At 35.3% G+C, this 67,997-nt stretch overlaps 4 protein-coding genes across 10 annotated transcripts; 2 read left to right on the top strand and 2 right to left on the bottom strand.

Moving 5' to 3' along the window:
* Positions 1-6,030: 6,030 nt before the first annotated feature.
* Positions 6,031-10,319, bottom strand: LOC133879690 (UDP-glycosyltransferase 73C3-like). Its single transcript, XM_062318386.1, has 2 exons — positions 9,508-10,319; positions 6,031-6,897 (listed from the first exon to the last, which is right to left on the bottom strand). Exons 1-2 carry the CDS (start codon positions 10,301-10,303, stop codon positions 6,203-6,205), a joined length of 1,491 nt encoding a protein of 496 aa, XP_062174370.1. The 5' UTR covers positions 10,304-10,319; the 3' UTR covers positions 6,031-6,202.
* Positions 10,320-16,347: 6,028 nt separating this feature from the next.
* Positions 16,348-31,280, bottom strand: LOC133879962 (ABSCISIC ACID-INSENSITIVE 5-like protein 2). Its single transcript, XM_062318794.1, has 4 exons — positions 31,062-31,280; positions 29,052-29,987; positions 28,865-28,936; positions 16,348-17,015 (listed from the first exon to the last, which is right to left on the bottom strand). Exons 2-4 carry the CDS (start codon positions 29,853-29,855, stop codon positions 16,935-16,937), a joined length of 957 nt encoding a protein of 318 aa, XP_062174778.1. The 5' UTR covers positions 29,856-29,987; positions 31,062-31,280; the 3' UTR covers positions 16,348-16,934.
* Positions 31,281-47,162: 15,882 nt separating this feature from the next.
* On the top strand, positions 47,163-54,734 carry LOC133880281 (SUN domain-containing protein 2-like). The gene is made up of 2 exons (XM_062319201.1): positions 47,163-48,413; positions 54,187-54,734. The coding sequence occupies exons 1-2, from the start codon at positions 47,322-47,324 to the stop codon at positions 54,490-54,492; spliced, it is 1,398 nt and encodes a 465-aa protein (XP_062175185.1). The 5' UTR covers positions 47,163-47,321; the 3' UTR covers positions 54,493-54,734.
* A 7,191-nt stretch (positions 54,735-61,925) lies between these two features.
* On the top strand, positions 61,926-67,275 carry LOC133878844 (type I inositol polyphosphate 5-phosphatase 10). 7 transcript variants are annotated; one of them, XR_009902003.1, is made up of 13 exons: positions 61,926-62,101; positions 62,520-62,592; positions 62,697-62,772; positions 63,438-63,525; positions 63,664-63,765; positions 64,237-64,768; positions 64,889-65,082; positions 65,206-65,314; positions 65,867-66,012; positions 66,087-66,279; positions 66,369-66,424; positions 66,761-66,864; positions 66,960-67,275. XR_009902003.1 is itself a non-coding variant. In XM_062317390.1 (12 exons), exons 2-11 carry the CDS (start codon positions 62,560-62,562, stop codon positions 66,405-66,407), a joined length of 1,512 nt encoding a protein of 503 aa, XP_062173374.1. In that variant the 5' UTR covers positions 61,926-62,101; positions 62,520-62,559; the 3' UTR covers positions 66,408-66,424; positions 66,761-67,275. The 7 variants fall into 7 exon arrangements, 5 of the variants coding, with proteins under 5 accessions (XP_062173374.1, XP_062173377.1, XP_062173376.1 ...); XM_062317390.1 differs by having other exon boundaries at positions 66,761-67,275; XR_009902004.1 differs by lacking the exon at positions 66,369-66,424 and having other exon boundaries at positions 61,927-62,101; positions 66,087-66,303.
* Positions 67,276-67,997: the final 722 nt, after the last annotated feature.

The raw sequence follows: 67,997 nt of genomic DNA, 5'->3' as shown, positions 1-67,997 counted from the left end.
TGCCTTTTCTTTTTGGGTGAATTTTATTTTATTTTATTTTATTTTTTATTTTATTTTTTTTTTCTCAAGGTGAATCAAAAATGTTTATGTATCAAGTATATATAACTCTTGCGGTAATAAGAATTTTCAAGAACTTTCTCTTATATGAATCGGTCAGGCTGCCGCATGGAGCAAGCAAAAGCTGAAGCTCGATCCATTTGAATCCTCCTCTGTTTCTGCAGGTTTTTGCTGCAATTGGCAGAACACAGAGATATGGCAAAAAATGAGAATGTGGTTATTGCGAAAAACGAGATATGGCAACAAACAAAGAGAAAAAGAAAAAAAGAAAAAAAAAAAAAAACCAGGTTTGGTTTGCGATAGAACGGTGTGAAGTGACGGAACGAGTAAAAACTTCATCTGGCCGTTTAAAACTTTCACTGCATCTGGATCGTTTAAAACATTCAAAGCATCTATGCGGTAGTTTTCACTACCGCATAGAAGCCGGATCCATATTTCGAAACAATGACCATAATGAGAGAGAGAATAGTCTTATAGCGTATTGACATATATGCCTTTGCTTAACAATCTATAAGAAGTTTTTGTCGAGGGCAAAAACGTCATCTTGCTTGTAGAAAGACAAACATAAAACGTTAAAACCGAGAGGATTAGGGCAGAGTAAAAGAGGGAAAGTTACGAGGATATTCGGGAATTGAACCATATAAATATAATATAAGAGCCTAAATCAATATATATATATATATATTAAAAAAAAAAATGTTAGAAGAAACTAAATTTTTTTTACAATTAATCAACTCTTGATTAATCAGTATCCTCACATTTCTCTTAATTAATTATTTTGATCATCTTCAATAATTAATAAACTTCTTGTCAATTTAGTATCCAAATCTTTGATAAAAGAAGTTTGATACCTAAAAGCTCATACGCAGGTACGCATTAAACCTCATGCATACATTAATCAATTCTAAAGGATAATGGCATGCTTGGGTAACATATTTTATTTTATTATTTTTTAAATACATGTTTGAGTTGTTTTGTTAAATTTGAATTCTACTCAAGTTTTATTAATTTTTTCCTATTTTATCTCAGGTTTTTTAAACTATCAAAATATAATTTCAAAAAATAAATTTTTTCATTATTCACAATTTTAAATATAATAAATAAATAAAAATTCATACACCCAAACGTACCCTAAAGGTCCACTTCAGTTTCTCCAGAAGACACTGCCCATTTTGGGCCTTCACTTTAATATCTTCCTTTGTGGATTCCATGTAGTTTTACAATGACAGACATTTTCTACAAACCAGTTTATTGTTAATTTTATACAACCCACATATAAGAGTAACATGTGTCTTTTAGACATGTAAGACGCACATATTTTTTTTATTAATGCTATTAAAAAAGCATGTGAGAAGCTCATGCTATTAAAACATCGAGTAATGATTCACCACTACCCAAAGATACCACCTTTTACCACGTTATCTATGTGGCAAGGTGGTTCCCCACTACCTTTTGAAGTTTTTATTTATTTTTAAGTGGGGGACCACTTTACCACATAGACAAGGTGGTGAAAAGTGATATCTTTGGGTAATGGAGAATCATTACTCTAAAACATCTTGTGATTCTCACATGCCAAATGACACATGTTAATCTTATATGTGAGTTGCATAAAATTCCTACAAACCGATTTGTAGAAAATTTCTGTCCGTTTTACAAGGGACCTTGTTGTTGGGACGCAATGTCGTTCTCTCCAACCGCTTTTAAAACTATAAGCCGCTTGAGCGCGATATGAAAGTCCATAAAAAATTCGAGTTTGTTTCCTTTAACAGCAATTGATTTTAGACGGAATGACAGTTCACAGTCCAATAAGTCATAAGTGATATTAGAGCCAAGAAGTCATATATATATATATATATATATATATATATATATATATATATATATATATATATATATATATATATATATATATATATATATGAGATCGAATCACAAGAGTGTCATTGTGAGGGAGGGATTGATATAGGACACAATGTTGCTCTCTTCGACCACTCTAAAAACATACATGTTAGACGACGCAATGTCAAGGTCTATAAAAGAGTTGAATCGTTTTATCTCAATTAACATTAATTGATTTTAGGTGAAATGAGAGTTCAAAGACTTCAAGCCCCCACAAACCCCATTGTTTGTAGTTAAATTATAAAGATCGAGGTAGCGTTTGGGCATATTATAATATTCTCTACTCTCGAAAGTACTCCAAGAGTACTCTATAATATCCAAACTTGTCTTTTGGTCAAATATCCTGCGATTCTAATTTCTTGGAGTCTTCATTATTGGGGCATAGATACCTTTGAAATAGACTCTTAAGCTGAAATTCCAGAGGATCTATTCTTCTTCTAAGATCACTCACATGGTCACGTCCTTATATGCTTAGTTTTATGTACAAATTAGTGATTGTATTATTACTAAAACTATTTTATAATGTTGATGTCTCGATATTAATAAATTATTAATTTTTTTAAATAACATTTTTAAAGAAAGAATTTTGTTCTAAGAAAAGAGAAATAAGACTACAGAGACTTGCATGTTACATATGCATCCTTGGCCACGTGAAAACCTGATCAGTTTGCGCTGGCTCACATGCCTTGGCATCCACATATATATATATATATATATATATATATATATATATATATAATTTACATTTTCTTGTATAATCATAAATATAATAGTAAAAGCTAATTAATTAAAAATTTCAGGTTTATTGCGCAATGGAGACTTCAAGCAGGGCCCAAAGCCATCACAATTACTGAACGGCACAGTAGTGATCAAGCAGCCACAACGCCATTCCCTTCTGGGAAATTTCAGGCTTCGTGGAGTACATAAAACCGGGGCAGAAACAAGGTGACATGTTGCTCGTAGTGCCGGAGGGTGCCCAAGCTGTGAGGGTCGGCAACGAGGCTTCGATTAAGCAGAAACTGAAGGTGGCCAAGGGCATGTTTCGCTCCATAAGATTCACCGCTGCTCGGACGTGTGCGCAAGATGAGCGCTTGAACTTGTCCGTGAATCCCAACGTAGAGAAAAATGATTGGGGGATATTGCCGATGCAAACTTTATATAGTAGCGATGGGTGGGATTCGTATGAATGAGGCTTCCAAGCCGACTATCCGGAAGTTGAATTTGACATTACCTCTGTCAGCCTTGTCCATGTCCTCCTGGCTGCACAGAGACACCGGGCCAAGGCACCACACCCTTTGCCCTCTTGCCTTCCGGTATTCCTCGACATACGCCAGTTCCAACTCCTCGTAACTGTTAACCAATACTCCATATGCTTCCGCTTCAGCTTCCCTCACCTTTTCACGAAAAACATTCATATCTTTCCCGTTTGGTCCTGGATTGAACGCTCCCGGCAGCTGAGCTTTTCTGAGTTCAATCCGATCCGGCGAACCGGGTACTACGAAAGTATCTGTGTCGGACAAAACATTCTCGTACACTTTGAAAACGTGTAAACTGTTAAAGCACAAGCGGCTGTAACAGTTTGTCCCGTCGAATGAAACTCTCGGAACGTGAAACTTGAGCGCCGTCTCAGCCGTCCACGCAAAATGTTTATCAGAAATTAAGCAGCTTGGCGATGGTTTCAGCTCTTCAAGCATCTGTTCTACCGGCTGCTGCAACAGGTTCATCGCCGGCCTTTACGAAATTCATGATCAAATCCGGCGAAGGAAGAGAATCTGTATTCTCGCATCCTTCCGGCATATAGAGAGAATTATAAACCATTCATAATTAATTAATAAAAGAAACTTTCTGTAGGGTGCGTTTGGAAGGACCCATGTATGTGGGTCCCATATATCTAGGTCTTATATACATGGTTCTACACTTGATGTATCTTGATGTAAAGTAATGTGATATAGGAATAACACATCCCGTTTAGAATTGGGATTTCGTATGCAAAAAGTATGATTTTAAACTAAATCACAGAAAATGAACTGTTCAATAATTGGGTTTTTTAAAAATTACGTTTTTAAAAAATTGTGATTTGAAAACTCAAAAAACTGCATTTTCAAATTGTAGACAATAGGGTGTTTTTTTGAAAACGTAGAATTTTAAAAGGCTAACCAACAATTTTAAAGGCCAAGCTGCGATTTTACCAAACGTTTAACTGCGTTTTTAAAAATCACTTTTTCAAATCGCATATTTTTAAATTGTTATTTTTAAATCGCACTTTTTGAAATCGAAAAACCCAAATAGAGCCTAACCTCTCAAATTGTTGCAGTTTTTTGTAATTATTCTCTTATGCTCCGTTTGTTTCGACGTAAATGTTTTTTTTTTCGTAAAATATTTTCAACAAAATTATTTTTCAGAAAAAATCAAATGATTTTCTTAAAAATATTTTTCGTCGTTTGGCTCGTACGAAAAAATCACCAACGACGCAAACTGTAATCCAGCGAACCAGATTCCGGCAAAAATTTCCCTTCAAAGGATTTTACTTGTGTCACCGTTGCATTATTAGGCATCTTGAATATCTAAATAAGACAAACTGCTCTGTGGATATCTTTGCTTCGGAACAAAACAATTTGAATTAGGCTCGCGGTCAACTGAAATGTGTATTATCTATATAGGGAAAGGGGATTGAACTCAAACTCCAGTGCCCAGTGGTAGCAGATTCCAACAAATGTGCGTACAATAATGAAGAATTTAAATCTATATTGTTTTTCAAAAATTAAAGAGATTTTTACGGTCAAACTGAAAATTATTTCCGTTAACCATTATTTTTGCCCTCACCAAACACCAAAAAATACTAAAAACATTTTACGCTGAAACAAACAGAGCATTAAACTTCAAAAACTCATTTAATGTATTCATCTTTTAATTTTTTCTTAATCCACTCATCCGTTAAGATTTTTTATCAAATCTTGTCAAAATTCTCAAAATACCAATGTTTTATTTTTTTATTTCTTTAAAAAAAAAAATTAAAGATTCTTCTTATATTATAATTTCTATATTGTATTTTTTAGTTAAAAAGCATTCTTCTTATATTTTAATTTTTAGATTTGTGTTTATGCGTGTGTGGAAGAGTCTAGAACTTCTATACGCACAGAAAATCAACAGCCATATAGAGAGAAGAGACGGTATTTCTGCGAGGGTGTGTATTTTTTTTTTTTTCTTCAAAAATGAAGTATACCATAATAGGGGCCTTAATTGTTCTTTATTTTTATTTTAATGGAATAAGTTTTAATCGTTTTCTCACAAATAGTCAATTTTTAGATGAAGGAAAAAAATCCACATACCCCCTCTCAAACTACCATTTAATTGACAGTATCCCGCAAACTTTTAATTGGAACAATGTCACTCCCAAACTACCAAAAAGTTGTCAATGTTCCTCCAAGGCTAATAAAAAGACAAAAACAACCTTACAATTTTTTTTAAATAAGACAAAAATACTCTTATAATTTCAAAAAGGTTTTTTTTTTAGTAAAAAAAAAAAAAAAATCGAAGATTATATAAAACGAAAATTTAAATTTTTTTTTTAAAATTTTTAATTTCTTTGAAAAAAGAAAACAAATATTTTAATATAGAAAAAAAAAACTAAAAACTTTTAAATGTTTAAATTTTTAAATTTGTCCACCCTTAGTTTTTATGTTTTTTTTTATTTTTTAATTTTAGTTTCTTTTTTAATTTTTAGTATTTAATTTGTTTCATTGGGGAAATATTAATGACAATTTTTAGTAGTTTGGGGGGTCATTGTCAATTGAGTGGTAATTGTAGGCGGGGATATGTGAACTCTATCCTTAGATTAACAATATAAATTTTTATCGATACAACTACTTTTTGGGAGCACCTTATTTCATTGTAAACCGCCTAAATTTTGGTTGCCACACACACACTACTTATTCGTTTTAATTACACGAAGGGAATCACATTTCATGTATCGTTTTAATTACATGAAGGCGCGTACGCACACGCACTTCTTATTTGTTTTAATTACATGAAAGGAATCACATTTCAGGTATAGTTTTATTTACATGAAGGGAATCACACAAACACATTTCATGTATCATTTTAATTACATGAAGGGAATCACATTTCATGTATTACTATTATTTGGGAGCCTTATTTTATTGTAGACCGCCTAAATTTTGGTTGCCCCACACACACTTCTTACTCGTTTTAATTACACGAGGGGAATCACATTTCATGTATTTGACTACTTATTTTTTTGCTTTTTTGCTTGCTGCTTGATATCTTGAAGTAGTAGTGTCATGTCGAGAAAAGAAGACCCTCCCTCTTCAATTGCCTTCTTTGCCATCTCTGCAAGCTTTCTTGCTCTTTCTCTTCTCTCTTCTCTCTCTTCTCCTTCACCCATTATCTTCTCCACAGCCTCCTCAACATTTTCCCTCTTCACAGCCACCCCAAACTTCTCTTCCTCCCCCCATGTCAGAGCCAACTCAACTCCCACCCTCACGCCAACCTCCAACACTTGCACGATCAACTTTTCATTGAAAAACTGTTCGGCAAACATTGGCCATGTCATCATTGGGACGCCGGCACAAATCCCTTCCAGGCTAGAATTCCAGCCACAGTGTGTTAAGAACCCACCAATCGCAGGATGCAACAGTATCAGAACCTGTGGTGCCCAACCATGGATTATCAAACCTCTTCCTTTTACTCTTTCCTCAAAGCCGTCTTCTAATAACAAATTTTCCATTTCTTTGCTTTTGTATGATCCTCGTAAGACCCAGATGAAAGGCTTGTTCGATGCTTCCAAGCCTAAACCAAGCTCCATCAGCTGTGGAGGTGTTAGGCGATTAAGGCTTCCTAGACATGCGTAGATTACAGAACTCGGTGGCCATGAATCGAGCCATTTCAAGCACTGGTTTTCATCCATGGCGGCCTTGTTACCTGTTACAATTATCGATTAAATGATTAAATTTTTACTCTTTAGCTGAAGTTTTTGAGATAAGTGGGATGATTTAATATGGTATCAAAGCAGAAGTTCTGAGCTCGAATTCTGTCTCCGTCATTTTTCTCTCATTTCAATTAAATATTTCTAATGTTGGACCTTGCCTATTAAATGAAAGTTTGAGTCTAAAGGGGAGTGTTCTAATTAATACGAACAATCTTTTGATTAAATAATTAAATTTATCAATCCTTATTGCCTTATTCTCTTAGGATAAGTGGTGAATTAATATGATATTACAGCAGAAATCCTGAGTTCGAATCTTGTCTTCATGATTCACCTCACTTTTCAATTAAATATTCCAAGTGTTTGGAATTGCGTTGAAAGATAGAGCTTTTTGTCTTTAGAAAAAACATCATTTTCAAACTTTTCCTAAAACACAATTTCCGGCTTTTTTTAGAACAAAAAATGTAAAAAAAGTGTTTTTTACATTTTTTACCGAACGTATCCTTTTTTGTTTGAGACAACTTTTTATATACTATATTAATCACTTTTTAAGCTTTTTAATACAATATCAAACAAGATCGTAGAATATTGGTTAAATTTATTCTTTTCTATAAACTTAAGCTTTTAGAATAATTGTACATTTAGCAATGTGATTTCGTAAACAAAAAATGTAATTTTAAATCAACTCCCAGAAAATTGATCATTTGAGATTGCGTTTTTTAAAATTTACGGTTATTTTTTGAAAACGCATAATTTTAAAGGTTAAATTGTGATTTTAAAGATTAAACTACGACTTTTATCAAACGCTTAACTTCATTTTTAAAATCACGTTTTCAAATAGCAATTTTTGAAATCGCTAACTCAAACGGCCCTAAGCAGTGATAAATATCTAGGGCTTGCCAACGATGATAGGGAGATCCAAGACTTGCACGTTCAAAAGTATTTGTAGTCGGGTGCAAAAGAAGCTAGATGGTTAGAAGGAGAAGTTCCTTTCCCAAGTCGGGAAAGAGATCTTGATTAAAGCAGTGGTCCAGGCGATACTCACCTACAGCATGAGTGTCTTCCTCTTGCCCAAAGCCCTATGTAAGTCTCTTAATACTCTGATGAATAGATTCTGGTGGGGTCACAAAGCTAACCACAACCGAATTTCTTGGATGAGTTGAGAGCGGTTGGGCTGTTCAAAAATTCAAGGTGGTATGGGTTTTCGGGACATAAATGTGTTTAATAAGGCTTTACTGACGAAGCAAAGTTGAAGGTTGTTGACGAATCCTAATTCTTTAATTAGTGGCACGCATCCTTAAAGAGAAGTATTTTCCTTCTAGGGCTTTTATGGAGGCAAATATAGGATGTTGTCCTTCTTGCGCTTGGAGGAGTATTTGCCAAACAATAGGCGTCCTAGAGTTGGGGTTAGGTTGGAGGGTGGGAAATGGTGCTAGAATCCGTATATGGGGTGATGCTTGGCTTCCTCCCCCTTACCCACGGTTGCTGTCACCTCCCAACCCTTCAATGAATCTGGATGATCGAGTTGCTGTCCTTCTGCATGATGATACGGGTTGGTGGAATTATGAGCTCCTTCATAGAATTTTTGATCTAGGTGAAGTGGCCCGGATATGTAGTGTGGTGGTGAGTCCTCTTGGGCAATCTGATCGATTGGTGTGGAGGGGATCCACTGACGGTTTATTTTCAGTTAAAAGTGCCTATCATATAAAGCCTCTAGGGTTGTAAGGAGGATTATCTCTTGGCATTGATTGCTTGTCTGTAGCGGAGGTTGGTATCCTCGAATCAGCCATTACTATTATCTCTTGAGCACTGATACACGGAGGACGGTTTATCGTCCCCCAGCCTCCCCTTTTAAATAAAAAAAAAAAATTGATTTTAATAAAAAAGTTGTCTCTAATGTGACGTCAGAGACAACTTTTTTTATTAAAATTAATTTTTTTAAGATAAAATGGGTGTTGGGGGACGGTTCACCCGTCCCACAAAAATCATTTTTCTTATCTCTTGTTCCTTCAACCACTATTAATGATATCACCTTATTCCATCATCTTTATTGATTTGTCAGACTCACCATTAAATTCACCAAAAAATCCTTAAAATATAATTGTCCTGCCCAGGGTTGGGATTGTCATAAGGGATGCAAAGGGGCAAGTATTAGCAGCAAAGGCAAAACTAGTTCCTAATATAGTTGACCCTACAGGGGCAAAGGCAACAGCTGCATGACACACCATTTGCTTTGGTAGAGAAGTGGGGGGTTCAACGGTTATCTTAGAGGGGGACTCTATGGTGGTGGCTTCGGCGTTGAAGAGGGGCGGCGTTAGCAACCATGCATACGGCCACCTTATTGAAGGTATCCGGACCATTTTCCATTCTTTTTTACCAATTGAAGTCTCTCATGTTAGGAGAGGAGTTAATAAGGCAGCCCATATTTTGGTTAGATGTGCTCTTTCTCAGCTTTTAGATAAGATTTGGATCACAGAATGTCCTTCCTTTATTTAAACTATTGTACTAGCGGAGCGAAATGATTTCTATTGAGTAATTCAATTCACTATTTCAAAAAAAAGAAAAAAAAAAAAAAAAAAAAAAAAAAGGTGATAATTTGACATTACCTCTCTCAGCCTTGTCAATGTCCGCCCGGTTGCACAGAGAGACAGGGCCAATGCACCACACTCTTTGTCCTGTTGCCTTCCGGTATTCCTCGACATACGCCGGTTCCAACTCCTCGTAACTGTTAACCAATACTCCATATGCTTCCGCTTCAGCTTCCCTTACCTTTTCACGAAAAACATTCAAATCTTTCCCGTTTGGTCCTGGATTGAACGCTCCCGGCAGCTGAGCTTTTCTGAGTTCAATCCGATCCGGCAACCCGGGTACTACGAAAGTATCTGTGTCGGACAAAACATTCTCGTACACTTTGGAAACGTACAAACTGTTAAAGCACAAGAGGCTGAAACAGTTTGTCCCGTCGAATGAAACTCTCGGAACGTGAAACTTGAGCGCCGTCTCAGCCGTCCACGCAAAATGTTTATCAGAAATTAAGCAGCTTGGCGATGGTTTCAGCTCTTCAAGCAGCTGTTCTACCGGCTGCTGCAACAGGTTCATCGCCGTGACGAAATTCATGATCAAATCCGGCGAAGGAATAGAATCTATATTCTCGCATCCTTCCGGCAAGCCGGCCTCGGCATATGGAAACTGAATCTGGAGAAGCCGGATGGGTAGCCCGGATTCGACGGCGCGATCGATGGTGGCATTGAATCGGGCGGCATTGAGCGGCGTGGTGATTATTGTGGCTACTGCGTTGCGCTGTGCCAATATTTTGGCTATGTCTATCATGGGTATGAGGTGGCCTTGGCTCATCAAGGGTATCAATACAAAGTGGAGCTGATCGGGAGATTCTGACGCCATTGTTGTCGGAGAGAGAGCTCTAGTTTGGTGTATATTTATGGTCTCAAGACTCTCAACTGCTTAATTTGTCGTCACTTTCGTCAGTGACGTAAGTGCATACATAGGCATATAGAGAGAATTATAAACTATTCATAATTAATTAATAAAAGAAACTTCCCTTGACCTCTCAAATTGTGGCAGTTTTTGTAATTATTTAGAAAAAAATGATTTTGCTTAAAATATTTTTTAGCGTTTGGTTCGTACGAAAAACTCACCAGTGGCATAAACTAGAATCCAACAACCATCGCTGGAATCTGGCGAACCAAATTCCAGCCAGTTTCCCCAGAATCTGGAGACGTCGCCGGATTTCGGCAAAAATTTCCCTTCAATTTTACTTGTGCTAACGTTGCATTATTATGGGCCTTGAATATCTGAATAGGACAAATTGCCCCGTGAATATCTTTGCTTAAGAACAAAACAATTAGAATTAAGCTCGCGGTCAACTGAAATCTGTATTATTTATATAGGGGAAGGGGATTGAACTCAAACTTCAATGCCCAGCCAATTGTGGAGCCAAGATTTTGGTAGATTTTGGTTCACAGTGGGCAAAATTAACAAATAAATTGAACCAAAATTAATTGAAAATATTAAACAATGTAATTGACGAAATAAATAAACAATTCAATAAAAATAATTTGACAATGTTGTTCTTTTTTGTAGATATACTCTTTGGATTTGGTCTCTATCATTAGGATGAGAGTGTACAACCAAGCATTTCTCTAATTTAAAATTTTTTTCTTAAGCAAGCATCTATTGGCATATTTGCTAAATCTACCTCGATACGGGCCGGGCTCATTTAGAGTTTGATTGAAGTTCAATAGAATCGTTGTTGCTATCTATAAGTTCAGATAACTTCAGTTCTCTATTTCGTACAATTAAAATGTTATTTTGTTGGCGGAGTTAAAACATAATATCAAGAATAATGTTATTTAGTATAATGTTATACGATTACTATATAACTGAGATGGCGTGGCTGCGAAAATCAGCCCTTAAATTTTTATTTATATTTTGCAAGTGTTGATCTAAACGCAAATTTTTTACTATCATCAATTTGTAAAACAACCATATAACAATTTATTAAATATCATCCTCTAATAAATCACAACTTTTCACTCAAAAATCGCAAGTTTTCACTTAAAAATAAAAGAAGGAAAGAAAAATAGAATTGCAACTTTGAAACACTCAACAAGAAGTCAGCAACTAAACTTCTATTCAGACTTTAGTTTAAAAGTCAGCAAAACACAACTTTAAAATACTAGAGTTTAAAATAAACACCCAACTAAAGTACATGCAACACACGTTTTGGACTCATGATAGAGTTATTAAATCGGGGCGTTTTGTCAAAAATAATTAACCCAGTGTTGTGTTCGTCTTCTTCTTCTTAAGAGTTAAGACCTTAACCTAAAAATGTCTTAAGCTTGAGGATCTAAATTAGTAAAAGCATGGAAGACTAAACTCTGGTTCTCTTAGTTTTGGAAAAGCTTTCCTAATCTAATGTAGATGTCCCTTGATGAGTGGTTGAGAGTGGGCAACCAAGATATTCAAGAAAAATCTACTTAAGGAAAAATTTTGGGGGTTGAGAGGGGCATGTGCCCCTTCTCAACCCCCTCCCTCTGAACCTGTGCCCAACGATGACTGATTTCAACAAATGTGTGTGCAAAAATGAAGAGTTTAAATCCATATCGTTTTTCAAATATTAAATAAGCTTTTACGGTCAAACTGAAAATTATTTTCGTTGACCAATATTTTCGTCCCCACCAAACACCAAGAATGCCGAAAACATTTTACGCCGAAACAAATATAGCATTAACTTCAAAAACTCCTTTAATGTATTCTTTTTTTAATTTTTTTCAATTCCACTCATCCTTTAAAGATTTTCTATCAAATCTTGTCAAAATTCTCAAAATACACATGTTTTATTTTATTTTATTTTTTTTAAAAAAAAAATAATTAAAGATTCAGGCGTGAGTATTTTTGCAAATTCCGTTAAATCCTAACCAATGCCTAAATCCTTGTAATTTTTTCTTTTTTCTTTTTCTTCCCTAAAAAATAGGATGGGTATTTTGAGAATTTGACACCCTTATGGTAGGATTTAAGAAAAAATCCTAAGAGATGAGTGAAATTGAAAAAAAAAAAAAAAAAAAAAAAAAAAAAAAAATATTGAAAGATGAGTATACTAAATTGAGAGTTTTAAAAGTTTATGAAAATAATTTTAAATATGATAAAAGTTTTTGAGAATTAAGTGAAGTTTCAACCGATTAATACTTCCAAAAGATGGGATATTAGTGCAAAATTTCTTCAACTTTTGTTGGTGATTTGAACAAGATAATGTAATCAATCGATATCTCTAATCCGAAGAGTTAACTGCAACTGTGCATATGGCCATGAATATGCCTGAATACGTGGGGTGCTTTGGAGTGGACACAAGGAAGCAAATGGCGAAGCATTGAGTTCATATTGTAAAACAATTTACGCATTTGATTAGCAGCTAATACTTGGTCAAGTAAGTAAGTGCAATAAGAAGTATACAATATGGATTAGGATATTTTAGAATTTGATCTAAAAATTATAGATTAGGATCGTTTACAATTGTCTACTCTAAATGTAGAGAATTTGGACAGGTAATTGTGAGAGACCATTTATGAAATTCATATGACCAAATAAAACTTGAGTTGTCCAACCATTTTCTCGGTCAGGTGGATTCTATAAGTGATCTCTTACAATCACTTGTTCAAATTCTCTATACTTCAAAGACGATCCTAATCCAAAAATAATAGTGGACGGTTGATACATTTCAAAACAATGGCCATAATGAGATAGAGTGATTGTCTTATAGTGTATTGACATATATACCTTTGCTTAACAAAATCTATAAGAAGTTTTTGTCGAGGGTAAAAACATCATCCTGCTTGAAGAAATGAGTGATTGTGTGTTAAGGAATGGACGAGCTATCTCACTCTATCACATTTTATTGGATGTATTGGAGTCTTCTACGTCACTTTAGAGTTGGAGTCTACTACTACTTTGGAGTTTGGAGTCTTCTACGTTGCTTACTTGGTTGAGTCATTATCATATATTTTTCTTATCTTCTTGTTGAATGGTTTAAAGTCTTTTAGTTGTTTTATGTTTCAGTATTTTCTTTTGGTTGATAGTCTCAGTGTTTGAGACTTAGTTGGTTATTTAGTTTAGTTGAAGTTATCCACGTTGAATATATCTCTGTGAGTGTTAATCTTATGTTTTATTGTTTCATTAAAAGTCTATTGTCATCTTAGTTGGTAGAAGGATGATCGTGAGATCATCTAGGGGAGTTTTCTCTTAATGTTATCTTTCAATTAGGACTTCACGATGTAATCTTTATTTAAAGAGTTATTAGTGGAATAATAAAGCAAGCAGAATTAATCACAAACTTTGTGTTTAAAAAATATCTAGGTTCTCTCAAAATCTAAAAGGTTTAAGTTTCATCAAAACCTAACAATTTATTCCATTGCGTGATCGAGAAATCATTCACGTAATATTGTAACAAACATAAAATGTTAAAACTGAGAGGATTAGGGCAGAGTAAAAGTGAAAGTTGCAAGGATTTCGGGAATTGGACCATATAAATTTAGTTGGGGAAAACTTCAATTATAGCTCTTGATTTTTTGTTACTTTTTGTAAAAAGGTACCCAAATTTTAAAGAGTGTCAATTTATGGTATCTATCTTTCAATTTTTTATTTTTTTTTTTCAATTTCAACATTTCGTTAGAATTTTTTATTAAATCTTGTCAAAAATTTCAAAATACCAGTGTTAATTTTTTTTAAAAAAAAAATCATAAAATTTTCAAAAAGATTCAGGCATTGATATTTTTGCAAATTCCATTAAATTCTGGGCAACACCTAAATCCTAAAGGGGTACTTTGGGAATTTAACAAGATTTAACGAAAAAATTTAACAAATGGTTAAAATTGCAAAAAAAAAATTGAAAGATATCCATCCTAAATTGACAACTTTTAAAATTTTAATACTTTTTTGTAAAAGTGATGAAAGATCGAGTTTATAAGTGAAGTTATCCCTATAAAATATAAGAGCCTAAATCAATATATATAAGAAAAATGTTACGGGTACTAAATATTTTTACAAATAATCAACTCTTGATTAATTGGTATCCACAACATTTCTATTAATTAATTATTTTAATTAATATTGAAAGGGATGAGAAATGATTACACAAGATGTGGAAATGTACAACTTCTTTTTCTTGCAGCAAATGAGCATGGAATTCTGTTTGACTATTAATATTGAAAGCCCAACTACGTACTCAAGTAACTCAACATTATTCAAGTAAAATTTCCACATTGGAAAAAATATAATAATATGATAATATAAATTACAGGAAAAAAAAAAAAAAAAAAAAAAAAAAAAAAAGATGAGAAATCATTACACAAGATGTGGAAATGTACAGCAACTTCTTTTTCTTGCAGCTAATGAGCATGGAATTCTGTTTGACTATTAATATTAATGTAACACTATATAAATATATAACACTATATAACTCCCATCTTCGCATCTTGTCTCACATCTATTGATTTGACATCTCCCTTGTTTGACTTTTTCAATTTTTTTTGTTCCTTTTTTTTATTTTCATTTTACTTAGATTAAATGAATCCACCCAAATTAAAAACCAATGAGAATTTGTTTTTAAATAAAATATTTAATCAAAATTACTTTTCATATTTTTCGATGTTTGATATGACAAAAAAAAATTTAAATCAAACCGAACCGGCCAAAAAACCATTTTTAATTTCAGTAAAACTATTTTTTATTTTTTAAAATCATAAATCATTTTTCGAATTTCAACTTCAACTTTTATTTCTCACGGACTATTGCCAGAACACCCCCAAAATTCCATCTAGTTTTATAAGCACTAATTCTTTCTTGGGTTTTCATTACTATAAGGGATATAATATAGAAATAAAAATAGGAGAATTAGGTAAGGAGAATTAGTTAGGATATGCTTCTATAATATGCTTTTAGTTAGAAATTTAATCTATAAAAAGGAACAAAATATGTAAAGAAAGATATGAAAATGAATATTGATGAGAATCCTTTCTTTGAGAGCCTACTGCCTAGGCCTCTTGAACTGTCTCTTGAACTGTCTTGAAAAGATTGGGCCTCTCTAAGTACCAATAGTTATTGTTATTATCCATTTCAATCTTCATCTTCTTCTCTAATTCCTCCATAATTCTGCTTGCTTGCTGCAATTTCCATGCCATACAAGGAAAGTCCATAACAAATACTGTACGCTCCACCCTAACAGAAATGACTTCTTTATGCCAAACACGCCTCTCCTTTCATCTGACATAACCACTCATTGGGAATACAATTTCATCACCACCCAAATATATATATATATATATATATATATATATATATATATATATATATATATCAACTTCAGTAATGCTATATATATGTTCCATTTTCATTTGACCTAATTATATTTTTTTTATTAATATTATAATTCAAAATCAACCTGACTCTATTTTATTTTTTCTCGGGATAGGAAATTGACTTAAAAATCAAAGTAATGCTACACTTCACACATATTTATCACAACCAATAACATGACGTGTTACGTGTTTTAATCTGCTTAAATTTTTGCTTGTTTAAGCGGTTGACATTGTAAGTCACTTAAAACACGACATGCCAATGAGTGTGACATAAGTGTGATAAATGGACGTGAAGATGAACATTATTCATTCACAAACAAACAAGAAAGCAGGAAGTATACATGGAATTGGTTGAAAACAGAAGCTATTAATCCTCCCCTGTGAAGTATCATAATCTCTGCATTACTAAGTAAGTTGGCAACCTTGTCCCCTAAAGCCCAGAATCCACATTATCACAAAGACATCAAGAGAGGGCATGGTAACCAATTGATCAATAAGTTATTATGAAATCCAATCTAGGTAAAGAGAAAAATCTTAGCCAAAAGATCAATCAAATAGTCATAATCACAGCATAACTTAGTAAAATGGGTGACCTTGTCCCTTGATTAGAATTTAGGATCAAAATTACAACACCTTCAGCACAACCCATTACATTTTACAACTACATTATTTAACATTTCACTGGGTCAGAATATTTATCACCAAAAGCCCCCAATCAGAGAGAGAGTCTAGAGGTTAGTGCAGCAAGTAGCTTTTCATATACTTACAGGGTATCCCAGAAAAATGAAGAAGCCACTTCGATTACCTCACTTAGCCAATTATCCACAAGAACTGAGCATAAACTGAACTTTAGATGATTAGATGGTGGCTGGAAGAAAGGGGCTATGTACCAAACATCTATATAAACTCATTAGTGAAAAAGTACAACGGTGTGTGCTGAAAATTATATCGCAAATGATCTCACAGGGAAATAGACACAAGAAACATCTCATAATAGGGAGAAGCAACCCATCCACAGGAATGCAAAAGACAGCTCATTCAGAGAGATCATAAGACACTCATTCAGAGAAGGATTGGGAGAGTGCCTACATCCACCTTAAAGTAAACCAAACGGAGCACCCAACTGCATCACGCCTACAGAGCTTCCAATATGAATACAGATGTCAGAATGGGGCTGAGGTTGTTCTGCGTAGCTGATACTTTGGCTCAGGAGGAGGAGCAGATGGCAACATATTCTCCAGCTCCTGTAAGACAAGGACCAAAGTTAAATATCGATCACACACGAGTAATAAATTGGTTGAAGCAAAAAGAAGCATATAATGGGTTCCTATTTGGATCATTCCATATAATTTTCAATCATATTCTTAAAGGTATGCACGCCATATGAATCTTGTTTGACCACTGCCACCCAATCAAAAGTAGTTGATATTTTTATATGATAAAAGTCATCACTATCTTTCCACTGAAACAAGGTTCTTCCCCGCTGCTCTTATTTTCCTATGACCAATGACTTCAGCGAAAATCTAGTTAAATTTATTAAGATATTTGCCAGATCCACCTGCGTATGTTTGATGACCAACCTACATGTATCATAACTGCTCTCATTGATAAGTTGGTATCTTGATCAATTTCCTTTGGACAGGATGACCTTGTTGGATTGACAAATTCAAATTATATGAAAGAAATGTAACTCTTAGCAAGATCAAATAGAATCTGACTTAAATAAGCCAGAAAAGAATTCCTAGAAATTTTCATAAAGAAATATCAAATCCAAACACCCACTCTCCCCTGGGTTATTAAAAGAGTATTCCTAGATTCACTCTATTGTTTGTGTGCATTGTAGTTACATTAGAAGTCACTTGGGTCTTCTAGTTCTTATTTGAAAAAGAAAAAGAAAAGAGAGCAAAACAAAACAAAAGAATGCTACTAGTACTATGAAAAGTTATAGTGTGAGTCCATATCCGCTGTTGCTAATTTAAAGAAATGTCCATTTAAGATGACTAAATATAATTATATATGCCACAAGAGCCATATGTATATGAATACAACGTGATAGATCCTGCTACATGCTCAAGTAATCACACAACAAACTTTACCAAAAGAAAAAGAAAAGAACTAATCACACCACACAACTATAGAATATTTAAGAACTTAGAACAATATTGACATGCATGTGAGCGTGTAGAGACAAAACTATTTACTACCATATCCTCGCCGTATTGTATCCTTCTTTTTAAAAAATTATTGACTTCGTTTATTCTTCTTTTTCTTTTTCTTTTTTTTTCCCGATAAGTAAAGTATATTTCAAAAAGCGGAGAGGGACGCAACCCATAGTACACAAGATGTATACATGATACCCTAATTCAAAGAGAAAAGAGAGCACATATCTAGAAAATCAAAATAAAAACACTCGGATATAAACTATCTCTTCACTCTCCACATAAACAAGGTTTGTATCACCAACATCTTCAAGTTAATCAAACCAATCTCACAATCTTCAAAACTGTGTGCATTCCGTTCCCTCTATAGACACCACATCAAACACAACGGAACCATTCGCCAAATCAGCATCAACATCCGGTTGCCCTTTTGCTCCCTCCAACTCCCCAACATCTCTTTCACCAATCGCAGCATTACCCACACAACACCAAACAGCTGCAAGATCATACTCCACAATTCTGTAGCAACCATACAATGCACGAACAAATGATCAATGGACTCTCCACAAATCTTACACATATAGCACCACTTCATTACAATAATATTCCTCTTTCGTAAATTATCCAAAGTTATAATTTTTCCTAAAGTTGTCGCCCACACAAAGAAAGCCACTCTCGGGAAAACCTTAACTTTCCAAATACTCTTATAATAGACATGTTGCATAACTGTATCCATGCTTCACAGGAAAGGACCACAGACAAGAATGCACAACATGGTCACACTAAACCCACATATTGATTCTTTCCATACTATTTTCAATTTGGTCGCAGTAGTCCTTTAAGCCAAATCCATATTTTCTCCGTAATCCTGCAATTATTTTTTTAGTTGGTAGAAACAACTCATGCACCCATATGATATTCAATGGCTTCACCCTCTGTCCCTAGTCTTTGTTTTTCTTTGTTTTTCTTTTTTTTTGGGGGGGAAGGAAATATGTCATTTATCTCTGAACCATTGGCACAACTAAATGCTTATGCCAGACTGGCAAGATTCCTTGAATGTCAAGTAAATATTAGTGCTGTAGGCAAAGGGTTAAATAGAAAATAAGGGAGTAATATTCAATTGCAGAGTGATATGGCATTCAAGTTATGGTATAATTGCAGAACAGCAATCTCCACGAGAGTAAACTATGACCAGAAGGTCATGAAGCTCAGAACATATTGCTAACAGGGGTCAAATGCTCTTCTTTTCTTTTCTTTTTCCCCCTCAACAAGCATTACAGAAAAAGAGGGAACTAAAGTACACTATTAGAGAACCCCTGAAATTACAAATTTACAAATAAAGGGTCCAAAATAACATCCAAAATTGAAGAAGGCAGGCTGCCTTTAACAGACATCCACTGAAACAACAAAATCATTTGTTTAACTTCCCAAAACATGAATAAAAAACATCAAATGCAAACTAGTTATGGGCTTAATAACAATCAAACACCCAGCAGAAGAAATTGAGTAACATCTGACATGCGAAATTGGAGCAAAAGTGGGAGGTATACAAATAGTTGAGAGCAAAAGTTTCTGAAGGACCAGCTTTAATGTCCTATTTTGACAATTATATCAATAATATTTGGTCTTGGGTATTCTCAGCAAGGGATGTTCATAACAAAGTGACTGAAAACTAACAGATACCCCTACAAGATAGCTTCTTTAGCGTTTACAAATTGTTATGGAGCATTATTACAAAGTCAATAACACAAAAAACTTTTATGTCCCTAAACTATGTTTGAGGTTCCAATTCCGTATCTTAACCATTGACTGTTTCAATTTCGCCTTTGAAGTTTTAAAAAAGCCTCAATGTTACTCTTAGTCCTAAATTAAGTTTAACAAAAGCCCAACTTCTTAAAATCACCACACAACCCTTTTTCCTTTTAACTCTCTATTTTTTTTTTCCAACCCTTTCTTTTACTAGACCATAAAACACAACTCAACAAGGCCATAAAAGCCACCCTATAGAAATAGGTGTGTTATGATGAGCATGCCTGTAAATTAAAAATTGTTCAGGTAACAGATTATTTATAGCAATTATAATAGAATGTAAATGGAATAGGGAACAAAAAAAGAGTGAGTCACAGTTCTCGTTGGCCCTCATAATTCATACATATACATATAGAACAATATTCTGGAAAATGGACATCTCACTGTAGGACATCTCATATGGACACCTCACCATAAGACAACACACTTGTAGGGACACCTCACCTCCCTCTAGAATAAAGACAGTTGTCTCTTTCTTTCTAACACTTCCCCTCAAGCTGGAGCATCTCCATTGTATAAGTCCAGCTTGGAACAAATGAACTCTTAACTTGTTAAGACACAGACTTCATAAACACATCAGCAAGTTGATTGCCTGATCATGCCATCACAGTTAGTTTCTTACTTTTCCTATAACTAGATTGCCCCCTAAAGAACGCGCAGTACCTTGTGGTAGATCTTCTATCTAAGGGAGAGCCTACCCAATCAGCCTCAGTGAAACTTTCTACCCTGAGATGCCCATTTTGCTTATAAAATATACTGAGACCAGGAGCTCTCTTAAGATAAAGTACAATACAAATAACAACGTCCCAATGTTGGACCCTACGAGTCTCTACTTACTACACTGATTGCATAAGAAATATATGGCCTAGTAATTGTCAAATAATTTAGTCTTCCAACTAGTCGACAATAACTACTGGGGTCTTCAAATAATTCCCCCTTGTCTTTTAAAAGTTTCTGATTTATTGGATCAATAGTAACATTGACAGGCTGAATGCCCAACATTCCAGTTTCGCACAACAAATCAAGTTTTCCCAAGTCTTTGGTATGGAATCAATGTGTAGAAACTATTTCAATCTAGCAATACCATCTGAGTCATTCCCCTTATTTCAATTAGTATGCAAATGGAATACTGAATGATTTGTCTGGCATTTGTGAACATCAAACTCCAATACTGCTTCTTGTGAGATGAACCAAAAATGACTAATGGGGTGCTTGGTGACACAAGAACAGGTACCTTTTTGGAAAGCAACAGGCAACAATTCTGGCTCAAATGGTGCAACCGGATCTGAAGACAATGGGAGTAAACTTATAAGGGACTAAGTGATGGTGCAGGCAATAACTCTGAATGAGAGGTGGGTAAGGTACTCGGGATAAGAAATGGAACAGAGGAGGGTGACTCAAAAACAAAGTCGCCGGGAGAACTGACACTGAAGAAATATGGTGTAGATTCAAGAAAGATAGCATCAGCACTAGTGAAATATCGTCTTAGAACTGGACTATAATACCGATAACCCTTCAGGGTGCGAGAATAGCCAAGAAAGACACATTTAGTAGCGCAAGCATCAAGTTTATCAAAGCCAGGACCAAGATTTTGAATGTAGTAGGTACACCCAAAAAATTTTGGCGGTAAAGAAAACAAAGGTGACGAAGGAAGCAATATGGAATGAGGGGGTGCACTACCTAGAACTGAGGAAGGTATCCAAGTGAAAAGATAAAATGCAGTAAGAACTGCATCACTCAAAAAAATTTCAGACATTCATGTGAAACAAGAGAGATTGTTAACTTCCAATAAATGACAGTCCTTACATTCTGCCGCACCATTCTGATGTGGAGTGTGAACAGAAGATATTTGATGGATAATGCCTTTGCTAAACAAATAGGTAAAATGGAAGTAGACTCATACTTTTTGGCATTATGAGACAGCAAAATGCGAATTTTCCATCCAAATTGAGTTTGAATTTCACCACGGAAAAGTTGAAATATAGAGAATAACCCAAAATGATTTTTTTTTTTTTTTGATAAGTAAGAGAAATATCATTAAAAAGTGCAAAGCGCAATCAAGTACACAGGAAGTATACAAGAAATGCATCAAGAGGAAGAAGAAAACAAAACAAGGAAATCATTAAAACTAAACACTAAAGGTGCGAGGAACGCAGCCGACCAAGAGTACAAAGAATGAAAGAAAAAGGAAATGAGTTCCTCAGTAGTTCTTTCTTTGTTCTCGAACTGTCTATCATTGCGTTCCTTCCACAAGCACCACAAAAGACAACCAGGGACCTCTTCCACACGACCGCACTCCGAGAGCGACCACCCGTCCACCAGCAAACGAATAAATCTACCACACGAAGAGGCATAACCCAAGACAAACTAAAGCGACTAAAGATGGCGTTCCATAGAGCGCATGCAACCTCGCAATGGAGAAGAAGGTGATCCACCGACTCCCCATCCAATTTGCACATGCAACATCTATCACTCACAATGACACGCTTCTTTCTGAGATTGTCCAAGGTGAGGATCTTCTCCTGCGCTACCGTCCAAGCAAAGAAAGCCACTTTTAAAGGAACCTTGGTCCGCTTTTTCAGGAAAAATGAGTAGCCTCTTTGCAAGCAAGAGCCTTATAGAAAGATCTAACATTGAATTTCCCTTTGTGGGAAGGAGACCACCAGAGCTGATCTTCCCCATCACAATCCATTCTGGTAGAGTACAACAAAGAGAAAAAGGAGGCCAAAACATCCACCTCCCAGTCGTGGGCCGCTCGAAAGAAGCTAACATCGCACTGATAGGACCCACTCACCACAACCAAGTAGTCTGCAACATATGCATCTTTGTCACGCGCTATGTCATACAAAACTGGGAAAGCTTCCTTAAGGGTCACCTCACCACACCACACATCGTCCCAAAAGCAAATCCTATATCCATGTCCCAGAATAAGTCTAGTATGACTGCAAAGCAAACTCCACCCCTTCCTAATATTCTTCCAAAGCCCCACTCCGTGTGACCCAAGGAGATTTAAAGAACACCAACCAACCCAATTAGAACCGTACTTTGCATCCACAACAAATTTCCACCAAGCTCCTCTCTCATGGGCATAACGCCACAACCACTTCCCTAAAAGAGCCTTGTTGAAAATCCTTAGATTCCGGATGCCCAAACCGCCATTTGAAATAGGAGAACAAACCTTCGACCAATTAACCAGATGAAATTTAAATTCTTCACCTATGTCACCCCACGAGAAATCTCGATGCAACTTCTATATGCGACAAGAAACACTGGAGGGAATAGGAAACAGAGAAAGAAAGTACGTAGGAAGATTAGAGAGAGTGTTTTTTATAAGGGTAACTCTACCACCCTTCGACAGATACAACCGCTTCCAGCTAGCCATCCGCCTCTCAATCTTACCAACTACCTCATCCCAGCTGGACTTAGCCTTAAAAGGGGCCCCCAACGGAAGACCAAGGTACTTTAATGGAAGAGAAGAAACTCCACAGCCCAAGATGCCAGCCAAATCATCCACATTGTCCACATGACCCACAGGAACCAATATTGACTTATCCACAAAGGTTACAAAATAGTAAAACTTTTAGAAGCAACATGTAGTGGTCCTCATACATCAAAATGTACCAACTCAAAAGGACTTGAAATTCAACTAGAATTCCTAGTAGGGAAAGACATACAGTGAAGTTCGTCAACTTCACAAGACTCGCAATGAAAAAAAGACATGACTGAGATTCCTAACTTGATGCTTCAAAAGAACAAGAGAGGGATGACCAAGGCGACCATGCCATTGAAAGGGAGATAGAGAGGACTGGAGAGCCCAAGGTAGCAAGGTTGTTGAAAAGTCAAGCTAATAAAGGCCACCAACTTCAAACCCCATACCAATCATCAGCTTCGTCCAAAGACCCTGGAATATATACAAAGAAGGATAAAAACTAACACACCGCTAAAAAGTTTTAGTAAGCTTACTAATGGATAATAAATTAAAGGCAAAACCAGGAACATGTAACACGTAATAAGTCAACGTCAAGACTTAGGTGTGTATTTCCAAAGCCTACAACTTTAGCTAGAGAACCATTAGCAAGGGTAATACTTTAAGATGAAAGAATAGGTTGATAGTCAGAGACGGTGGTAGCTGAACCTGTCACATGGTCAAATGAGCCAGAATTGAAGACCCAAGGATCATGAGTAGAGGAGAGTAGACGGTGAGGAACAGTACATGACTAAGCAAGAGTAGCCGTATATGAAGAAGTGGCCTGCTTATGGGCTAAAAGCTGAGTATACTCATTGCTCGAGGTAGTAATCAAATCATAATTGGATGTCTAACCAGTGGTAACAGGTCTAGACGATGATAGAGAGAGGTTCTCATGAGATGACACCTGATTGGCTGTTCTAGAAGATTTACCATAGAGAGCCCATCAATAATCCATAGTATGAATGTGACAACCACAATGAGAGTATTTGTGAGATTCTCAACCACCGGATCGACCACCTCGGGAGCCACGGCTACGTGCCCTGCTAGAACCACCACAAGTTGCAACAAAAGCGGATTGGTAGCTACTTGTACTGGGACAGAATTACCACTCTTGAGCATAGCACGCTAAAGCCAAGAAAAGACATTTCGTAAAAAAATGGAAGCTCAGAACTACTCAAAATTTGCTCAAGAGCAGGCTCATATTTGGCTCCAAGCCATGAAGAAAAAGAACATCAATATCTTCACATTGTTCAATGCATGCAAAATCAGATGTGAGTGATTGTAACATATTTCTTTCTTCCACCACTCTCATGGCGCGAGAATAATGTTCCTCCAGACTCCGATTTCCCTACTTGCTCCCAAAGTATTACGTAAGCACCTCATACATCCAAGTAACATTCTCGATTGCAGAATATATGTGCTTAAGGTGCTCCCAAATAGCCTTTGCAATACGCAGATGCAATAGAGTAGAACCGATACTTGGTTCAATACTCATAAGCATGAGGGACATGATTTGATTGTCTTTCTAGTCCCAAAGGCAAGAGGAATAAGTAGCTATGTTTGTTATTGCGTTTTTGGGGGAGTTTTTTGTTTGAAAAAAATGTTATGTTGTGACATAAAGGTGAAAATAGTTTTTGTGTTCTGAAGCATGTCTTATGTTTTGGGTTGTTTATTAATGTCTTTGACTTGAGAACATAAAATCAATGGAAAATATATATATATATATATATATATATATATATATATATATATATATATATATATATAATAAAAAAAATTAAAAAAAAAAAAAAAAAAAAAAAAAACCCTCAACTACCATCCATTTTCAATAAAGCCCCAAAAAATGATAAGCGTGACACTTTGATACATCAAACTACCAAACTGTGATACAAAGGACACTCCGTTGGATATTCCCATCAGTTTAGATGGAAAAGTAGTCACATGCCTTGCACATGACCACTTTTCTGTCATTCTTCCTAAAATACCCATATATTCTTTAAAACAAAAGAGTAATAACCCAAGGGTGGCCGCAGGCGGGTAGCCACCCCCATGGCTTAGGGGTCGCCGCGAGCTACCCCGTTGTTAATTTTTTATTTTTAAAAAAGTTTTTTAAGGGCAATTTTGGTTTTTCAGTGGTGAAATAAGAGCATTTTTTGAATTTTTTTTGTCAAAGTGGTCACGTGCCTTTTCCATCCAAACTAACAGGAATATCTAATGGAGTGGCCTTTTTGCTACAATTGGTAGTTTGATATATCAAAGTGTCACGGCTGTCACTTTATGAGGCTTTATTGAACATGACTGGTAGTTGATGGGACTTTTTTATATTTTTCCCTAAAATAAAAGATAGAAAACAAAGTCGGTAACAAACATAGCCAATGTTTTTCGACTTATCTAAAAGAAAATGATCAGACAAGCCTTTAACACGCAAAAAGACTTCTACAGATCAAGCCCAATAGACATAAATCGTTCCATTGAACTTAAAAGACAACAAATTTTCATTTGGTTTTGGTATTTTCCTCCTCTCTTTTTTGGCAGTTTTTGCAGTTTTTGGCTGATTTTGGCTCTGTTTTGACCTATTTAGGCTTGCTTTCTGCCTATTTCAACCGGTTTCAGCTTATTTTGTGCGGTCACTCTGTTTTTTGGCTGGTTCAGCTTATTTTTCAGCCGATTTCGTTGTTTTTCAACCAATTTCCAGCTGATTCTTTCATTTTTTGACCTTCTTATCATAGATTTTCACCTACCCAAAGTGAAATGGTTATCAAGTCTGACCTCATTCCGACCACTAGTGTTTAAGGTCGACTCATATTCAGGTCGATCCAATTCGGATATGTGCCGGGGCTGAAAGCGGGTTTGGGCCTAAGCTAAAGAGTGGCTCTTTTTCTTTTTTCTTTCTAGATATGGGCTTGGGCTGAACTTAGTTGGTTGAGCTCGAGCTGGATGATTGAGCTTGAACTGCTCTGTTTGGGCTTTCTCATGATTTAGGTTGGTGTTTGGGTGGGTTTGTAGGATTAGATCCGAATGTGTGTGATTGGACTGGGCTGCAGTTCGTATTTAAAAGTGAGAACGGGTTGGGCTTAGAGTCGGCCAAAGAGTGAAAGTGGAATAAGGCTATTCTGGGATAAGAAATTAAACTTAAACCGAGTTTATCCTTACCTCAGATAGGAATAGGATACACCTGCAACCAATCACTGGTTTTCTTCAAAACTCGTCGGAGATTCGCCAACGACAACTAGATGTCGCCAATAAAACCTACGAAAACAACTACAGAGGCTAACAAAGACTAGAACAACAACAAAAAAGAGATCAAAGCAACAACCACAAGCCACCACACTTCACTGGAGAACCACTACAATACCAGATTATGCAGTGATTCCACCACCAGAAGGCACAAACATCTCTGACCACCACAATGAATGCCTAATCACAACTTTCGATGGCGTCTTCATCCAATGATCATGGTAACGAAGGCGCCATCGGCTTCCACACGAGAGTCACAACTTTGATCCTGCTACATAGTCAGCCGAACTAAGAAAAACAAAAAGAAAATTGGGGATTTACAAGTTGACACAAATTAAAAATGGAACAAAAAACTGTGATTAAGAGAAGGATTTTACAGGCTTAATACCATGTAATAGAATGCAAATGAAATAGGGAATTACAAAAGAGAGTCACAGTTTTCGCTGGACCTCATAATTTGTTAGTGCAACAGCTTTCGCTCTAGTGCGCTTATCCGTTGCTTGTTTGGTGAACAAATACAATATTCTGGAAAATGGACACCTATAGGAAAACGCATAGGGACACCTCATATGAACACCTTAGCATAGGACAACTCACTCATAGGGACACCTCACCTCCTTCTAGAATATGGACACTTTTCCCTTTATTTCTAACACTTCCCCTCAAGCTAAAGCATATATATATATATATATATATATATATATATATATATATATATATATATATAAACCCAGCTTGGAACAAATGAAAAGAAAGGTCCTATTACTAGCCCTCCACGCTCAAACCAAATTGGGGGAAGAAATCACTTTGTGGGGGGCGGGGGATTTTTTAAAAATCTTCAGTTTTTATATCTTGTTTTTCCATTCCTAATTTCTTCCCTGGGAAAACAAGACAAAAAAGAACAATCTTTAAACAAATAAATTGTCATTTTCCATTTCTCATCTGCCTCAAAAATGATAAAATCACAAGTCTACTATAATTTTTGTTTTTTTTTTTTTTATAAGTAAGGTCTGCTATAAATCTTACAAAAGCCAGCTATGCTTCCGTCTTTTTTCTAATTAATAGATATAATTGACACAACCATACAGGATCGATCCCGTGACCATACCCCCACCCCTTGTTTTAGAGGGGAGGAGACCCTGTAATATTGTTAAATTGATCCTCCAATGCTCAAATAAAATTTTCTCAATCCACAAGCTATTGGTTTTAAAAAATTATCCACCAAGTTTCAAAATGGAGTAGTAAAATAAGCCTCCAGCTACACTGCAATTCCAAAGTGCCAGTGTGAGTGTCTGACGACAAGCATGTAGATGAAACCATATAATCTGCTAAGGGAAAATATGTCAGTGTCTGTTACCGACGAGCCTTGTGTAAAAACATAATGCATGCAGCTTCTAATCTTCCAGACACAGAATTAGCATAGGAACTGCTAGTAAGATGGTCTACAACCATGCAGAACATATACGGATATGACACTTCCTGGTACGTACACAGTACTACAACTTTTGTAACATATCTGTTACTTCTTCTTGGGTACTCTTGAATGAGTACCAGATACACCTTAAGGATATGACCTTTTTTAAGCATATAAATGGACATAATTGTAACAGGAAAACATGAAGGGTTTATGACATTTTTTTTTATTAATGTAGCTTGCATGATTAAATAATAACTATAGCAAATTTAAAAGTGTAACAGAAAAATTACTATATATGAAAGTATCATATTTTTATGGGGAAAGTAAATTAACCCCCCTCTAATTACTAAACAATTTGCAAAATCCCCCCGAACTTTCAATTTGTGTAGTGTCTGCCCCCCAAACTACCATTGGATTGGGGTTGCAATGTCTCTCGTGTTAAAATGACAAGATTACCCTTGATTAAAAAAAATAGAATTTTTTATTTTTTTTTTAAATAAAAAGACAAAAATAAAAATAAAAAACAGAAAAACAACAAACAAAGAATAAAAGCAAAAAAAAATTCAGGAAAATGACTTTTTCCTTTTTTTCTAAACTTTTTGTTAGGTGTATTTTTTCCATTTTTTGCACAAAAGGGGGACATTGCAACCCCAATGGTAGTTTGGCAGGGGGGAGGGGGACATTGTACAAATTGGAAGTTCAAGGGGACATCGCAAATTGCTTGGAAGTTAAAGGGGATAAATGTATTTTTTTCCTATTTTTATTTATAAGCATTCCCATCCGTAATGGATATTACTTTTTCAAAAATTTCATGCTAACACATCTGCATCGGAACACACCCATAATCCACAACCCACATCCATGCTTCCTAAGACTTCTAATTTGCTTTACATCAGCATTTGAAAAGATAGCAGACTACCATTATGCTTTTGAGACGAGATAAATAAATAAAAGTAAGATAAACCCAAACAATATGTCAATATCTTAAACAAAGAACCTAACCTTCCGTTTCCGGAGCCTTTCATTTTCCTCTTCCAGACGTGAAACTTTGTTCTCCAGTTCATTAGTGTAAGCCTATTATAGTGATCTTTCAGGTCATTGGAAAATCCAGAAAACAAAAACTGAAAAGGAAAAAGGTAAAGAAAACACTGCAACGCATTTGAAACAACCAACACTTTTGAAAGCCAACCTGCTTCCTTGCTCGTGAACGGGCAGCAGATTCACGGTTCTTGATCATCCTCTTCTGCCTTCTCTCAACGGTCTTCTCAACCACGTCCTCTGGCATGCCTCTCTTCCTCCCATGCGTCTGTGTGTCTGATAATGTTCCCATCAAAGGGGAAGTTAATGCTAACTGATTTTCTGGATATGGAACATCCATCACAGCACCAGCCGCCATCTGCAGTGGTATAGGCTGGCCCGGCATATAAATCCCCATCATACTCTGCTGTGGCTGCTGATATTGTTGTTGTGGATACTGCATCCACTGACCTTGCTGTTGAAACTGCGGCAATACATTCTGATCAACCCCAACAGGACCAGCACCTTTTTTATCCGAAGATGTTTCAGCCACAACTCCTGCTTTCACCAAGAAATCCTCCAATGTCATCTCTCCCAAAGTTGGCTGCCGGTCCCGAGACTTCTTTTCCTCACTATTCTTGCTTTGTTGAATATCTCTCCAAACCTCATCAACCGTCTTCTTGCTAAGTGCACTAGTTAATGAAAGGCTAGCCTGACGCTGCAGGGCAGTTTGATTGGCCTGTGCTGTGCTCTCAATGTCCATACCTGGAGACTGGTTGGCCTCAGCAGTCCATACATTTTTGAGAAGCTCATCAAGGTTCATGCTGCTAAGTGGCTTCCCCAAGTCACCTAGCTGATTTTGAACCTCATCAAGCGTAAGACTGTACATTGAGTTCTGTCGCGCCAATGGCTGGAATTGCGACTGTTTGCCATTACTATCACCACCACCTTGAGACCCCATTATCTCAATCCCCATTCACCAACCCTTAATTCATTTAATCATTCAATCTCAAACTCAAATGTAAATAGCAACAACCAAAAGGACACAAAAAATTAGCCCTAAGACCTGCTGAACCCAATCTTCAACACCGTCCCGTCAATCAGAAACCTGAAAGTCCCAAATCAAAAATTCAGACTCCCAGCAATTCGTCAAAATTCTTGGGAGCTCAGATTATCTAACATAGTAAATACCTTCAAATAATCAGATCACATGCAAATTTCACACTGCATATATAATTGGAGGAAAAAAAAAAAAAAAAAAGCAATGAGGGTTAGAACTCTTTAATCAATTTCTTCTTTTTTGAGATAATTAGAAATCTTCAATATATTTCACGCAACGCACATTTAGGCGCATGCATAGAACAAAACTATAACCTCCATTTTACCAGATAATTTTTATAACCCTGAGGCTATTTGAAAAAGAAAGAAAGAAAAACTAGTTAATTTCCATTAAATTTACAGCTTAAAATCCCTTGAAGGGTAAAAAGAGAACAAGAGGATCCTCTTTAAAAAGCTATCTTAAAACTCACCCCAGAAACTATGAGCCATTGAAAAAAAATTAAAATAGTAAACCCCAAAAAACACATCCAGACGAGCCATAGACAATAAGTGTCCCCACCTATATTCAAATTGGTGGAAAACAGGCATACTCTTTTTCAGAGCAGAATGCGATAAATCACTTGCATGCACCAAGAAAAGGCATAGCTTCGACCATCCCATCACCAATCCCTTCGAAACCCTAAACCCACTACTCAAACCCAAATAAACAAACCGACAGAACGCCCCCATTGAAATTCCCATCTTAAAGCTAAGAAGCCAATTCACTAGAATATCATAAAATGAAAAATGGAAAACGAAAAAAGCATTCTTTTTATTACAATTGGATTAAAAAAAAAACAGATTATACAAAACAAGATCATAGCTTTACATCACCAGAACCCCAGATGGTAATAAAAATGCGAGAAAACAAGAAAGGGAAGAAAATGGTATGCATGCAAGTTAATCAGTGTTCTTATTGAAAGCAGAAAAATGTATAAGGAAAAAAAAAATCCCAAAAAAAAAAAATCCAGAGCAAAGATCAGAAACTCCTCATGTGGACCCAAATGTAAAAGCGAGAGGGAGAACCCAGAAAGAAATGAGTGAGGAGGTTAAGAAAACGAAAGAAAATCAGGGTGTAACTTACTTGATCTGAATCTGTACTCTTTGGAAAGGATTGAGAACAAGAAAAGGGTCTTTTGGGCCTGAGACTTGGGTTTTACTTTTCAGTGGGAAAATCATCAGCAGCAGGAGCATGTACATAAACATAAGTACATGTTTGTAAAAATGTCCTTGCTTGCAGAGGGACAATCCCAGGTGGGTGCCTGAGAGCGAGAGACTCGGGAAAAACCAAACGCCTAAAATTTTTATTTATACTCCCACACACAAACAAACTTAATTGGCTCGTTTCACTTTTGTTTATAGTTTCCCAATGTCTCAATAAAATAAGAAATTCTACCATGTGGACGGCCTCATGTCATAATCATGAGCTCTCCCACTTGTTCCCTCTATTTAATGGCACAAATTACGATAAATGTGTCTTGCCTTGCCCCCAGCAGGCCCCAAACACAACCTTCTCAGTTCTCACCTAAAATTTTTGATTTATAGGCTATTTATTATTGAAAAATAGTCGCTAATGGCTCTTTTAGATGTGTAATTTTTTTTAAACAAAAATTAAAATTATGAATATTGAAAAAAAATTATTTTTTAAAATCATGATCGGATGGTTTAGAAAATTTGAGACAAAATTAAAAAATAAATAAAATCTTAATAGGGTTTGAATTTTAAAAACCAGTATTTGAAAAATAATTACCACCCAAATATGCCCTAGTTAGTTTAGAATTGCACATAAAATGGCTAATTAAGAGTCTTGAAAATGCGTCCGATTTTCTAAACTAAATATATTTTTCATTAGAGCTACAATGCTTAATGCTTCTCCAAATGTGGAGACGTATTTTGTATCGATGTATAAGAATTTTATGCCCGTCACTCTTTCATTAAAGAGCATTTATATATTTGAAAAATGAAAATATATATATAGGAAAATAAATTAAAAAAAAAATTGATGTTGAATGCATTTGAAAAGTCGCTATTAGTTAAAATAGAAGAAGCAATTTTTTATTAGCTATTTTAAATAAAAATATAGAAAATCCATTGTGTTTTAATGTGTTTTAAGAGTGGATTTTGTTGTAAAAATAATTTTTTGTATTTTTAAAAGTTTTTAATGTCACAATTTGATTTCAAAAAGTTTCAATTTAGTTATGAGACGTATTTAGTGTCATTCTCCTACACATCTCTACATACAGGTTCATAAATTCAATGTTGAATTTACATATTTTTTATACAGAGATAAACAAAAAACGAGTAGGAGAATAAAAACAAACATTTGTTTTCCTCGTCATGCAAACATATAAGATTTTTCTCATTATTTATTAGTATATTATATTTCGGATAGAAATCCATCTAAAGAAGCTATATGCATTTGTATTGATATTCATTTTATCATAAGTCAAAACAACATAAAAATGTTAAGGTTATCTGTCAGATTTTCCATTTCAATTTATCTGATTCTTTAAAAAAAAAATTAAAAAAAAAATTGAACACCAATAATTAAGTGAGATATATATTTTTTGGATGATCAAATTCTATGGGTATTTTTATATAATAGTCTTGATTTTTTTTTTTTATTTGAAAAAGTATATTGATGTGGTATAAAGGTAACAAGTATTTTTTTGTGAGGTCTACATTTTAAAAATATAAAAATTAATTTTATTTTTTTAAAAAAAAAAAAAAAGGGGGGGGGTTGGAGGATTTTCAATACTAAAAGAGTGTGCGTTCACATTGTATCCTTTCTCAAGGCAAAGTAACAAAACCAAACTGACGATATTTTTGTCCAGTAGTGAAGTAAGCACTCGAATGTGCTCTCTCAGTGGGGATTCATTACTCTGGAGCAGCCGCCAGGCACGTGGCACTCTATGGACATGGTAGCCTTTTTTGCTTTCTTTTCTTTTTCTCCTACATTTTCCCCATTTGAAGAACTCAAAATTAGAATATTTGAAAATGTCATTGTCAATAAATAAATAAATAAATAAACTATAAAATTAAAATAGTACCTCAACTGTATTGAAATCTGATGGATCCATGTAACTCTCTAACGATATGTCTTTTCTTTTGACAATGGAGCACACCACTACACCCCTAGAATTTGTAGAGTAGTTTTCACAAACACCCACATTCTAAAAGTACTAGAAAATTTTCAAATTGTTCAGCAATTTTCCCATACTTCAACCCATCAAATCAAGGTTATGTATAGTCTCATATGTATAGTCTCACCTCCATGAATGGGAAGGCAAGAAAATAGGTATGGAGTATTGCACACTCCACATAGCTATAACTAGCCATTTGACAATTGGCCAAATAATGACTGAGGGGTAAGGGTGTTTAGGTGAGCGGTTAAAAATCGCGCCGCATTTATTATATGCCTGTTCACATAGGTTGCGGACAGATTTTCAGCCCCTAATTATAGTCAAGCTGATACTATATTTACATGGATATTACCCGTCTCTGCATACCTATATATATTAAAAAAATAATTTTTTATTGCCCAAGGTTTATAAATAGATGCATGTTTTTCAAAATATAATTCAATTTATAAATATTTGTATTATTCAATGTTTACAATTCAATTTATATTTTCATATTATAATTTACAAGTGTATTTAGTTCAAAAATTAGATTAAGAGAACAGTTTTCGGTACGATGTGAACGGCACGTTTTTTGATGTTCTTCACGCTTTTCTACGATCACTACAAAACAACTAAAATTAAAAAACCCTACATGGGGTTTCATTTTGAATTTCTAATGCATAAGTCAGTTTTTAAGAGAAAAGTATGTTCAATGCATCATAATTCAGTCTGAGGTTTATACCTGGTATAAGCGTTTATTTATAGGCTAAGAGGTTGAGGTAAACCTGGATTAGAGTTTCTACTCCAACTTGGATTAGGAGTGCTAAGAGTTCAATTTGGAATGTGAATCCTATCTCAATTCAACTGGAAGTAGAAATGTTGATCGGGTTCTTCAAAGAGTCTTAATTGGACCCAAGCTGGGACTTCTACCCTAATTCGGCTTAGAGTAGGATCATAATCCGAACTTCATATGATGAGACCAGTCCGGGATTTCAAGGTTTGAGACTCGGTTGTATCCTTCTGTAGATCAAGAAGTAAACATCCTTGACACTTTCTGTGTTGAGATTGATACCTAAGTTCCCGAGACATGGTTGTCCCGAGCCTTGGTTGGAGGAGTTGAATCTTGGTCCCAGATACCTCTACTCTTGGGACTCAATCCTGATGTGCCACCTGTCGTATATTCCAGGAAATAGCCTTTTCCAATGATGACTAGTTTGGGTGTTTATCTCCCGAATAAGCCCATTTGAAAATCTTGTTGTTTTGGCTTGGGGCCCACAATTCTCCTTTGGTCAGTATTGGCTTGGAGGCTCACGATTCTTCAGATGAGCCGGTCTTAGTGAAATTATTCCCAACAAGCTCATCTAAAAAAAAAAACTCATAAAAAGCTTAATAAATAAATAAATAAATAAAGGCCATATAAATAAAGTTTATAGGAAATACAAAAGAAGCCCAAAATGCAAAGCAGAAGTCACAGACGGTTAGTACAAAAAAAGGCCCGCATGTGTTCGGTAATTGGCGGATTCTTCAAAGCGTGGATGCGCGTAAATGTAACGCCCTAAGGAATTAATTAACTGGTAATTAAATTCAAGGTTCACCTCAGTCAAATTCCACAATGAGCAAAACTTAGGGATCTCTACTCCTAAAAAAAAAACAATATTATACAAATCGTCACATTAATCATTACAGCCAGAACATCTAACAAGAATCACCACAATTAAAATTATACTATACAAATCATCGATATAAAATATCCAAGCTAAACCTTAATATATTATCATGCCTCAAATGTAAGTCTACAAAGTCACCCAAAAATACTAAATATCATAAGCGGCCTTTAAAATTCTGAAATCAGTTCTCAAGCATTAACCGGATCGATATCACTACGTCAAATGGCCGCAACTACCTTGAAACCCTCCTCACTCAAATCTGGCATCTAAAGGCAGGCCAACTATAAAACAACACATGTTTTACAAGTGAAAAAAGATTTAAGCGTAAGTCCACTATTTAGTGAGTAATAATACACATAGTGTATATATTATCATGTAGTAACGTAGTTATTTAGCAAAAGCTTATAAATCACAAGTAGTAATATAAATGAAGTCCTCTGTTGAATAAAAAGAGATGGTTAAATGCCTTTTTGGTATTTGTAGTAAGGGTCATTATCAAATGGCAACTTTGGTTTCAAAAAGTATCACAGGTAGTACATATCGTTAATTGAAATACTCATTTGGTACTGTAAGTCTAGGTTCCATCCAATTTTTTGACAAAGATTCACGCCACCTCACTTAAAATTGTGACACATGTCTCGTGTGCCACATATGAAAGACAACTCAACATATCCTATGACGTGTCACTATATTACATGCGATACTTGTAATATTTATGCCACATCAAATGCCAAAAATAATAATAAAAAAAAAATGCCTAAACTTAAAAAACAAAAACCAAAAAAAAAAAAAGGATTCAAAAATTGGGGGTGGCCAACCATCCCCATTTTGTCCAAGAGGGGGCTCGAGCCACCCCCAACTTGCAGAATGGGGGTGGCCGAAACCACCTCAACGGGCCAACCCTTCATTCTATTTTTTCATTTGGCTTTTTAGAGATGGACTAACCACTCAAAGAGCAATGGGGGTTGTTCAACCACCCCTAGACTGGTCAATCTGGGGTGGTTGAACCCACCCCATGGCCAAACAAAAGTGATTTCAGTCATCCCCATTTTGCAAGTTGTTCGACCACCTCCTAGTTGGGCCATTCGAGTCACCCCCAATTTTTGAATCCTTATTTTTTTTTTTAAAAAAAAAAGGTAATTTTTTTATTATTTTTGGCATCTAATGTGACATAAATACCACATGTATTGCCTGTAATATAATGACACGTCGTAAGATATGCTTATGTGGCACACGAGACATATGTCACAATTTTAAATGAGGTAATGTTAATCTCCTTCAAAAAATTGGACGAAACCTAGACGGAAGTACCAAGTAGGTATTTCAATTAACGACATGTACCACTTGTAATACTTTTTGAAACCAAGAAGGCCATTTGACAATGACCATTATCACATGTAGCAAAAAGGCATTTAATCCTAAAAAAATATCATAATAATGCATTATATATATATAGTACATGATATATTGAGTAAGCATATCATATATTAAACAATATAGTCTACCCAAGATATTAACCGCTTCTCGTCAGAGTTGGTGTTGTCCTGAAGAACTCGTACTACAACATTGGTGCCTCAAATGTCAACACATACCGTCATATACTAGCAGCTTGACCGAGTCCAACCTCCGATAGCCCACACTACAAGCAAAGCCGTCTTGGTAACCCCATCCGTACATGGTGTACTAATTACAAACAACAATTGGATCCAATGCCAAATATAAAATTAAATCTCTTTGAACTTAAGATTAACTTATATAATAGTAAGCTTATGGCCGTTATCCCACACATACGGATGTACCATGCCATACGATGTAATTTAATTCATAATTTTTTACATGCATGCATTTTTTTTTTTTAACAAATAACATGAGTCACCATATATTACTGAAGAACGCCTGAAGGCAATTACAGAAAATAGAGGTACAAGACCCCATACACCATAAGCCAGAAAAATCTGACTTAAAACAGCTATCTAAACAACACACAAACATTACATGAACAACATTTAAGCCACTCTTTATATTTAAGCACAATCTAAACAAATAAAAAGAGGGCTAATCTAGCTACTATGCCAACAAATAGTCCAGCAACAATTGAGCATTACAAAGGCAGACTGTGAATAGAAAAACAAACAAAAAACCCAAACAGAAATCAAACGAAACTGGCGTCGGGAAAAAGTTGTCACCAACACCAGCATTTACTATCACGCATGTAATTTTTTACATGCATGCATTTATAAGCTCATAATTTTCATTATCTAATTATTCATCAATTATTTTCATAAAATATAGTCCATTTTTTTAAAAAAAAATGTATTTCATGTGAATTGTAAATATGCATGTTTGATATATAAAATTGGGTTAAATACTTTTTTGCTTCCTATGGTTTAAAAACTTTTTTTTTTTTTAATTAAAATTTTAATTTTTTAAGTTTTTAATTTCTTTAACTTTTTAGTTCTATATTAACAACTGTTTTTTTAAATTTCCTTTTCAAAAAAAAAAAATTTTGATTTTTTCATTAATTTTTTATTTTAGGTTTTAAAAGAAGAATGGTATTATATGAATATTTAAACAAAAGTGGCATTTTTGGAACATCCACTTTGGTAGTTTGATAGGTCATATTAGTACACTTGAAAATTCAATGGGCTATTTTAAAATTTGTTGTTAGTTCAAGGGGTTTTTTTTATATTTTTTTTCAAAAATTTAAAAATAAAAATAAAAAAAATTGAAGGGCGAACCACCCCCAAAATGCCAAAAAAAAAAATAAAAAATGGTAGGGGTTTGGCTCCTTGGGGATGGCGAACAACCTCCATGGGGTGGTTCGGCCACACCCAAAATGTCAAAAATAAGAATAAAAAGTTAGGGTTTAGCCCATTGGGGGTGATTCGATCACTTCTAAATCCGCCATAAAGAGTGGTTAAAACCACCCCCAGGCCAAACAATTGTGGCCATGCCACCCTCAAGGCCCTCGGGGGTGGTTTCGGCCACCCCTATTTTGCCATTTCGGGGTGGCCGGCCACCCCCATTGGCCCAAAGGAGCCACCCCTTCATACTTTTTATTTTTTATATTTAGTTTTTTAATTTGTTCTTGATTTTAAAATTTATTTTTAAACAAAAATTATTAAATTTTAATGGAATATATGACACGTGGCAAGGGTATTATAGGAATATTTCGATAAAATTTACTTTTTTGACATACTTTGATAGTTTGATGGGTCACTTAGTATATTTGAAAACTCAATGGGCTATTTTAGAATCGGTTGTCCGTTCATGTGGCTTTTTTTTTTCCTATATATATATATATATATATATATATATATTTATTTTTAATTTTAAATATTACTTTATTTTCCTTGAACGTTCATCTATGTTCTTTGGAAGGTTTGAAGGTAACCCTAGAACGAACATTTGAAGAACCCTCACCAGAACGATCGATGTTTGCCCTAATTGATATCACTTTTGTCCTTCTTGGAATGTTTGATGCTCTTGACAACAATGCTCAAATATGTATCATGCATTAGAGTATCATTTTGTTATACAAGACGATGATGTTTACATATATATATATATATATATATATATATATATATATATATATATATATATATATATATATATATATATATATATATATATATATGCTTGTAACAAGAGTCATGTAATAGTCCAATTCCAAATAGTTTATCCATGATATTAACTTATTTCCGGTAGGGTTGGCGCTGTCCTAAGAGACTATAATACAACACCAGTACCCCAAATATGTATGCATACTGTTATATACTAGCAGCCTGACCAATGTCAAGTGGCCCACACTACTAGTAAAGTCGTAACCGTGACTCTCATTCTATCATGGTGTGCCGGTAACAAAACAACTATTAGAACCAAGACCCATCATAAACATTTGACTATAAAGAACAACCCATATAATAGTATGCCCATGACAGTTTTTTTCTCGCATGAAATGGTGTACCATGTCGTATAATGTTATTTAGTCTTCAATGTATTTTATATGCACGCTTTGATAATCTCATCACTTCGTTATCTTACTAGTAATCACATATTTTCACAAAATAGAGTTCATAATAATCAAAATGGTATTTCATGTGAGTTAAAAACATGCATGTTTTGATACACAAAAAAATCATGCTATGTGGGAAAATAATAATAACAAGTATCCATGTGAGTTTTACTCACTTGTATCGCAAGGCTCTTCCAAAAAGTCCCCTTAAGGCTCCACAACCTCAAAATCTGAGAAAAATCTATTGTTAGACCTAAATCCAAGCATAAAGCTAATTCACACTATAACATGTTTGAAATGGGTATTCTTCCTACTCAACAAATGTCCATGCTTAAGGGTCAAGTGTTTGTGATATGCACTGTTCGTACTACGAAGAACGATCGTTCGAAGTATGAGAGATTGAAAATCTAAGGGGATCAAATGTTCGTCCCTCGCAAAAACTACATTTCAAACAAAAATCTAGTCTAAGATATTACTTAGCAAGATCTAGGGTTTAAGTAACACAACATGATTCTAAGCCATATTAACACCTCATTTAAGAGTTACAATGTCTAAAGCATCAAAAGCCTTATATCTAACATCGAGCTAGTATTAAGATCAAAACAACTACAATAGGATTAAACCTAAGATTAAAGCTTAAAAGCTAACAACATAATGGCTATAAAAGAACAAGTTTAAGGTAAGAGCATTACTTCCTTAATGCAGAGTGGCTCTCTCACACCGAAACAACCTCACATGCTCTCAGTAGAGTAACACCAACTTCAAGGGTTGGAATACACGAAATCTGATGAGGGGTAAAGGTATTTATAAGGGAGATGTCGTAGGTGAATAAGGATCATTTGATCTGCCAGCTAGAGAACGTTCACCAAGCGAGTCTTGAATGTTCGTGTACTGTACTATTTAAGGTTAACGAACGTTCGTTGTACGATTTTGATCATTCGGCGTACGGTTTGACACACATGTCGAGGCATGGGATGTACCTTTTGACACACGATACAACACATCGTCGAAGGTTCTTGTTGGGAACTATGAATGTTCTTGGTGGGAACTTCAAATGTTCTGAATTCAAAGCGAATGTTCGATCAACTCAAAAAGTCAAAAAGTCATAATCTTCAATTAGACCTTATTAACCTTGTTAATAATCTGGGGTACTACAGGTAGCCACCTCATAGGCTGAGGTTGGTTCGAAGCCCACCCCCTGCTCTGGGGTGGCCCGTAAGCCACCCCAGATGGGCTGGGGCGGCATGCGCAGCCACCCCAGAAAATGTTGTGGACGTCTAACATTCCACGTGGCCACAAAAAATGTTGAATTAGATGTAGACTCTGTATTGATCGACCATGGATATGTGTGGCACGCTCAAGTAAAAGCCCACGCTATGGTCGACACCTTCTCACAAATCTTCCAATGTGGTTGGGTCATGCCATCAACATTCTACGGTATACGGCTAAAAACTATGAACTATATGGTGCTTCAAGGTCCGTTTTTAAAAATATGTTACTTAGAAGATGATCATGAGCACTCCCTCAAATAGGACCAAATGCTGCTTTGAACCCGGCACCATAAAAACTGTTTATAAAACAATATATGCTTTATAGGTGGAAATGATACAAGTGTAAATCCCTGATTTAATGAGTAATAATACGCATGGTTCACAAGTTATCATTTAGTGAACTCAGTTTAAGTAGAAATCGCATGCAAGAGAGGATTTGTACAAAATGATGGTATATGTAATATAGCTATAATGTATATATGTTTATAACAAGAGCATCAAGTTATAGTTGAATTTCATATGGTCTACCCAGGATATTAATCCCTACCAAGTAAGGTTAATGCTGTCCCGAGGGACTTATAATACGATACCGGTGCCCTGGATATGTCCGCATATCGTCATATATTAGCAGCCTGACCAAGTTCGACCTTGAGTGGCCCATGCTACTAGCAAAGCCGTAACTGTGACCCCTATTCAAGCATAGTGCGCTGGTCACAAAACAACCATTGGATCCAAGGGCCCGTCATATTACATTATAAACATTTGACCATAAAGAACTACCCGTATAATAGTAAGCCCATGACCGTTTTTCCGCACGAGACGGTGTATCATGTCATACGATACAATTTAGTCTTTGTTGTATTTTACATGCATGTTTTTATAATTTCATCATTTCATTATTTTGCCATTAATCACACATTTTCACAAAATAAAGTTCATATTAATAAAATGGCAATTCATGTGGTTTGTAAACATGCATGTTTTGATACAAAAAATAATCATGCTATGTGAAAAAGAAAATAACAATAACAAGTATTCATGTGAGTTTTATTCACTTGTATTGCACAGCTCTTCCAACAAATCTCCTTGAAGCTCCAAAACCTCAAAATCTGAGCAAAACCTAACATCAGCCTTAATCTTAAGATAAAAAATGTCTTAAAATCCTAATCACTTGAAATTAGGCTTTTTGTCCGTCTGGTGATCATTCATCCAGTGAATGGCGAACATTCGTCTTAGATGCCATTCGTTCGTTTAGTGAAGGGCGAATGTTCGTCGCTTGGGCAGAATCCTAAATTCGAACCTAAAAACTATAAAACTAGTTCTAAATTATAGGGTCTTAACATGACATCTAACATAATCCTAATCTCAATAACAACTCCATGTAGTATCAGGTACATAAAATCTACTAATCAAACACTAATCTAATATTAAAACAAAAAACTAAGCAAAGATTCAAAACTAGCTAAAGATATACCAAAACAATAAACTAGGTTATGAAACTAATTAATCAGTGCATGAACAACATAAGAAACAAGTTAGGTTAATGATGTTACTTCTCTTGAAGGTGAAAGACCAAGAGAGTTCCTTCTCTCTATCCAAAACTCCTAAAAATCACTCTCCTACTCTCACTCAAGGGTTTACTGACTGAAATGGGTGGAAATGAGATGAAGATGGTGAGGGTGAGAGTATTTATAGGTGAAGAAGTCGAAGTAGATAAGAATCAATTGATCTAGCTTGTCACGAATGTTTGATAAACATATTGTGAACGTTTGTGAAAACCTAGGGTTAGGCGATCGTTCGGCGTACGGCCACGATAGTTCATGGTACGGTCTGGCACATATGCTGAAAGTGTCAGATATACCTTCAGACATACTATACAACACGTCAACGATCGTTCGTGGTGAGGATCATGATTGTTCCTGAGGGAATAAACGTTCCTGGCTCAGTCAACTCAAAAAATTCAAGGATCCAATTTCTCAATTAAGATCTAATTATCATTGATAATTATTTGGGGTGCTACATAACTAAAATCTCAAACTCATTAAATGTAAGAGTTTTTGTTATTAAACAATGTTTATCCTAAATACAATAGGGAGTTGGGCCAAAAAGCAGGAGCTCTATCGTCTTTGGTGCGTCATCGCTAGCGAAAACCACCGGAAGGGGTGCTAAGGTCAATTGGGATGCTGCTTTGGATATCTCGAATACGAATATGGGTGTAGGGGTGGTCATGCATGATGATCGAGTCATGTATTGTAATAGCTGCCATGGCGTCTGTTGTTTCCTTCATTGTTGATTCTATTGTGGCAGAAACTATGGCAACGTGGCGGGCTGTCCCTTTTTGCAGTGACTTGGGCTTTCAACGAGTGATTTTTGAGGGAGATGCTTGAATGTAGTGAATGCTTTGTGCCAAGAAGATTCGTGCTGGAGCTGCTTTAGGAAATTAATTGAGGATACTCAACTATGTTTACATAGTTTCCAATCCTATGCAGTACACCATATTAGCAAGGAAGCCAACAGAGTGACTCATCGGATGGCAAAGACAGCTCTTCTCCAATCTTTGGACCAAACTTGGATTGAGGAATGCCCTACTTTTATTCAAAGTCTTGTATTTGCTGAGCAAGAAGATTTGTTTTGACATTAGTATGAATGATATCCAAATTTTCAAAAAAAAAAAAAAAAAAAATGCTCCCCAGTGGCATTATTCATGTAAACCGACCAAAATGCCCTTACATGCAATATAACACTTTCCAAATCTTAAGTAGCCTAAAATTTTCACATATTCGGCCATGCTCATTATAAATCCATTCGTAATTTACTTAATTAATTATTTTAAAATCTTACAAAAATCATATCTTTTAACAAAATGAACATATTCGGGCCATTCGGCCACTATTTTTCTTCTTCTTCTTCTTCTTCTTCTTCTTTTTTTTTTTTAAAAAAATAATAATAAAAAAAACTAATTGTTTCATTTCATCTTCAAGCATTATTTTGCCATTATCATAAGCTTATTATAACAGCATTATAAAAATCATAAGGTATTCAAAATAACAAATTTTTGTATATCGAAATTTCAATCAAAATTTGGGCATTATAATTACACCAAAATAACAATAATTTAAAAATTAAAATTGCAAGAGACTAATTAAACCAATTTCTTACATAACATGGCCATTAGGGGTAGTTTAAGCATTATAACAATGCATAAATATAATTATCGAAATTTTAAAAAATTAACACGTAATTGACTAAATTAGGAATTAAATCAAAACAATAATTTAAATAGTAATTGAACAGTATTAAAAACTTAAATCAAAAGATATTAGAGGGGGGAGATTACCAAAATAACCTTCTCCTATTTGGCCAGATCTGATTGGCGGGGTTTGCGGTCCAATAAGGTGAAGATAACAGACCTTTCGGCTTTTAGAAGGCTCTCAAAGGTTCCAAAAGTGGAATGGTCATGGGTCGGGTAAAAGGGTCCATTTCTAATGGGTTTTATACCTTTTTTAAGCCCAAAATGATTTGTAAAGGGTCCATTTCTAAAGGGTCCAAAATACTTCATAATATCACATAAATAATTTCCAGAATTTTTGAGCCCCATTTGGTATTTCCTCTAAATTATTCATTAAATACGGCTTTAGCTGAAAATTCCTTTTTACCAGCCAAAATTTTCATTTTACAGCAATTTTATTTTATTCTGAGCTTTATAACAATACTTAATCCAAAAATTATTATTATAAATTTCCCGTACCCAAAATATGATTTTGTTTGTATTTTTAAACATTTATTAGGCAATTCTTCCATAAATTTCATAAAATAGCCAAAAATCAGCAAAAATCATTTTTTTTTACCTGTTTCAAATTTTAAAATTAAATACTGTTTTTTCTGAATATAAAATTTCCCAAATGAAAATTAATCCTTAAAATTTTAAATTTTATTTTATGGCCAAATATGTAAATTATTTCCAAAAAAGTCCTAAAATTGTTCTAAATTTCTAAAAATTCTAATATAAACTCCTTAGTGCTCTTAAAAATAAACTAAAATTCGCGGGGTTTCAATGAGTGTTTCTAGGCTCAAGGCGGGGTATTACACTATGGAATGATAAGAAAGAAAAAGCCTAGGAAAATAGTAGTTTTGGTTTTACTATTATGAAAAATCTCTCTCTAAAACGTATGATTTACGAAATAGCTACGACACTTGAATGACAAGTTTTTGATTAAAAACTATACATTTGCTTTGAGAAGGATTGTGATTAGCCGCTTTGCAAAAGAAAGAGAGAAACTTTTAGAAAATGAGGCTTACATCACATATAAAATTAATCGGTTGGTTTTACTTACTGTGTAGTGGACTCACACGTGAAATTTTTCATATGTCATCAAGGAGGTCGGGGAAGACCTGTATGTGAGTATGGACTACTATCCATGAGATCGGCAAAAGATCTCATCTTTTCATGGGTTGCTTAGTATCCATGTAGCCTTAGTGTAGGCACCTTATAAGGTAATTTTGAAATGCACATCAACAAATTTGGTATAAAGTTATGTAATGATATTATGTTCATATATATAATGATATTTCATTTAAAGCTATGATATATTACGTCATTTGTGAAAGTTTGTAGCTTCAAAAATAGTAATAGAAAAAAATACATGAAATCTCCCATTGCGAGTGTAAAGAAAAATAGTAGCGCCATATAGAATATGAGTTATTTTGCTATATGACTTATATAAAAGTTATTGTGTTACATTAATTACAAATGTTTAATCCAATTAGGTTTTTTTATTGGCCTCTTCGATGCACAAAACAAGTGACTTTGTAATTTGTAGCTTGGTTAGATTTGTACTTTTGATTTGGATTGAAGACTGTTCAAGAAAATCAAGTACAAGAAGCTTTGTTCATAGACTTGTTCGTTGATGTTCGGAAGAAATGCTTAGACATTGATTTTCATCTACAAGGTCGTTTGCTGATGTTCGGATGGTGTCCAAACATCAAGTTTCGCCTGTAGACCTATTCACACTTGTTCGGACAATTTGGGGGAATAGAAAGTTTCGTCCGCACGGTTGTTTGCACATGTTTGGACAAATTTGTTAGACATAAATTTTCATGCGCTAGGGCATTCGCTGATGTCCAGACAAGAAGTTGTTTTAAGGGTTGAAACCCCAAAGATGTCCAGACGTCGCTACAGAAAATCTAAATTGACTTTAGGTTTCAAGGCTGATTTTCACAAATGTATAAAATGACTTTGAATGCACGATTTTCTTAGAGCTAATCAATGCAATTAACTATTTTATTTAAAGAATCGGGAACATTTTTTAAAAGAGTGTACTCCCATAAGAGCTGTTAATTAAAGAAATGATATCATTTTAAGGGCAAGCTTATTTTTAAATATACAAGCATAGACTTACATGCATGCACACACTGTTTAAATTTACTTATTTACTAAGCTATGGACTTAACCTTTCCACTTGTAAATGCAATTTACATTTACAAATTGCATTTATTAGTTGTGCAGTGTACGCAAAAAGGAAATGAAATATTCAAAGATAGTAAATGTTCAAGAAAAGATCCAAGATCCATTAGCTTCCAGGATTATTGTATTAATTCTTTGATATAAGTTTTGCATTAGTTGATTTTATGGCATCTTACATTGTAAATGGAAGAAAAATGAAATGATTCATAGTGCCATGGTACTTTTAAAAGATGAGTTTGTAAGTGATTTTATGTTCTTGGATATAGAGTGCTATGGTACTTCTATATTGGGGTGATCATAGAGTAAAAAAAAATCGATGCAATCTCTCAAATCGTTCTACCTCTCCTAAAAGAATGACAATACGTTATAATTGTCCCAATATATTTTTGGGCTTTTTGTTGAATAATCTATCTCTGATTACTTATTTGACTGTGCTTGTTATTCTAAAGTGTTGTGATTTCATATTTGATGTAATGTACTTTGATCCCCATTTTGTCTTTTTGACAAATTTTGTGTTATTTATTAAACATAGTTGGACATGTTTAAACTTAGTAAATAATGCAAGGGAGTAAAAATACCTAACAATTTTTTGAAATCTATGCAGAGAGAAATGATAGACATAAGACATTTGACGGTTTCCTGTTCATCATTTAATATTAAAATATATATATATATAGATAACCTTTATACATTTTTTTTAATAAAATATATTTTTTTAATTATTAAATGATGGACAGGGGGCGATCAAATGTCCCTGTCTATCATTTCTCCTATGCAGGTGCTGATGTTGACTGCGAAGTGCACATAGTTTTTTTTTTGTATTTGTTCATTTATGATAAGATATTGATTTTTATTTTATTTATAATTATTAAGGTTGAAAATGTGTAATATAAGTTTGTTTGTTTTTTTTTGTTTGTTTTTGTTTTTAATTCTTGTAATTTGTAAAATATTATTAATGAATAAAGTTAAGCCTTTTGGAAATTTTATCATTTAAATTTTATTTTATTATTATTATTTTTAACTTGAAAATTTGAAAAAAAGTTAATCAAACCGAGCCGATAGAGTGCTTGAGAACGACTCAGCTAGGTGTCCTAACCAAGTTCAAGTTCAAGCTCAACCTTGACCAGGGCCTTGGTGAGCTCACCTTTAACACAAGTAAAGCTCGACTCGAGCTCGAGTATGTGTTATTGTATTTGAGCAGAGTTCGGCAACCTAATATCCAATTTAGTTCCGCTCAAATACAACCTAAATGCAAAGTGGAAAAACATACTTGATCGAAATATGTTTTATGATATTTTTAATTTTTTTTTTATTATTTATCACACCCATTTTATACTATTAATATGACATATTTTAAGTAACTGACATAAAAAATTACTTTTAAAATATGTCACGTCAACCACAATTTGTAGGAAATAGGCGTGATAACCACGTTCAAAAAGTATTTTACATTTTAAATTATTTGTTAATAATTTTAAGGAAAAAAATATTTTTAATCTAAAGAAAAAGTGTTTCCATGTTTTATTGGCAACCGACTGGTAACTGTACAACCGACTCGTTTGACATCGGGTGGGTTGAAAACGGACAATGGATCGGATCTATCTTTTTCCTTGATTTTTATAGTTTGTACAGGGCCAGTCTGCCACCCCACTCACGTAGGTTCAAGATTTGAACTCACCGAAGCGCTCCAAAGGTCGCGCCGGTTATATATATACACAATTTCTCTTCTCTCTGCGTAAAAATTTGAAATTTTTGACAGAACTACGACAAAATTTGGGTGAGGGAGTGATAGAGAGATCCAGATGTCGGCTTCGACCGTATCTATAACGGCGAACCCGGCGGTTCGGCGGCGACCAGTGGTGGCGACCGAGAAGAGGGCCACCAGCGTCGAATTGCTCGGGGTAAACGAAGCCTCGCCGGCCCAACCCAGCCCCACAGGCGGCAACGATACAGGCACCAACTTCAACGGCAAGGATCTAAGCCATCACTCGATTCTCGGTGAGAGATCGTCGAGGGACTTGGCGGCCCAGCAAGCGAAGAAACCCGTGGCCAACACCACCAACGCGACGCTTCGCCGCGCTCGCAAGCCGCCCCCGCACAAGCCCGAGCAGCCCCGTTGGGTCACCGTGTTCAGAGTCTTCGCCAAGAACTTCGTCCTCCTCGTGGTCCTCGCCGGCCTGGTCCAGTTGATCCGCAGACTCGCCGTGAAACCCAGCGACGCCGTTTCAGAGATAGGATTGTCCGAGTTCGAGGGAAGGATTGCGGAACTGGAGGCCTTCGTGAAGACCACCGTGAAGATGACCCAGGTCCAGGTCGAGCTCGTGGACCGCAAGATTGGGAATGAAATCGGAGGTCTAAGGAAGGAAATGAGCGAAAAGATCGAGAACCAAGGCCTAATTCTGGGTACCCTGGTGAAAGAATTGGAAACCAGGAGCGAAGAATTGGAGCGGTCTATAGGGGAGTTGAAAGCTGTGGAGTGGTTGTCCAAAGAGGAATTTGAGAAGATATTGGAGGATTTGAAGAGGGCGAGGAGTGTGGAATATGGAGATGGGAATGTGGGTTTGGACGAGATAAGAGTGTTTGCGAGGATGATGATTGAGAGGGAGATCGAGAAGCACGCGGCGGACGGGCTCGGCCGCGTCGATTACGCGCAGGCAGCGGGCGGGGCGGTGGTGGCGAAGCACTCGGAGCCGTATTTGGCGGGTGGGAAGGCGACCAATTGGTTCTTGATGGGTAGCAGGAATGCGGTTCATAGCAATGCTGAGAGGATGTTGAGGCCGAGTTTCGGAGAGCCCGGGCAGTGCTTTGCGCTGAGAGGGAGCAGCGGGTTTGTGCAGATTAGGCTGCGCACAGCCATTGTTCCTGAGGCTGTTACTTTGGAGCATGTTGCAAAGGTGATGTTTTCTTTTCGCTATCCACATTGCGATTCTTTTGATGTTGTTCCTTGAATTTGCTTGCCGTTCTTGTTTTATACACTTTCAGTTGTTTGAATGTCTGAGATGTTGGATTTGAGGTTTCACAATCTGTACAACTGAACATATTCACTAGCTTATACTTATAAAAAAAACATATTCACTAGCTTCAAATGGTTTAATCTATATAGGCATATGGGTTTAGCAGTTTACATTTGTAGTTATCTATGGGAAGCGGGGGATTTATTCTTTTATGTATAGATTTTATTTGTGATGATATGAAGATCATGAGATCGTAAATGCTGGAATAGGAATATAGGATTGAAATACTTGATGAGGAACTCTTAAGTTAAGCTTTGATAATACCCAAGAGATGTTAACACCGATTGGTTCGAGGAATTTGGAGGGGTAGGATAAATTGCATCTCTTGATTTGATGCTTTTCAATGAGGAGATGGATTAATTTTGAGGGGCAGCAATTTCCCCCTTTGGGCTGCTTATTTGTCACTTTTGTTAGCTTCTCAAAAGTGGGTGGATTCAAAGGGAAAAGGCTTTTGGTTTTTTGGCATGCGGTGTTCCAGTACCATGTGGTCTGGCGTTATTAGGTGGCTGTGATACTATTTGTAACGACCTAGAGAAGCGTTAGCCATATCTGTACTATTATCCCAAAATGACAAGTTAATTAGGAGCTTTCCTAAAATTCCTTATAAGACCGTCTAAGAACTAGGCAATGTTGGGCTTAGCACTCATGGCCATCTCTTATAAACCACACACACTATGTAGGCTACTCATCATCTTTTCAATGTAGGACAAGGGTGTTAGAGGAGAATGCCAAAAGCGGGATTCCCTTAGCTCCCCCACCCCACCTCCCAACAAAGTTTTCAGTAGAAGGAAATACCCACCCACCAAAAACCTATCTGGATTCCCTTTTCAGTCGTTGGAGATGGTATAGTACCATTTAAATTAATGTAGATACTGAATACATGAAAAAGGTTTAAGAGAAGGGATTGCACCAACGTGGATTGTACTAGAAGTTTTACTAATATGATCACTCTGCTTTACTGTATTCAGGTTCATGTCTTAAGAATTCTGTGTCAAATTAGTAAATGCTTATACTTTTTATCCCAAAAATGTAGTAAATGTGGATAGTTCTTAGGCATAAAAGCCTTTTGCTACTTTTTGAATTTGGGTCAGTCATTGGGTTTGGCCTGGATTGAACCCTTTTAACATGTTTATTTCCTGATTTGTTACATCATGGTCCATTTGGTAGAAGACCTCTTAAGACAGGACTAAACGTTAATTGTGTGCAATCTTAGGTATTAACACCGGAATCAGGAATTTTATTTATTATTTGCACCAGAAGTGACAGTGCTATATGTCAATTGAGCATTTTTATCATCTCCTGGTTTTGATAATATCAATTCCTTTTTGGGAAATTATAATTTTTTTTTGATAAGTTTTTAGGAAATTATAATTGCTTGAGAAACTTTAATTTTTCCAATTGGTTCTTCATTCTATTTAGCATTTATAATAGTTGCATCAACATAAAATTTCTTGAGATCTTTTTTTTGCCGAAAACTGTTTATTTGATTTTATTTATTTATTTTTTATTTCCTTAAAAAAAAAAAAAATCTGGCCTTGCAGACCAATTTAATTAACGCTATGTAGGAGGATGTGAATTTGACTTGTTGAGATTGCAGGTTAAAAATGTCAAGTTGGAAGCAGCCTTTGGGCTGGGCATGGAGCATTAGTATTGCATGTGAGATTTCCCTGACCAGAGGGATTTTGTCTTGGCTGAAGTCTTCTACTTTTTCATTTATGGGTTTTATTGGTTTCCTGTTGAGGCGCATACAGTGTTAGACCTTTGGTCTTGGTTGAGTATGCTTTCTGGTGCACCTTAACCAGCTATGCAGCCGTGTGTTACACACATACATGCGCACTCATATGTATGTATGTATGTATGTATGTATGTAAGCATGTGTGTATGTATGTATGGTTTAAAGGTTAAAAAATTTGATCAAATATCTTTCTTCTCTATAAATGGTGCCATCTGATCAGATACCTTTTTTTCTATACAATCTTGTGGTACACCCTAAATTCAAATGACCTCCCTAACTTATTAAAATAACACTAAAACTTCCCGTACCATGGACTGACTTGAAATGGTCAATTTTTCTGTCAAAATGTAACAGAAAAGTGCATGTAACAAGCACTTGTAAGTCATCTGTTCACAATTTCATGTCTTTCAATCTTGAAACAGTATAGAGGTGGCACGGCCACTATTGCCATCACTCACAATGAAGCAAGCTAGAATGGGATCCAAGTCCGCAAAGAATTATCCTCAATGGTGTAGATTTGTCTTCCTTCCGAAGTCTAGTTCACACTCTTCCCTCTTGTTGCTGGGTACATTTGTATTTTATACAATACTCACCAAACCGACCAAGCCTCATATTTAAAATCACAATAGTGATTCGTTGTAACACCTTTGTCCCACATTGAAAAGATGAGAAATAGCCTACATAGAGTGTATGGTTTATAAAGATAGTCATGAGTGTTAAGTCTCACATTATTTAGTTACTAGGTGAAATTGGGCTTTATAAGGGATTCTAGGGAAGTTTCAAATTGACTAGTCTTTTTTAGGTGATAGCGCGGATGTGACTAGTGCTTTTCCTTGGGTCACTACAAATGGTATCAGAACCACCTAGTAACGCTATGTGGTATTGGAGCATTGCATGTCGTGGCCCTAACAAGAACGTCATGAATTTAAGGGAGGGAGTTTGTAACACTCCTTTTCCACTTTGGGAATATGAGGAGTAGCTCACATAGAGTGGATGGTTTATAAAGATAGTCATGAGTGCTAAGTCCTACATTGCTTAGTTACTAGGTGAAACTGGGCTGTATAAGTGATTTTAGGGAAAGCTTCACAGTGACTAGTCTTTTTGAGGTGATAGTGCAGATGTGTCTAGTGTTTTTTTTTTTTTTTTTTTTTTTTTTTTTTTTTTTCTGGGTAGTTACATCCATATTTACCTAACACTCACTCAAACCAGGTTGTTTGATGATATAGTGTCAGAACCATGTCTAGTTATTACTCTAAATACTGAATTTGAGAAATAACCACTTGTCCAATTCTTCAGAAGAACCAAAAATTCATTCAGAACTGCAATTGCTGATCTTAGTTCGCACAAATTCACTCAAAACAGGCCATTATTTTGCTTAGATTTAAACCCATGTTTTGGATTCTACAGAACTTGCTCTTTTTTCTCAAATGCTATCTCAGTTGTATTTAAATTCACCACATGACACTTTGCCAGTTATTGCTGCAGGCCTTCTTTTTTTTAAAAGAAAAAAAGTTTTGGTGAATCTGGTTAGTAGTTGTTGGGTAGTCTGTTTTTTGTTTTTTATTTTTTGTTTCAATTCTGCATCTCTCTATCTCTCTGGTTCCTAGTGATATCTCCTTGACTCTGTTGTTTCCAGACCTCTGCTTTTGGATTTTTTTTTTTTCCATCTCTTTTCTTTTTTCCCTGCTACCCAGCCCCTTCTTAGCTCTTTTTTAGCGTTCTGAATTATTTAGTTTTGGTCTGTGTCTTTAAATAGTTAAAAGAAGAAGGGGAACAGATGGTGATGAGGTGTATTCATGTTATTGGTTCAGTAAGTCACGTGCTTATCTTGTGTATTTTTTGTCACTTTTCAAAAGTGAGGGAGGTAGATTGTAATTCGGGTAATATGACAGGGTGTATCATGTGTATTTTTTTTCAATCTTTTTATTTTCTCTTATTTTCCTTTTTCTCTGTGCAATTCTTTTGTTTCGTTTTCTGTTTTTTTCCTCCTTTACTTTGTTTCCCCTCCAAAACACAGTGTTTACTTTGACTTCGACGAACATTCCCATCAATCAGAAACTTGAGAGAGCTTAAAGTAAACTAGGGTTTGAGTTTAAATATCAAGGAGCAGTATGATGGGAAGTTATCAATCAAACACTTTTATTTAACTCAAATTTATTGCAAAATTTCTTCTAATTATCATGGTTTGAAGAAATAGTTTGTGCCATCTAATCTATCAGACTGTAGCCTATTGACATGATTTGGTGCTATAATGCATTATGAATACGGTTAAATGAAGGAAAATCAAACTGAGTTAGTAAAATATTCAATTTTATTTTTTATGGTTGGCTATCAGGGTGTGAACACCATTATTAGCATGCAGTGTTTGTTTTGCGCCCTATTCTTGTTCTACATTTCTATTTATTCACTGTGAACTCAACCTTATGTTTATTAACTAACTGATATTGACTAAAGTACTTCTGATTTGTCAATGAGTTCTTGGTCAAATGGCACCTTCTACCAATAGAAAAACGTCAAAGGCTTTTATCTTGGTCTGAACGTGCAAGAAAACTTATTTTAGTTTAGCAGAATTCTACATTACATTCAGATGTATGCATTTGATGGTACTATTTTAGCCTCATCTAGATGAGTGAACATCTATATAATGTGTTGTTCTATTATGCTCATTGGTTGTGTTGTATAGATGCTATGCTTCGTATTTCGTTTTGGACTGGCAAATGAGTTAATGACGGCTCTGAGGTTTTCATTGTTTGATTTTAGTGTTACCCACTTTGATGCAATTGGTGTTTGTCTGATCATATTATATGTAAACATGCGAACACACAAGACACGCAGAGCACTTAGGGTGATTTTCCATGTTTTGTTCCCTTTATGGTTCGTTTGCATTGGTGAAACAGCCTTGGTGCATTAACAGTCAAATCGGACTGAATTGAATTTAGTTGAGGTTATTTATATTGTCTATTCTATGCGTTGCACAATTAGTTCCCAAACGGTGGTACTAGAGGCAGGCTGTCAGAGGGTGATTTGGGGTCAGGCATTGAGGTGTTAGGGGGTTGTGGCATGGTTCTTCATTCTTGTGGTGATGATCTTTGTGGTTGTTATTCAGAGAAGTTTTGGGTGGTGTTGAGTTGGTATATAGTTCTGTATATTTCTTTTGGTGCCAAGAATAGTGGTGGTTGCACATCTGTGGGTGAAGCACAGCAGTGATGATGGTAACAATGGTGATGAAATTGTGGAGGTAGATACTTAAAATAGGAATTATTCACGCTAATGATGGTCGTAGCAACAACAATGTTGAATTTGTGGAGGTAGATAGTCAAAGTAGGAATTGCTTGATAATTCTACCTTTTGATTTGTTCAAGGAAAAAAACAAACTGATTATGATATGAAGCAGAACTTGAGAGTTTGCCTTAATATCACACCATCTTTTCCTGATTATTGCACTAGAAGTAGGTTCTATTTCTTCAAGTAGGTTCTGATTGCATCTGCTATTACAATTTTTTTTTTTAAAAAAAATGCATCTGCTGTTATGTCTGTTTTGAATGAAGCTTGCTGGTTTGTGCTCGTTCTTGTTTGCCAACCTCTGCCTTTCCATAGCACAAATAATTTATGCTGATTAGGAATTCACTGCTAAGTTCTGCATATGTTATGCTTGATTCCCATTACTGGTTCTTATTGTGCTTCTACTTGCTGGTTAACTGTATTCCATCTGTAAAGTATTAGAACTGCCTCTGTACAAGGCAATTTTTTTAGTTGCCTGCTTCTTCCATCTGTTATTCTTTTGGACCCTCATTACTGTTAATAAATTGCAGTACCATCTGTAATCATCTCTCTCTCTCTCTCTCTCTCTCTCTCTCTCTCTCTCTCTCTCTCTCTCTCTCTCAATCGTTCTAATACTTGTAATTTCTTCTGGAACAGAGTGTTGCATATGATAGATCCAGTGCTCCCAAGGATTGCAGGGTCTCTGGGTGGCTGCAAGGCAATAATGTTGACGTGACAGTTGATACTGAGAAGATGTTTCTTTTATCAGAGTTTACTTATGACCTTGAGAAGAGCAATGCTCAAACCTTCAATGTGTTGGACTCAACAGGTTCTGGCATTGTTGACACAGTAAGGCTTGACTTCACATCCAACCATGGAAGCCCTTCCCATACTTGCATTTATCGTTTCAGGGTGCACGGTCGGGAGCTCGAGTCTGTTTCAATGATGGCGATGCAGTCTTGATGTGGCAACGTTGGCTGCATCTGTCCCTCTTCTTGTAATTGTTGTTTCTACTTCCCATATTCTTTACTTAGAGCTAGTGTTGAAACTTCTAACTTTCTAGTTCCTAGATATGGACATCTAATTATCTGTGTTCAAAGTTCTCTATTTTTGCATGTTGGTGTTCATCAAATAGGTGTGTATTTTGTTGTATGATTGCTGACTAGTTATGGAGGAGCTCAATTGAATTGTTATGATGAACCCAACATCTCTTTAATCGTAGAAAAATTTAGAGGTAGACTGTGATCCAAACGAAGGAAACAAAACCTGGCCTTTCATGAGTAGCACAGGACAATTCTTCTTCTACTTACCCTAAGATGAGTAAGAGCCTATTTGAAATTGTGATAGAACATAGAACTTTTATGTTCAAAAAGAGCTTTTGAAACGTTTCATTTCTAGCTTTTTTCAAAAGTACGATTTGGCCCTTTTTTTTTTTTCCAAGAGCAACAAAGTCTAAGAAGTACTTTTGAGTCTTTTACTAGATAGATTCATTCTTGTGTTATAAAACTTTCTATGAGCTAAAATTACTTTTTAAAATTTTTAATGCAATCTCAAATAAGTACAAAGACAATTAATGAGTAGTTTTTCCATATTTGTGTCTTGGATTAGACTGTTAAGAGTGACTGATGGAAGATTAAACTATTTTTTGTTTGGTTTTGCTGGATAAATTGAAAATCAGTTTACAAATAACAAGTTTCTTTTGGGCCTTATGGTAAATTTGTTATGGGCATATAATTTTTCATAATCATCAACGTAAAACCAAAATGAGCATCCTTACAAAGTTGGTAATGTTTTGCACCACCCATGAATCGACACAAATTTAACGAAATTAGTAGGTTAGGATTAAGGGGTCCGACATTTAAATAAGTTGGGTTGGGGTTGATTTGTATAGTCTTATAATCATGCCTTGATGCGATCTGAATTAGAGACAACATTTAGGGCTAGCAAATTTTGACTCAATCTTCAAATCTAATACGAATCTAATACAAAATTAGCGGGTTAGGATTGAAGAGTTTGATTTGTTTAATTAAAGGGTTAAATACTCGATTGGTACCTGAATTTTAAGTTTTTTTAAATTTAGTATCAGAGTTTTCATTTATTTCATAGGTGGACCAGAGTTTAGAGGTAAAAATTACTTTGGTACTTCAGTTACATTTTCTGTCCAAATATTAACGGTCCGCTACGTGTCAACTGCTAAGGTTGACACGTGACATTATATAAAAAAAATTAAAAATTAAAATCTTTAAAAATTAATTAAAAATAATAAAATATAAAAAAATGAAAAAAAGAAAAAAAAGAAGAAGAAGAGGGGTGCCTGATTTTTTTATTTTATTTTTTAAAAATATATTTTTTTATATAGTGTCATGTGTCAACCTCAGCGGTTGACACGTGACAGACCGTTATAGTTGACCTATATAGTCAGTCTTATATCCATATCTTTACGCGATCCAAATCCAACAGGCGAACACAAATTACTATCTCCTACTCTACATATATTTATTCATTCTTGTGAATTCAGGTCTTACGCTTGATATATAAATAGCATTAACCAATTAGATGGGAGTTAAAAGGTTCAACATAATGCAAGCTATTGAGGATGTTTGGGAGCCGTTCCCAACTTAACTCAACACCTCTTCCTTTTTTTTTTTTTTTTTTTTTTTTTTGGTTTAAAACAACTATCACCCAAACATCATTTCAAACATAATGTCTCTGCTTTTTTTTTTTTTTTTTTTTTTTTTCCTTGGTATCCGTAACTTTGAAAAAAGTTAAAAAGAATATAAAACTAAAAAAATAAAAATAAAATTGTACACCCAAACGTTAATTATGTAGGTGCAATTGTTTTCCTTTCTCTTCTTGGTCTGAACATTGATAGGAACTTCAAACATTGAATAAAAAGATTGAAAAAGAAATGTGTAAAACCATTCTATAGTTTGGATGGTTTAGGGTCATTCGCTCGGGGACAATTGGGTACCTTGTGCTTAGCCTACACCGCCTCGTCTCCGCTAGTTATCCATCGTGTAGTGCCGTCCGTTTCATTTTTGGATTAGATTGGATTTGTAGATCCAGTTTCTTCAAAGCTAGATCTACTCTTTTTTATTGTCTCCACCCCTCACGCGCCGCCCTACTGTGCTCCTTAGCTTCCCAACATTACCTGTCTCTCTTCGTTCCGAGCACCATGCACCAGTGCGTGGACCTCACGCGCTGGTCAACACGCTTCGTTCTTCGTGCCTCAACCGCTGCTACTGTTTGCTCATTGTTTTGTTATGTTTCTGTATTTTTATGCATTTTTTACCTTCCATGTATTTTTATTTTTAGTTTTTTGCAGCTTGCTTGTTTAATGGGTTTTTGTCTCCTTGCTCTTTGGCGCTTTGATCTTACCGTAGAGACTTTTGTAATCGAATTTGTGTTGGTTCCTGTCATTCCAGTAGTCCCTACTTTGGACTTTGACAGTGCTTATCTTGCATTAGCCTTTTTCCGGTGGTTGTTGCTAGTTCTAAGTGGGGGTTCAGATAGGTTTACCTTAGTCTGTGCTCCTTTTACTTCTATAACCTCTTTGTGCGGCCCCTTGAGAGGATCAATCACTTGTTTGACAAATTTCCTACATTTTTTAATTATTTTTGCACTGCCTTAGTTTATTTTGGATCTGTTGTTAGGGAGCTCACCTCATTTTTGTTCTTAGGATCACTCGGTACTCATTTTTCCTTTCATATGAGGAGTGGGAAAGATCCCCTCTTCAACCCTTTCCTTATTCAATTAAAAAAAAAAAAAATTGGATATATTTGTTAATGTGTTTTGAAATAGTATATGTTTCTTAAAGGGTTAAATACACTTAAGCCTCTTGAACTATTAGCAATTTTAAAAAAAGCTCCATGTACTAACGTGTAACACTTGGATACATCAAATTACCATTTTATTGTAATTATGCCACTTTTCTATCATTCTTCTAAAAATCCATATATTTTATTAAAAAACTAAAATAAAAATAAAAATTTCATGCAGATTCATTTTTATACTAATCAAACCTTACTTAATGTCCTTTAGTATTTTATTAAAATTATTTTTTTTTAAAATTTTTTTTATATATATTCAATTATTTTTAAAAAAAAAGAAAATATAGGTATTTGTAGAAAAATGACAAAAAAGTGGTTTGATTGCAATAAAATTGTAATTTGATGTATCTAAATATCAAACCTGTCAGATCGTGGAGCGTTTTGAAAATGGTTCTTATAACGTTGAAGGTGATTAAGTGTATTTAACCCTTTATTAAAATATGTTTTGGATAGTGTTTTATGTTTTTGATTTAATTTTTATTTTTTTTTACTTTTTTTTTAAAAAGTATTATGAGAGGGCCCACGTGAAATTTTACTGCTTTAATAAAATCTATTTAAAAAATATTTTATCTTTTCAAGTTTTTTTTTTTTTTTTTTTTGTTAATATATTTGTTTAAAGAACCCAAACATTACCTATTCACACGCGGCTTCAAAGCCCTATTAATTCCTTTTTCCCGGGTCATCACTGAAGTTTAACGGCTGGTCAACTGCTTTGCAGGCACGCACGGCTCCAAGTTTCACACCCTTTTCTTGTAAAACTCAATCCCCACTTTTGATTTTTTATTATTTTTATTTTATTATATATATATATATATATATATATATATATATATATATATATATATATATATAAGAAAGGAGCACAGATATATGCATGGCTAGCCATGCGAAGAATGTTCAGAAAGAAGGGAGAGCTTGTAGCGAGTACAAGGAGACCAACATCTTGATTGACTCAAAAGCTTTAGAAAGAGGTTAAGAACATGGCTCAGAATACTATTGGCCAATGCATCACGGTATGCTAAAAAATGTTTCTTAAGCATATAGGCTAATGCATGCATATTAATTAGTATATATCTCTAGTAATTAGGTTATCCGAATATTATAGATAGTCGAGTAGCCTAAAAAAGGCGGCCGTCAAACTCAACAACTTAAGCTATATATCTCGGGTATGTGAGCTCTGCAATCTGCTCTTTTAGGTTGCTTGAATTTATGTGAAATTTAAACAGCCTAACTCCAACAAATTTTCATCTTATGCATGATGGGATGTTCAAATATCTTTCTTAAGCTTATAAGCTAAAAAGAAGTGTTAAGAGGCTAATGCATGCATATTAATTAGTATCTCGAGTAATTAGGTTCTCCGAATATTATAGATAGTCGAGTAGCCTAAAAAAAAGCGGCCGTCGAACTCCACAACTTAAGCTATCCTGGCATGTGAGCCTTGCAATTTGCTCTTTTAGGTTGCTTGAATTTATGTGAAATTTAAACAGTATAATTCCAATAAAATTTCATCTTATGCATGACGGGATGTTCAAATATCTTTCTTAAGCTTATTAGCCAAAGAGAGGTGTTAAGAGGCTAATGCATGCGGATTGAGGATCCCTTAGAATTAGGCTATCTGAATTTTATAGAAATTGGGGCAGCCTAAAAGAATGGCGGTTGTCAAACTCAACACCTAAGCTACTTTGGAACAATTTTGCACTAAGCTTCTTTAGATTCGACACTTGCACTTCGTCATGTGCGATGAAGCCTTTAGAACCTAATTCCAGACATAAAGTCTTAGCCAATGTAGCCAGTTTCGTAGTGAGCAGAGTGTATGAATCTCTTAAACGGTACAACCGTTTCTTTCCCCCGGTTAGGCGGAGATCAAGGGATGCGCGGAGCTCAATCCTTTTTGTTAGGTCCATTAAGATGCTGCTCCAAGAGAGCTTTATTTGGCCTTTGTATACTTCCTCTTCCATTCCTGTCTATCTCCTACGACGTTCATCTTGGAAATGAGTTTCTAAGGGAGAAGGCAAAGGGTGACTGGTGAGTCTTGCAGTCTGCTCTTTTAGGTTGCTTGAATTTATATGAAATTTGCACAACTTAATTGCAAAAAAATTCCATCTCGTGCATGAAGGGATTCTCAAATATCTTTCTTAAGCTTAATTATCAACCAATTAAGAGAAGTGTTAGATGCTAATGCATGTAGATCAAGATCCCCTAGAATTAAGTTATCCGAATTTTATAGAAATTTACGCATCTTAAAAGAATGACTGTTGTCGAACTCAACACCTTAAGCTATTTTGGACATGCAGGTGATCGAGCCCTAGAACCCGCTCTCTTAAGTTGCTTGAATTCATATGAAATTAAATTTGAACAGTCTAATTTCAAAAAATTTCCATACCATGCATGGCGGGATGCTCAAATATCTTTCTTAAGCTTATAAGCTAAAGAAAAGTATTAGATGCTAATGCATGCGGATTGAGGATCTCTTAAAATTAGGTTGTTCGAATTTCTATAAAAGTGAGGGAACAGATCGATAAGCTTCGAAACCTACTCTAATAGGTTGTGTGACCTAATTCTAGGGAATTTTTATCCGATCCATGATGGGATGCTAAAATATGTTTCTTAATTAATAAGCTTTATGAGTCAAAGAGAGGAATATCTTAATTATCGTCATCAGATTAATTAAACACAGAGTCATGGGGAGAACGTAGCTAGTTGAGAAGTGGGGACTGTGTTCCAAAGTTTGAAGCACAAAAAATGGGAACTGTTCACAGAGCATGCTGTCTTGTAAGACCCACCATTTTGCCAATTGAAAAAGGAACCAGTCTTCGCCGATTCTGGGAACTGTGCACTTTTCCAACAGCCAAAGGCCGACATTTGGTGTATCCTATATATATAATTCTATCTTTGAAAACATAAACACTATCTTATCATTCTTGGGACCCTTTCAATTGATTCTAGCTACTCCTTTCAGCCGGGAATGGAAAATCTATGATCTACTTTATTAATTAGGCTAATTAACCCGGCCTGATGATGAGCAGGATTTAGGTCTAAAGCCTTTTTGAATTTGACTACTTTTAGGTTCAACATAATGTGAATGATTTTGATAATAAAAGATACTTGTGATCATTTATCAAATATTGAACTCATTGGAGTGAGTTAGGGTCTGTTCGGATTTATGATATCAAAAAGTGCGATTTATTTAAAAACACAGTTAAATGTTTAGCAAAATCGTAATTTAATCTTTAAAATTGTAGGTTTTTAAAAAAACACATCATGGCGTGCGATTTTAAAAAGCGAGTTTTCTAAATTTGAAAAAGCAGTTCATTTTTTGCGATTTAATTTAAAATTACACTTTTTATTTACGAAACTGTAATGCCAAATGTACCTTATACGACTAATACTAGAATCAACACTTTTATTTAGGATTAATGATTTTTGACACAATCCATGAATCCAACATAAAATTAAAGGGTTAGGTTGAAGAGTCTGATCCGTTTAATTAAATGAGTCCGATTAGGGTTGACCTATATAGTCTTATACGTATGTTTCGACACGATCCGAACCCAACACACAACATAATAACAGACAATTTTTGACATAACTGGCGACTAATATGAACCTAATACAAAATTAGATGATTGGGGTTCAAGGGTTTGACTAGTTTAATTAAATGGGTCGGGTTAGGGTTGACTAATATAATCTTATACTCATATTTTGACACGATCCGAACCTGACACGTGAACACGAATTACCATCCCTATTTTTATCCTATTACTATTTTACCATGCTGATGTGATAGTGTCAATCATCATTTTATTTATTTATTTTTTTAACAAGAGCTAATCCAATAATTGATTAACACTATCACCTCAATATGGTGAAATAGTAGAGATAGTAGTAAGATAAAACTGTATAGTTTTTAGCATTACTCTAAATAAACAGCTTAGAACACGACAATAGCTAGGTTGGAGGTAATTGAATCACCTTCGGCCACTTCTAAAGACTAGGTTGTGGCGGTCGAACCACTTCTATTAATAACATAGATGGTTCAGCTACCTCAACCGCCATCCTTGTAGCTTGTCGGACGATGCAAATCACATTTTTTTTTTCTCGATTTTTCTGTGTTGTCGCGTTCGGGACCGTTTACTTATAAAATAAATAGTCCAAATTAAAGTTGTTGCATCACTACAGTACCCTCAAATCCTTAAACTACATTTAGTGCACGGACTCATGGTTCCAGAAGAACCAAAAAGCCCAAACTAATTAGACAAGGACTTGGGGATGACTTGTTTTTGTAGCAGAACACACACGTGGGGTTACTTTCCCTATACTCATCATCTCCCTCTCTCTCTGACACATAAACTTGTTCCTTCTAGTCTTCTCTCTTTGATTTCAAAGAACCCCAAAAGTGTTAAGGAAAAAAAGGCCTTTTTTTCCGCGGAAGAAAACAATGTACAAACTGACCACTCACAGCGTTTCATTACTAAAAGAGTTGGGAGTTCGAAGGGACATGTGAGATTCTATTCCCACTTTTGACTCATTCTTTTCTTTTCTTTTCCAATTTCTTCCATATTTTTTTTTTTCTTTTTCCTGAAGCAAAAATCCCAAGTCTTCTTTGGACGTAAAAATCTTGCAGGCTGCAGCCTCCCCCCTCTGGAAACTACAAAACATTTTCATTTCTTGGAAGAAGAAGACTCTCAGTTTTTTACACTACCAGACAGAATACTCAGAGTTCTAGAACATCGAATATTCAGGTTCTTTTTCTTATCTTGTCTCCCTACATTAACTCAATTTACTATGTGCGCTTCCGGGAAACTTAAACATATATTATATAATTGAAATGAATTTGCTTGCTTGTGCGGTTGACTTTCTCGGGAAAAACCCATTTGGGCTGTCAACCTCTTTCGTGGGTTGCCACCTTCTTCTTCTTTTATGCTTCAGATTCTCTTCTTCATGAATGCCATAATGCGCGTCTTCTTCTTTTCTGGTAATGTCTGATTGTTTATGCTTAGAAACAGTTTCTGAATCTTTCTGTGGTTTCCAGCAAATTGGTTTCCTTGCTTCTCTATTTTTATTTTCTTCCAATTATTCATTTTTTTTATGTATATTTTAGAATATTAATTTTTAGTCCAAACAATTGAATGGGTGTGGCGTATATTTTTGTTTCTCAAGTTTGATGATTTGGGGTCTGCCACATTGATGCGATTCAGACATGACCCGAAGGAATCTAGACGGGAAGAAGCAGGTTTTTGTTCTTGTTTTAATCTCCTCCTCTGCTCTTATTTTTTGACATCTTTTTTGTTTTTGTTTTAATCTTTCTTTATTCACTGTTCGCACTGTGATTTTCAGTCCTTCATTCGGAATATTTTTGGCAGAAAGGAGAGAAATGGAAGGAAATCGAATAAAGGCTCATTAGATTTCCCTGGTGAGTGCTATATATGTATGAGATTCCTGCTTCAATGGAACATATCCATGTTATGTATATCTCTCTGTTCAAACTGTCTCTTCGTAGAGGTGACATGATCTGCTTGTGATATAAGAATCCATACAGAAATGATCCCTTTTCTTGTTCGGATAATATGCCAGTCGCATTATCTAGAAAGTGGCACATTCTTTTCTTCTTTTTCTTTGTTTGAAAAAATATTTTTGAAGTACTGATCCAAAACTTTAAGATGTTAGAAAGAGAAGAAAAATATAATGACAGAAACAGGAGGGTGAGCATCACGCCAATTTGCTCAAAAAATAGAGAATATATTCATGTTCATCTTTAAGCTAGTGTGCCATAAGAAGCAAGAATGGGCACACACACTCTCTCTCTCTGTCTGTCGCTTCCTATAAAGTCTCTGTTACCAGTCAAAAATGAAATGTAGATTGAGAAGATCTCTCTGCTAGAGTGTCAGAGTTACAGAAAGAGTTTCTCTGGCTTACATTGCTTCAAGTATCCTATTAAGTATCATCTTCTTCTTCTTCTTCTTCTTCTTTTTTTTTTTTTTTTTTTTTTTTTTTTTTTTATTATTATTATTATTATTTTTTTAATCTTAATCATCTATCTTCATCATTTAATTTTCTTCTGCGTGTTTCTACTTCCAGAAGAACAGCCTGGTTCAACATTTAAGAGTCTATTTTTCCCTGGCTTAGGACGTCCAATGCCTCTTGGTCAAGATCTTAAGACCTTCAGGTACTCAAAAGATGATCTTTTTCTTCCTTTTGGCAGTTTCTTTCTTTCAATTCCTTGGATATAAATTTATATATATGCTTAGATTTCTAAATTAGACTATTTTAATCTTCAAATTCCATTTCTTGTTTGTGTATTTAGAGTCTTTGCAGCCACATGGAATGTAGGAGGGAAATCTCCACATAATGGCCTTAACCTGGACGATATTCTTCACGCAGACCAATCGGACATATATGTCTTGGGGTATTGTCTCTATCTCTTCCCCCCTTGCTTTTTGTCTACTTTCTTTTTATGGTTTTCCACCAAAATATTAGATCAATATATTGTTATTTTTTTGCATTGAATTCTGAGACTTTTTTCCTATGTACAAATTCCATCAGAAAAAAGAACAGAAAACCTGACTCCCTTTGATAATTGGAATCCTTTAAGGTGTCTTAGGTGGTGATTTTGAAAATCCTTTACTTTAATATGGTTACCAATTCCCAATATGGTTGTATGCACTCAGCTTGGTGCGACTGACACAAAAGAAGGAAGGAAAATATAAAAGGAAAGAAAAAAGAAGAGAACTGGAAAATTTTCTTGGTAGTCATTAGTATTTATCCAATATGAGCTCATAATTGGAGAATATTCTTATGCTTTGTAATCTAATATAATTAAGTACTAGCATGGTACATACTCTTCTGTTCTGTTTTATGACTGTTCTTTAATTATCAGTTTTCAGGAAATTGTCCCTTTAAATGCTGGGAATGTGCTAGTGATAGAAGATAATGAGCCTGCAGCAAAATGGTTAGCTTTGATCAATCAGTCACTAAATAAATCATCTGACTCGGCTTCAAGAGGATTAAGACCCTCGGCCTCCCTTGCTGGTTCCTTGTTCTTCTCAAAGCCTTCCCTTAAAAAGGTCAGTAAGACTTTTAGGGTCGAGAGCGGAAGGAAGCTGAAGACTTGCAACTGCATTCCTGAATTAGAAAGGAAGCAGAGTAAGGATTTCTGTTTCCGAAACCAACCACATATAAGCGAAGATGAATTTTCTTTAGAAGAAGATGATGATGTATCTAATGGATTTGGCATTGGGGAGATATCCATTCCTTCAAGTAATGACCAGATGAAGTACAGCCTTATAGCCAGTAAGCAAATGGTGGGAATTTTTGTCACCGTGTGGGTGAGGAAGGAGCTTGTGCAGCATGTAAGCCACTTAAGGATCTCCTGCATTAGTCGTGGGATAATGGGCTGCCTCAGAAACAAGGTTTTGTTTAATGATTCGTGTAGATGCATAGATATAATTATTTCAGATATATTTGAGAATGTCATATACTTATTTTAGAATACTGTATGTTTCGTCTCAATGCTGATTCTATGGTGGCAGGGGTGTATTTCTGTGAGCATGTCACTCCATCAGACAAGCTTTTGCTTTGTCTGCAGTCACTTGGCATCTGGAGAGAAGGAGGGGGATGAGCTTAGAAGAAATACGGATGTCATAGAAATACTGAAAAACACTCAGTTTTCAAAGATATGCAGATCACCTTATAGTAGGGCGCCGGACAAAATTCTTGAACACGAGTAAGCATTTTTCAAATAATTGATTTAAAGTGTCTTTACCAATTCTTCTGTTGCAGTATGTTATTAATTTTTTGTATTTATGGTCACTAAATGTTTTATTTAACACTTGAAAAATGGCTTCAGCCGGGTTATATGGTTAGGGGACTTGAATTACCGAATAGCTTTGAGCTATGCTGAGACGAGAAAGCACCTGGAGCAGAATGCTTGGGATGCACTTCTGGACAAAGATCAGGTAGTTGACATACACATGAACTCAGTTTGGATTTTGGATAACAAATAGAAAGATAAATTTTCTTTCAGCTCATATAACCATTGGCTATAATCGATTACCATAAATAGGGCCATTATAGGATATGGCAGCAAGCAATACTTCTTGCAAAATCTGAGGTCATGGCATTTCATCAGATGTGAGATTGAATTCCATCAATTCTTGATGATTATTCTACGATTCTATTATCGACCACTATAGTGATGGGTTTGTGACTTCAAATGCTATGTTAAATGCAATTTTAAGAGGATGACTTTATTTTCTATAACATTTGATGACACAGCTTGTATTTCAATATCACTTCAAAGCTTAAATAAACGTGAGTCATTTCTTGGAATATAGGAGATGATCCTATTTACGAAATGAAACAACATGACTTAAAATGCTATGAAAATCAAAATCATTTTACTTCGATGAAAAAAACATAACAAAAACTTGGCTTTCAAACATTGCCGGAGCTTTTGGCTGCCTCTGCTGCTCTATGGTGTATTCATTTAGGCTTATTTGCTTTTATAGCTCAAAATTGAAAGAGAAGCAGGGCGAGTATTCCAGGGATGGAGAGAGGGAAAGGTCTACTTTGCACCCACGTACAAGTACTTCTACAACTCAGACACCTATGCTGGAGAGGCAAATTCAAAAAAGAAAAGGAGAACTCCAGCATGGTATGTATAGATAATATATTTATAGGACATATTTAAGCATTTTACATAAAATTCTGAGCAGTTAGGAATTGCAGGTGTGACAGAATACTGTGGTACGGAGCAGGGATACGGCAACTTTCTTACATACGTCGGGAGTCTCAGTTTTCTGACCACCGCCCTGTTTGTGCAACATTTTTGGTGGATGTTGATGTGGTAACGGGCGGAATAAAGAAGGGACTATCTGATTCTAACATGAAAGTTGGGATTGAAGAGCTCTTACCTCCAAGAGTAAATATTTTCATTGAATAATGTGTAAGTTCATGCACAAAATTTGAATATGATTTTAGTTTTTTTAAAGTGGTGACTTTGTGGACTAGGTAGCACAACACAACAAAAGCCTGAAGAGGCCCCCCTAGGCAAAGAAAAAAGCCAGGTACAAAGTTGCAGACTCTCTAAAGATCTGAAAAAGACCAAAAGAAAAAAATATGGGCATTTTTGATATTTTACTAAGAGTTTCCCATATTTTTTAGAAAAAATTTGAGAAACGTAGCATTTCTCAACTAATGGTGCCTGGCTCCCTTTGTCCCACCAAAAAAGAAAATGAAAAAAAGAATCCGGTACCCACTGGCTGATATTCCTAGCTTCGTTCCTGAAAAGGGGTGTCATTGGTCTCTTGGGATCTTTTATGGTCTCTGTTGCTTAACATTGAGTCTAAGTTTGTGATCTTTTAGTGTAAATAATATTGCTTGATTGTTTCTTATATCATCAGGTACTAATGCCCTTATCACAGTCGACTGAAGAAATATTCAAATTTTGTTGATCATATGAGATTAAGTTGGGCAACCTCTACAGAGCATTTTGCAACCGGCCAAGGTGTAAATTGTTCTCAAATATGCTTCTGCTCAATGTACTAATGATTCTGAATTCTGACTCCTTGGAGGCAATGATTGGTGATGCTTATGCTTCAGAGAAATTCTCCATATTTGTCTGTAAGTCAAGTTATTTCTCAATGCCATTCATGGGAGAAAAGCTTAGAGGAGGTACTTCTGCATATCCTTGCCCAAATGAGTTCAAAGGAAACGTTGGACATCTGCCTGGTTCTGAGGCTACATTGACTCAATCTGATCTGTATTGAAATATTTTTCAATGTAATTACAATTTTTTTGGACTGAGTGATAGCAATCTGTTAGTTTGAATGTCAAGGATTACAGTGAGAACATTTTAAGAACATGTTTTTTGCACAGAAGCTTAGGTAAAGGTAATCAAGTAGCATTATTTTTTAAATGAGAGCATTTAGTTTCAAACTTTCTGTGTGTTATCTGCAAGTTGCAATGGTGAACTTATTATTTTCTTTTTGTTCTCTGTCAAATATTGATGATTATAAATTAATTACCACGTAGAATCCAAAGTTGCCAACCAATCATTTGCAATTGAATCACGTGCATTATCACATGATTGCTCTTAATAGTCAAAGATTTAAGCTTTGGAACTTGGAAGCTGAAATAGTCAAAGATTCATCACATGACACGCCTGTATCCAATCTCCATTTTTATTATTAAGAAATAATCTAGGGAACCTTTTTTTCCCTCTATCTCTATATATCTTCCACACACAGACACAAGCACTCACGCATCATTATTAGCTGCTATAAGTTGTCTTTGCTCATCATTAGCCAAAGCATTGGCAATAAGACATTCTCTTTAAGTCAGAAAAAACCATGGTATTCAGCAGCAAATCATTAGCAGCAGCTATCTTTGCCATTACATTGATGCTTTCACTTGCGGTTAACATGGCCCAAGCTAGGGTTCATCCATCTTCCTTGTCTTCAACGTTGTCTTCGTCGTCTCAAGAGCTTGGACATTTGCACTCGGACAGGAAAAAGCCGAGTACAACCCGGCCGGTGGTCGCTAGCCTTCGAAGAATGCCTCCCAGCGTTCCCAATCCCACTCAGAACAAGTAATCTCAAACAAACCTTCACTAGTACTGTACTCATGGCTTCCACTATA

The sequence above is a fragment of the Alnus glutinosa genome, chromosome 10 (genome assembly GCF_958979055.1).
Source record: "Alnus glutinosa chromosome 10, dhAlnGlut1.1, whole genome shotgun sequence".
Taxonomy (NCBI): domain Eukaryota; kingdom Viridiplantae; phylum Streptophyta; class Magnoliopsida; order Fagales; family Betulaceae; genus Alnus; species Alnus glutinosa.
The sequence above is the reverse complement of the archived record's forward strand: the minus strand, read 5'-3'. Positions and strand labels throughout refer to the sequence as shown.

What these genes read in the sequence shown, in the direction of transcription:
- LOC133879690 (XM_062318386.1), bottom strand. Translation starts at nt 10,303, where the DNA reads ATGGCGTCAGAATCTCCCGATCAGCTCCACTTTGTATTGATACCCTTG. An exon ending in CATTGACAAGGCTGAGAGAG is followed by an intron (nt 6,898 to 9,507) that starts GTAATGTCAAAT and finishes TAATTGTAACAG; the next exon opens with GTAACAAGGCCGCCATGGAT.
- LOC133879962 (XM_062318794.1), bottom strand. Translation starts at nt 29,855, where the DNA reads ATGGGGATTGAGATAATGGGGTCTCAAGGTGGTGGTGATAGTAATGGC. An exon ending in GTTCACGAGCAAGGAAGCAG is followed by an intron (nt 28,937 to 29,051) that starts GTTGGCTTTCAA and finishes TCACTATAATAG; the next exon opens with GCTTACACTAATGAACTGGA. An exon ending in AAAGGCTCCGGAAACGGAAG is followed by an intron (nt 17,016 to 28,864) that starts GTTAGGTTCTTT and finishes CTTGTCTTACAG; the next exon opens with GAGCTGGAGAATATGTTGCC.
- LOC133880281 (XM_062319201.1), top strand. Translation starts at nt 47,322, where the DNA reads ATGTCGGCTTCGACCGTATCTATAACGGCGAACCCGGCGGTTCGGCGG. An exon ending in CTTTGGAGCATGTTGCAAAG is followed by an intron (nt 48,414 to 54,186) that starts GTGATGTTTTCT and finishes CTTCTGGAACAG; the next exon opens with AGTGTTGCATATGATAGATC.
- LOC133878844 (XM_062317390.1), top strand. Translation starts at nt 62,560, where the DNA reads ATGACCCGAAGGAATCTAGACGGGAAGAAGCAG. An exon ending in TCGGACATATATGTCTTGGG is followed by an intron (nt 63,766 to 64,236) that starts GTATTGTCTCTA and finishes TTTAATTATCAG; the next exon opens with TTTTCAGGAAATTGTCCCTT. An exon ending in TGGGCTGCCTCAGAAACAAG is followed by an intron (nt 64,769 to 64,888) that starts GTTTTGTTTAAT and finishes CTATGGTGGCAG; the next exon opens with GGGTGTATTTCTGTGAGCAT.